At 50.3% G+C, this 70379-nt stretch overlaps 5 protein-coding genes across 5 annotated transcripts; 2 read left to right on the forward strand and 3 right to left on the reverse strand.

Moving 5' to 3' along the window:
• Positions 1 to 18332: 18332 nt before the first annotated feature.
• Positions 18333 to 19307, reverse strand: LOC309890561 (olfactory receptor 14A16-like; the record flags this gene model as incomplete). The annotated part of the gene is made up of 1 exon (XM_082784985.1): positions 18333 to 19307. One exon carries the CDS (start codon positions 19305 to 19307, stop codon positions 18333 to 18335), a length of 975 nt encoding a protein of 324 aa, XP_082641111.1.
• A 5990-nt stretch (positions 19308 to 25297) lies between these two features.
• On the reverse strand, positions 25298 to 26230 carry LOC309890578 (olfactory receptor 14I1-like; the record flags this gene model as incomplete). The annotated part of the gene is made up of 1 exon (XM_082785000.1): positions 25298 to 26230. One exon carries the CDS (start codon positions 26228 to 26230, stop codon positions 25298 to 25300), a length of 933 nt encoding a protein of 310 aa, XP_082641126.1.
• A 6448-nt stretch (positions 26231 to 32678) lies between these two features.
• Positions 32679 to 41707, reverse strand: LOC309890562 (olfactory receptor 14C36-like; the record flags this gene model as incomplete). Its single annotated transcript, XM_082784986.1, has 2 exons — positions 32679 to 33343; positions 41428 to 41707. 2 exons carry the CDS (start codon positions 41705 to 41707, stop codon positions 32679 to 32681), a joined length of 945 nt encoding a protein of 314 aa, XP_082641112.1.
• Positions 41708 to 54113: 12406 nt separating this feature from the next.
• LOC309890563 (olfactory receptor 14C36-like) lies at positions 54114 to 55070 on the forward strand (the record flags this gene model as incomplete). Its single annotated transcript, XM_082784987.1, has 1 exon — positions 54114 to 55070. The coding sequence occupies one exon, from the start codon at positions 54114 to 54116 to the stop codon at positions 55068 to 55070; it is 957 nt and encodes a 318-aa protein (XP_082641113.1).
• A 6750-nt stretch (positions 55071 to 61820) lies between these two features.
• Positions 61821 to 69591, forward strand: LOC309890564 (antigen WC1.1-like; the record flags this gene model as incomplete). Its single annotated transcript, XM_082784988.1, has 10 exons — positions 61821 to 62181; positions 63967 to 64281; positions 64390 to 64716; positions 64797 to 65111; positions 65236 to 65593; positions 66119 to 66474; positions 67142 to 67282; positions 67947 to 68042; positions 68709 to 68902; positions 69526 to 69591. 10 exons carry the CDS (start codon positions 61821 to 61823, stop codon positions 69589 to 69591), a joined length of 2529 nt encoding a protein of 842 aa, XP_082641114.1.
• Positions 69592 to 70379: the final 788 nt, after the last annotated feature.

The raw sequence follows: 70379 nt of genomic DNA on the forward strand, positions 1-70379 counted from the left end.
GACTTCTCAAGGGGAGAGAGGCCAGGAGTGTGCCGTGGTCTGGAGTCAATTCTGTGTGTGTCTGGCTTTAATAAGAGAAGGAAAAAGAGGAGCAGCATCCCTCCATGACCATGGGCAGCCCCTGCCTGTCTGCCCGAGGCTCTACCACGACTCACCGAGGCTGTCATTGCTCCGTCATCCTGATGCAGCGACCACTCCCGTCCTACCCCGATCATGTCACCATCCTTCTTGCAGTTAGAACCTGGTGGGTGTGGGTTGGGGCAATCTTACCTGTCCTCGAGAGCGCTGGAACTTCCTTCCACGTGACTTCTCAATGGGAGAGGTCAGGATTGTGCTGTGGTCTGGTTCCATCGCTGTGCATTTCTGGCTAAATGAGAAGCACCGCGAGACAGAGCAGCATCCCTCTCTGAACACGAGTATCCCCTGCCTCTGTGCCCCAGGGTCTCCAGTGACTCACCGAGGCTGTCCCTGTCCCATCGTCCTCATGGAGCCGTCACTGCCCTCCTGGCCTGATCCTGTCACCGTCCTCCTTTCTGTTACAGCCTGATGGGTGTGCGTTTGGGAAATCTTACCTGTCCTGAAGATAGTTGGCAGATTTTCCTTCCAGCTGAGCGGTCGAGGCCAGAGAGGCTAGGAGTTTGCCGTGGTCTGGTCTTGTCGCTGTGTGTGTCTGTTCCTGGATTGTGCTGTTTCTGGCTGAAAGTGGGAAAGCACCAAACAGAACAACAACCCCCTGCAACCATGGCAGTCCCTGCGTCTCTGCTCAAGAGTATCTAGCGACTCACCAAGGCTGTCAGTGTCTGTTTGTCCTCATGGAGCGGTCACTGCACTCCTTGCCTGAGCGTGTCACCGTACTGCTTTCATTTAAAGGCTTCTGGGCATAGGTTGATGAGGTCTTACCTGTCCTGGAGAGTGCTGGAAGTTCCTTCCAGCTAACTTCTCAAGGGGAGAGAGGCCAGGAGTGTGCCTTGGTCTGGTCTCATCGCTGTGTGTGTCTGGTTGAAAGAGAAGAAGCACAAAACAAAGCAACACCTCCCTGTGACCATGGGCAGCTCCTGCCTCTCTGCTCAAGAGTATCTAGTGACTCACTGAGGCTGTCTGTGTCCTGTCGTCCTCATGGAGAGGTCACTGCCATCCTGGCCCAAGCGTGTCATCATCCTGCTTGCTGTTACAGCATGCTGGGCATAGGTTGGGGAGATCTTACCTGAACTAGAGAGTGTTGGCAGCTTTTATTCCAGCTGCTTTCTCACGGGGAGAGTGGCCAGGAGTGCGCTGTGTTTTTGTGCCATCACTGTGTGATTCTGGCTGAAAGAGAAGAAGCCCCAAACACAGAATCATCCCTCTCTAAGCTTGGGAAGCCCCTGTCTCTGTGCCCGAGGGTCTCCAGCGACTCACGGAGGCTGTCGGTGTTCCGTCAACCTGATGGAGCAGTCACTCCCGTCCTAACCAGATCGTGTCACCGTCCTGCGTGCCACTGAACCTGCTGGGTGTGGGTTGGGGCAATCTTACCTGTCCTGGAGAGCATTGGCAGCTCTTCCTTACAGCTGTCTTCTCAAGGGGAGAGCGGCCAGGATTTTGACATGGTCTGGTCCAATCGCCATGTGATTCTGGCTGAAAAAGAAGAACCAACAAATGGAGAAGCATCCCCCTGAGAGCACAGGCTGCCCCTACTTCTGTGCCCGAGGGTCTCCAGCAACTCACCGAGGCTGTCATTGTTCCGTCATCCTGATACAGAGACGACTCCCATCCTACCCCGATCATGTCACCGTCCTCCTTGCTGTTAGAACATGGTGGGTGTGGGTTGGGACAATCTTAGCTTTCCTGGAGAGCATCGGCAGCTCTTCCTCCCAGATGACTTCGAAAGGGGAGAGCAGCCAGGATTGTGCCATGGTCTGGTACAATCACCGTGTGATTCTGGCTGATAGAGAAGAAGCACCAAACAGAGCAGCATCCCTCTGTGAACAGGGCAGCCCCTGCCTCTGTGCCCGAGGGTCTCTAGAGACCTACCAAAGCTGTCCCTGTCCCATCGTCCTCATCGAGCGGTCACTGCACTCCTGGCTCGAGCATGTCACCTTCCTGCTTACTGTTATGGGTGGTGGGTGTGGGTTAGGGTGATCTTACCTGTCCTGGAGAGTGCTGGATGTTCCTTCCAGATGTCTTCTCAAAGGGAGAGTCGCCACGATTGTGCCATCGTCTGCTTCCCATTGCTGTGTGTGTCTGGCTTTAATAAGAGAAAGAACAAATGGAGCAGCATCCCCGTGTGACCAGGGGCTGACCCTGCCTCTGTGCCCAACGGACCCGAGCGTCTCACCACATCAATCCATCTCCCATCATCCTGATGGAGCGGTCACTCCTGTCCTGGCCCAAGCGTGTCACTTTCCTGCTTCCTATGACACCGTTGCTGGGTGTGGTTTGGGGCGAAATTACCTGTCCTAGAGATTGTTGACACCTTTTCCAGCTGACTTCTCAATGCAAGAGAGTCCAGGAGTGTGCCATGGCTTCATTCCAGCACTGTCAGTGTCTCCAGCTCTAATAGAGGAGGCGACAAACCGAGTAGCCACCCCCTCTCAGCACTGGAAGCCATTCCTTGCACGAGGCTCTCTCAGCCTCACACCAAGGCTGTCCATCTCCCATCTTCCTGATGCCCAGGAAATGTTCCTTGTAGCTTAAATGTGTCATATTCCCACTTAGCGTGGTGACACCGTGGCGGGGAATGGATTGGGGCTGTCTTATCTGTCCTGGAGAGCGTTGGCATCTTTTCTGGCTGAGTTCTCAAAGCGAGAGAGGCCAGCAGTGTGCCATGGTCCGGTCTCATCGCTAGGTGTGTTTCTGTCTGAAAGAGGAAAAGCACCAAACGGAGCAGCATCCCCCTGTAACCATGGCAGCACTTGCCTCTGTTCCTGAGGGTCTCCAGCGACTCACCGAGGCCGTCCCTGTCCCCTCATCCTCATGCAGCGGTCACTCCCGTCCTGACTTGAACTTGTCACCATCCTGCTTGCTCTTAGAGGCTGGTGGGTGTGGGTTGGGGCAATCTTACCTGTCCTGGAGAGCGTTGGCAGTTCTTCCTTCCAGCTGAGTGGTCAAGGCCAGAGAGGCTAGGAGTTTGCTGTGGTCTGGTCTAATCGCTGTGTGTGTCTGGTTGAAAGAGAAGAAGCACAAAACAAAGCAGCACCTCCCTGTGACCATGGGCAGCCCCTGCATCTCTGCTCAAGAGTATCTAGCGACTCACCGATGCTGTCTGTGTCCCATCATCCTCATGCAGCATTCGCTGCCATCCTGCCCCCATTCTGTCAGCTTCCTGCATGTTGTGGATGCTCGGGGGTGTGGGTTGGGGTGATCTTACCTGTCCTGGAGAGGGTTGGAAGCTCTTATTCCAGCTGATTTCTCAAGGGGAGAGTGGCCAGGAGTGTGCTGTGGTTTGGTGCCATCGCTGTGTGAATCTGGCTGCAAAAGAGAAGCACCAAACAGAGCAGCATCCCCCTGAGACCACAAGCTGCCCCTACTTCAGTTCCCGAGGATCTCCGCCTACTCACCAAGGCTGTCATTGTTCTGTCATCCTGAAACAGAGGACGCTACCGTCCTACCCCGATCATGTCACCTTCCTGCTTGCTGTTAGAGGCTGGTGGATGTGGGTTGGGGCGATCTTACCTGTCCTAGGGAGCGTTGGCAGCTCTTCCTCCTAGATGAGTGGTCAAGGGCAGAGACGGCAGGATTGTGCCGGTTCTGGCTGAAAGAGGAAAAGCACCAAACGGAGCAGCAATGCCCAGCCTGCTGGGCGTAGGCTGGGGAGATCTTACCTGTCCTAGAGAGCGCTGGAAGTTCCTTCCAGATGACTTCTCAAGGGGAGAGAGGCAAGGATTGTGCAGTGGTCTCGTCCCATCACTGTATGTGTCTGACTTTAATAAAAGACAAAACAAATGGAGGAGCACCCCCATGTGATCAAGGGCAGCCCCTTCCTCTCTGCTCAAGAGTATCTAGTGACTCACCGAGGCTGTCCGTGTCCCGTCGTCCTGATGGAGCTCTCACTCCCGTCCTAGCCTGATCGTGTCACCGTCCTGCTTACTGTGGACAGTGGTGGGTGTGGATTTGGGCAATCTTACCTGTCCTGGAGTGCATTGGCAGCACTTATTCAAGCAGACTTCTAAAGGGGAGAGTGGCCAGGATTTTGACATGGTCTGGCCAAATCGCTGTGTGATTCTGGCTGAAAAAGAAGAATCAACAAACAGACAAGCATCCCTCTTAGACCACAGGATGCCCCTACTTCTGTGCCCGACAGTCTCCAGTGACTCACCGAGGCTGTCATTGTTCCATCATCCTGATACAGCGGCCACTCCCGTCCTACCCCGATCATGTCACCATCCTGCTTGCTGTTAGTATCTGGTGGGTATGGATTTGGGCAGTCTTACCTGTCCAGGAGAGCGTTGGCAGCTCTTCCTTACAGCTGACTTCTCAAGGGGAGAGCGGCAAGGATTGTGCCATGGTCTGGTTCCATTCCTGTGCGTTTCTGGCTGAAAGAGAAGCACCACGACACAGAGCAGCATCCCTCTGTGAACAGGGCAGCCCCTGCCTCTGTGCCCGAGGGTCTCTAGCAACTCCCCAAAGCTGTCCCTGTCCCATCGTCCTCATGGAGCAGTCACTGCCCTCCTGGCCCGAGCGTGTCACCTTCCTGCTTGCAGTTAGAGCCTTGTGGGTGTGGGTTGGGTCAATCCTACCTGTCCTGGAGAGCGTTGGCAGCTCTTCCTCTCAGCTGACTTCTCAAAGGGAGAGTCACCACAATTGTGCCATCGTCTGCTTCCCATCGCTGTGTGTGTCTGGCTATAATAAGAGAAAGAACTGACAGAGCAGCATCCCCGTGTGACCAGGGGCTGACCCTGCCTCTGTGCCCAACAACTTCAAGTGTCTCACCACGTCAATCTGTCTCCCGTCATCCTGATGGAGCGGTCACTCTCGTCCTGGCCCAAGCGTATCACTGTCCTGCTTGCAGTTAGAGAGGAAAAAGAAGCTGACTCCCTCTGGCTGAGGTTGTGTCTGGAGTGGACACTTGAGCGGGAGGAGCAGGCAGCCGAGCAGCCTCCCCGTCAGCACGGGCAGCCGGTACAGGCCTGCCCAACCGCCCAACCGCCCTTGGGGCCAGCATTCCGCAGCCATGGCCGTCCCCAACGCTTTGTGTTGTGCCAGCCTGGGCTTTGCTCTGCCCTTGCCCCTCAGGGTGCAGCAGCCTGGGGGTTGCCATGTTCTTCAGCTTTCTCTCTGGAAAAAGGCATGTGTGGCTAGAAGCATGCCTGCTGTTGTAATCCAGTTACATTTAACTGCAGTTAAAGCCACTTGGAGGCCGGTCACTAGTGGAGTCCCCCAGGGCTCAGGACTACAGCCAGTCCTCTTTAATATCTTTATCGATGATCTGAATGAGGGGATCGAGTGCATCCTCAGTAAGTTTGCAGATGACACCAAGTTAGGGGTGTGTGTCGATCTGCTCAAGGGTAGGAAGGCTCTGCAGGAGGATCTGGATAGGCTGCACCGATGGGCTGAGGCCAACTGCATGAAGTTCAACAAGGCCAAGTGCCGGGTCCTGCACCTGGGGTACAACAACCCCAAGCAGAGCTACAGGCTGGGAGATGAGTGGTTGGAAAGCTGCCAGGTGGAAAAGGACCTGGCAGTATTGGTTGATAGTCGGCTGAATATGAGCCAGCAGTGTGCTCACATGGCCAAGAAGGCCAACAGCATCCTGGCTGGTATCAGAAGCAGTGTGGCCAGCAGGGCTAGCGAAGTGATTGTCCCCCTGTACTCGGCTCTCGAGATTCTTTTCTGAAGGGGAAGCCACAGTATCTCTTGTCAAGTGTTCAGAAATTGTACTGATACAGAACGGATCATTTCCATATCAACTCTTAGAAATAGGAAAAATCCTGCAAATTAGCAATTGACATGATTATGCTTTTAGTGCTGCACAAGCTAACAGTAGTCAAGTAATCTTTGGCACTGATGCCATGGTAGTTTGCAAGTACTAAGTTAGGTAAATGCATGTTTTTAAACACAGTTTTCTTGGTATAATCATGTTTTCACCCTCTATTACTTATCTTTTACATCTGTATTCTTAATCAATTTCTACAATAGTGGTGTGTAATTTTGTTTAGTTTCTTCTCCTACATGCATTCACTTGCATTCTGAATTACCTTTTTCCTCTCTTATGCTGTCATACACTTTTTCCTCTCTTGGACTTTTTCTTCATTGCTCTGCTGATCTAGACATAGTTCTTCAATATCTCAATTTGTTCTTATTTCAGCCCACAAATAATTAGATTCCATTTAGTTGTGATTAAGATATATCTCACTGCAGAAAGGAGTTCTCCAAGTAGCAAACAGATTACACAAGAGCTAGCAAGGTCCACCCTATCTATCAGTCACTTCTGAACTAACTAGTGATGCACTGCTTCCCATGCTCGCTATCCCATCATACAGCAAAATAGAACCACTTCCACGCATCAAAGGCTCATCTCCTACAAACAGGGATCAGTGTTATTTATGGTTCATGTGTTCAGTCATGTGTCAAACACGAACATCTAGATTCCAAGATCTGTGTCCATGCTGATGGATTCACATGGCACTCTCAGACTTTTCCATAAATCCTTAGAGCCCTTTGAAGTATGAGGCCCTCACTCTCAGACTTCGAAGTATTCCCATCTGGATAAACACATATTGCCTAAATCAATCTCCCTGCACTGTGTAGTTTTACTGTAATATAATATGGTGTTTTTTTTTTTATTATTATTTCTCTTAATGGAAGGCTTAGAAGCAGGTGTTTTACTGACAGGAAGAATGAAAAGACGTCCCAGTTTTTCATTCCCTCTACAGCAGGTCAATCTTCATCAGCTGGCAGAATCATAAGAGCTCATGCAGCTCACAGAACTGCAGTGAAATATGTCTCCGGTTAGCTAGACAAGAGAAGGTTGGTGTGCAGATGTAGACATGGGTTGTAGGTAAATACATCAGAAGAAGTGGGAAGCAATAGCTGTAAAATAAGGCAACTGGAGAGGAACAGCTGACAATAGGACATAGTGAAAGTGAGAAAGGAGGAAAGGAAGAGCGAAGCTATAAATCTGAGTTACGGAAGAATCACTTTTTCCTCTGGCTTTATTCAACTAAGAAACACATAGTTTTGAACTGTGCTTTTCACAGATTAGGAAAAGTGGTAAATCTATCATTTAATCAGCCATTTTGATAGTTAAGGTGCTGCCCTGTGTTTAGGCAGAAGCAGCTGGAGTGAAGATTAGACTGGTTCAAAACAGAACAGGGTGGAGTTATTTCAGCCCTCTGAGCCCATATTTGTACTTTCCATGGGCAGCTGCAAGATAGCGAGAGAGCAGCTCTCTGCCATTTACAGGTAGATAAGTGATTGTTTTCCATTTCCAAAATTCGATTTATTTTTGATTAATAAGCATCCAAACTCTTCTGTATCACCCTATCTCTATCAGAAAAGAAGAACAATGAAGAAAAAAAAAGGGGAGGGGGGGGTGGAGGGGACAACACGTGGTATAAGCAAACCAGACAAGTAAATCAATATTCCAATTCTCAACCACACAAAAGTTCAAAATACTGAAAGGGTGTCAGAAAGCTTCCAGGAATCTTAGTCCACACTGAAGGTATTGGCACCAAGAGAGGACTGACAGCAGGAGTGTCTGCTGGACAAAGAAATTACTAATCACGTGGGTCTACCATTTAAGTAACTTTCAAAGGGCAATCCGAATAAAGGAGGCAAAGGATTGATCTGATAGGCTAACTACTGGTATACTGGTTCAAAATCCTCTGTGGAGAGAAGTTTGAGGTCTCTTACCTAAAGAGAAGGCTTAACAACCCTTCAAAATCAAAAGAGATTGACTTTGCAGAAACACTTTCAGACTGAGATGAGAAAAGTAATTTAAAGAGTCTTAATTTTCTTGTATTGCTCAGAAGCCAGAGTTCACATAGACAAAAAAGATAAGGACTTTAACGCTTAGAGAAAGGGGCACTGAATTTGTAAATTAAGTCAATGTGGAAACCCTTTCTTTCTACACATTCAAAAAAAAAAGTGACCAAAAAGGACAAAGAACAGGATGAATGTGTTTTACAAATGCTAGAAACATACATGTATGAAAAAAGATTGCTGTATTTCAAACATGTGTTGAGGGAAAATTATGATTACATTGGAATGACAGAGACTTGGTTAATTCAAGCTATCAACTGGGAGATAAAATTACCAAGGTATAAAGTTTGTGGATGGGTGAGGTAAAACAAAAGTAATGAGGGAGGGAGTAATTTGCGTACGGGGAGAATACTGAATAAACAGAAATAAATGACACTAGGATTTTGGCTGACACAACCGGGACTGTTTGAAGTAAACAGAAGAATGAGATATGGAAAAAGTTATTCCTTGGACCTTGCCAGAGACTTTCAGGAGAGGATGAGAAAGCATATCAGGAAACGTTTTTACAGATGAAGGAAGTCTGTATCGAATCCAGCGTAATGATCCAGTGGAGGAGTTCAATTACCTAGACGTTTCCTAGGAAAATGTTAGTGGGAAAAACTATTAAGCAAGCATGATTATAAGAGTAATACAGGACTGCTTCCTTACAGAACATGCTCAAAAGCCACTCAGGCCACAGGAGAAGGGTAATGTGGATATAGAGACTAGAAATAAACTTGACACGATGAATACAGTGAAAGCTGGGAGGAGTATTACAATAAATATATAGTGCAGTGCATGTGGTTGCAATGCCATTAAGACTGGGGGGGGGGGGAAAGTTGCACTTGCTTGTTAAATAAAATCCGACCCTCACTGAACGTTAAATAAATTAAAGGTAGCCCAAAAGAATCAAGCTTCACCAAAGGAAACACAGGGAAAAATCTGAGATATATTTAAGAACATATTTTCAAAATACAAGTAATTCATCAGGGATGAAGCCAGAAAAAAAAAAAAAAAAGAAAAAAAAAGAAAAAAAAAACCTGCAATTTTATCAGGGAAGTGTAGTGTTTTATCTAGTCCCATTCACTGAACAAGAGGAAAAGAAGCATCTTGTGGCCAGTAACACACGTTTGAAACAGCATAAATTCCCCATGACCTGTGAGCCCATCTGTTTTGCTACTTGTGTAGGAAGAAAAATGTGAGTAGATGAGAAGGGACTGCAGATGAAAAGTAGAGACTAGGTGTGAAGAGAGAAACGATACATGTTTCAATAGTTTCTCTGACATTTCCCTGTTTCCAGTGAATGAGGTTCACAAATGACCTTGCTGCCACGCGCAAAGCCTAATAGCCAACCTCCACAGCACATTACAGGCAGACACTCACACCAATGTGAGGAACCTAGATTCAAGACCATATTTTGGCTAACAGAGATTGGACTCAGTTCTCTGAGGAAGATATTAAAAAAAAAAAATAAAAAAATAAAAGTTCATTTTATAAAAAGTAATTGCATTTATTATTTGGAAATTTAGCCACACAAAAATATTCACACATGCAGTAGTTAAGTCAGGTTAAACCTAAACTAATCACCAAGTTGATGATTAAAGAGAAAAAGCAGTATGTAATCCTTTCCCTGAAAGGAACAGTGTTTTAGGGGAAAAACACTAAGGAGTAGATACATGAATAAACATCACAGGTCACAGTATGACCACCTGGATTGCTATGTCACCTGAAGTGTGGGTATGTGTGCTCTGTCTTGCTTTTCTCCTTACACAGTGTGGTGGTTTTACTCGGGTGGGCAGCCGAGTTCCACCACAACTGCTCTCTCACTCCCCCTCCTCAAAGAGGAGCAAAGAGAAAATACAATCAAAAGGGCTCAAGGGTTGAGATAAGGACAGGAGGGACGCGCAGTAATTATTGTGACTGGCAAAACAGACTCAGCATAGGAAGACAGTCAGATTGATTGCCTATTCCTAAGCAGCTAGAAAAGCGAGAAACAAAGGAAAGAAACCAAAAGCACCTATCCCCCCCATCCACCCTCTTCCACCTCCTCCCCCCGAGTAGCGCAGGGGAGTGGGGGAATGGGGGTTATGGTCAGTCTATAGCGCTTCTCCACCGCTCCTTCTCAATCCCTCTTGTCCCCTGTGCTGTGGGGTCCCTCCCACAGGATGCAGGCCTTGCTGAACTGACCTGGCGTGGGCTTCCCACAGGCAGCAGCTCTTCCAGAACTGCTCCCACACGGCTTCATACCATGGGGTCCGTCCCTCAGGAGCAGACTGCTCCAGCACAGGTCCCCCACGGGCAGCAGCTCCTACCAGGTCACCTGCTCCTGCGTGGGCTCCTCCACGGGCTGCAGCGTGGAACCCTGCTCCACCGTGGTACTCCATGGGCTGCAGGGGGACAGCCTGCTTCACCATGGGCCTCACCACAGGCCGCAGGGGACTTCTGCTCCATGCCTGGAGCACCTCTCCCCCTCCTTCCTCACTGACCTTGGCGCCTGCAAGGCCGTTCCTCACTCCTCTCACTCTCCCAGCTGCTGTGTGGTGCAGTGTTGTGTTTTCTTTTTTTCTTAAATCTGCTCTCACAGAGGCGCAAAACAACATCACTTAATGGCTCAGCTCTGGCCAGCAGTGGGGCCCTTGCCAAACATGGGGCAGCTTCTAGATCCTTCTCACAGAAGCCACGCCTGTGGCCCCCTAACACCAAAACCTTGCCACGTAAACCCATGACACAGCAAGAGGCTCAGACTTTCTCTTCCTGGAACTACTCAAGAAATGAGAGTATCAGTAGCTTTCTCACACCAAGACAATTAGAAAAAACGTTGAGGTTTGAAAGCCTATGGCTCTAAGGATTGAAGCCTATTTTTAACATTTTAGATGTTGCTTGGCATTCATAGAGCAGTGTTCAATGGTAGGCCTCACAGCTGGTTTCCTCTGGATTTCCGATAATCCAACAAATTTCTCCTTCCGTTGATAGTAGTCTCACCCTAGTAAAAAACAGTCTTGTAGTAGCAAGTCCTGGTCCGTGCCAAATAATTATCAGTACAGGAAAGATCTGAGAAACGTTCTAAATGGATACTGTCAGTAGATGTTTGCAATGATTTTAAGAAATCTAAACAGAAACAATGAAGATCATACCCATGCAGGGAATGTGATTAGACCCTGTTTCAAGCATCTTAGCACTGAGACAAAACATTAAGGAAAACAAACAAACAAACAAACAAACAAACAAAAAACCTTTCAGATTTGTTTTTGAGAGTCTGAATAACACATGATCTCTTCTCATTTTATTGCTTATTAGACAGTATTGCCATTCACACATTTTTCTCCAACAATGAGAAAGTCAAATGGCAAAAAGGTTGGAAAATAGTTCTGAAAAACACCAGTTTAATCAGGGATAGTTCGCCAGTTTTGAGCCTGAAAAATGCCACGTCCCCAAATCCAGTCTTTTTTTGTTCCTTATCCCCAAAGAATTATGAAATAGTGACAAAGGCAGTCCGAAAGGTCTGAACACCAGTGCATTTGAAAGCCTGAGCACTACAGTCTGCCTGGGCAGACCTATTCTCCCATGTGGAGCCTATGGTTCAGTTAACAGGACTCCAACCATCTGCAAGAAAGTACACGAGAACATCAAGCCCTTAATTATTCTCCACTACCGCAGTATATTTATATTCTGAAATCAAACTTAGAACTTCATTTTCTGCTGACATTTAAGTGTGGAAATTAATCACTTGGCATTGTAATTCTACATATGATGCTAGGGGAAATTATAATAACATCCAAAGTACTACATCTTTAGTCTGCATTTTGGTTTAGACATGTTAGATAATGCTTAGTGACGCATTTTATATCCTATTAATGCTTTACAGCACACACTCTTCCTACTAAAAAATTCTGAGTGAGTACCTAAGTGCCGCTTAAAATCAGATACACTTCTAAAATAGAAAATATAATATATAATTTTCCTGTATGATAGAGTTCATGCAACTTTTTGATATATTTGGTGCAGTATTCATGGCAATAACTGCTGGTGGTAAAATATAGTAGGCGGAGATCAAGTAGCATGTGTGCATTGTAACATTATAGGTTCCAGAATTTTGATATATGACTCAAATAAATACAATAAACACAATATTTATTTAATATAATGCACCTGGATGCTATTTCCATTAATGAATGATAATGTGCTATAGAGCTTTCTAATATTCTAAAATAAAAACATTATTCAAGACACATAGGCTGAAGCATTCTGGAAGTCCTTAGGCACAGTGGAGTACCATTTGTCAATAAATAAGTCTTTTCAGAAACATTAACAACAGGATTTCAAAACAAGTGGGTATTGATCACAAAATCTGAATCAACTTTTAAGCACATAATCAAATCTTGCTAATGCTAGTAGGGCAACGTAACTCACCCAGGTCAGGCAACTATAAAAATAATAAAAAAAAAAAGGCAGGAAGAAAGCCGTAGACATGTCATAAAGATTGGACAAGATTCCATGGCATTAAAAACATTTTTTTGCAGTAATTTTAATTTCTGTATTAAAATTTACCATGAGGAAAAAAAAAAAAAAAAAAAAAAAAAAAGCATTGAGTCACCTGACCCAAACAGTTCATTCCAGAAATATCTTCAGCAACTGTGATTTGATCAAATCTGAACTAACTATTGGAAGTTTTGAAAGCCCCATCCTTAACACTAGATAAACTTGCTGATGAATTCCAAGTGCTTGATCCAAACGCTAATTTTGTTGGAGAACAGTTCCAACCTTAGAACAGTTTTTCTACCTCCGTTCTTGTAAAAAGATGCATTGAAACTTTCCAGACACTTCAGCTATAGGTATATATAGGTATACCGACCTAGTATGTTTCAGCCTAAATTATTGATATTTTAAGATACTAAAACAAGGTTCTTATGGTATGGTGATAACCATATATGTAATTGTGACCATATGTGTCTATTCTACTGGGAGAAATAAACTGTAAAAGTTTACTACTATTTTTGCCACAGCTGTAATAATAAATGGTAAAAATCATCATCTAAGCATCACAAAGTTCTCTTGATAAAGTTCTCTGGCCATACTGATAGAATTTGCTGCCCATGTTTAAAATGAACATATTATGAAATGGTTCCGATTAGATCGAGTAGTTTCATGTCTTTTTTAGGCACCACTTACAGCAAATACTGTCATTTCTTATGATAAAGCAGCCAGTTCTGCTTAACCAGCTCATTTTTAACCAAATCCAAAGATGTTATTTAAGTTTTATTTTATCCCCAGTCAAGTAGAACATTCTCCAACCCTGACTCTCAAGGTAGCTTTCAATTTGCATATTTGACTCAGGGCTTGAAGTGCAATTTAGCCAGAGGCAAAGAGCTGGCACAAGGCTATGTAACACATAAGGCCTATATTGAAGTGATAAACTGTGATAGCCTCCTCCTGTTTTAGTTCACAGAAGTAATTCCACCTTTCTCAAGGATGTGCCCCGGTATAGTGCATCCAAATCCTGAAAGTTGAATCTGCCCATACATAGTTATATCTAGTTATAGAATTAAGCCTTCAAAAGTAGAGCTCAGAAGGGAGCTCTAAAACACTTCAATAACAAAGAGACTAATTAGAATAAACAGGCTTCTCAGCCATATTACCTTTTATTGATGTGGGAATGAACATCTCTTTAGCCATAAGGGGATAATCATGGAGGCGACTACCTTAGAAGCACCACCACAATACCAGTCAAACTGTTGATTCATCCGGTCTCATATCCTGCCTCCAGCGGAGGTCAGTGCCAGCTGCAGCAGAGGAAGGCAAAAACAACCAGGCAGTATAATGAGGATACTATTGAGGATTCATCTCAAAAGAAAAAAAAAAAAAAAAAAAGTTGTAACTGGTCTCTAATGAAGACAGAGTGAAGGTGTTTTCAAGTTTAATTTCTCTGTCAAAAATGTTTTCTAGTGCAGAACATTTGTATGAGTCTTTGACCAGTCAGTCTCCAGAAGCCATTTCATTGTATCTACCCTTTGTATGCTTGCATTACTGTTCTTCATTCAGTGTCTTCATCTGCGGTGACACTGCCCTCAAATTCAAGCAAAAATGCAGTGAAGGACTTCCATGCAAAGTTCAGGAATCAGAGCTTCAGGATGATGGAAGCGATTCAACTGGCTGCCTCTCATTAAATGCTCAGAGAAAGAGCTGTTATGCTTCTTTAAATAAGCTGTTCTTTCAAGAGTAGAACAAAATAAATAAATAAAATAAAATAAAATAAAATAAAATAAAATAAAATAAAATAAAATAAAAATAAAATAAAATAAAATAAAATAAAATAAAATAAAATAAAATAAAATAAAATAAAATAAAATAAAATAAAAAATGCTCCAGTCATTAGAATTTTCTTTCCATAAAAGAAAACAGATCAACTTATGTCAATGCACAGTCAATCATCATCATAATAGTACCAGCTTGAGCAGATCAGAACTGAAGGATAAAAATATATTTTGTTTTGTTAAATGATTTGGTAAGGGATAGGTTTGTTTTGTTTGTTTGTTTCATAAATATACGTGAGAACAGGAGGAAAAGGAAAGGGAAAAAAATATATATCCTCATTAAGAAATATTGGGCTAGTGTTTAGAAAAGAGGAGGAGGAGGGAGGATGGTATTTTGGTTCCCAGTTCAGATGAGGCTCTGGTGTGCACAAGAAATGTTAAAATAGATGAAGCCTCATGAGCCTGATTGAAGCTGGCATGTAAACAGCTACAACACTCATAAGCTGCACATAGCTAGTCCAGTCAATAGGTCACTTTCTAGGCCTGCTTACATTCCTTGAAGTACTTCCTACTTCATCTAAATGTTTCCTAGGCTCTCATACCCAAAGTAGGCTGTGAAAATGTTCCTTTCTTTCATCTATCTAAGCTGCCTAAGTAAAAACAAGAGACACCTCTATTCTGACCATGTCCCATTTCAAGGCCTACAACTAAATCCATTTGTAAGAGAATTAAAGATCCTGCCCACTTCCATGTGACCATCCTACCAGGAGACAGGAGCCCAAGGCTGTACGCAAGCATCAAGCACATGTAAAGCATTCCTCACAAGCACTTCAATTTGAACAAGGGAAGAAAGCATGCTTCAGTCCTCCAGCTCAAGCTGAGCCACCATGCCAGTAATGTCAGGGACATGGAGGCTCCACAGAGAGCTGCAAAGGGAAGCTCTGTTCCAGCTTAATAATATAATGGGATTGTCCTGGAAAATAGACAGGCTGAGTGGCTCCCTGGGAGTGAGTGGGGATTAGGTGTTTATAACTAAACAGAAGTAAATTGAGGGAGGTTGAAACCCACCCCAGAGGCTGTACATCCTCCTTCAAGTCTTGAAGAGCTTTCCAGTTAGAGAAACAGACAGCATCTCCCCTGTGAGAAAGACAATTTCAGAGAATTTTGCCTAACCCCATTTAGAATCTGAAAACACTTATCCCTGTGCCCTACCAATTCCATGTAAGCCCAATACAACCTCCCACCTGCAAGGTAAAAGCAGAGCCCACACAAGCACCAGCAGACCCATGAGCCGGCAATGGCAAGACACTGCTGCTGCTTTGGGGCTGCTAGCAGATGAAAACCCTGGGAAAATTGCTCAGAGCTTTTTTTTTGGCTCTTCCCTCCATGGAAGAGATAAAACAAGGAGGGTTTTGGCAGGGGGTGAGCTATTCCACACTTATGCTTAGGTGGGAGATTAGAAACAAGCCCAGGTGTTTGCACCAAACCCAACACACACACACATCGCAGAGCAACAGGGACCACACTATCATGGCCCAGCTCTGCACACCCATGCATTTCTTGACAGGACACATTGGGTGACACACACGCTGGTGATTCCAGGACCAAGGGGACTCCTCACAGATATTGCAGCTTGGCTCAGGGCATGTGCTAAACCTGCTCTGAACTGGAAAGCTCCCCAAAGTGCTCAGTGCAGTATTTCCAGACTGTGGAGTTCAAGTAATAGTCAAGCTTTGAGAATGTGCCCTGACAGCCACCTGCATAGCCATGGGCCTCCTGCTGCCACCTGAGAGCCTGAGGCACAGCTGACCTCAGCAGAGCATCCCCACCCATCTCCTCTTTGAGTCCTGTGAGCTGACCACATCCATGTCACCTCACCTGCCTACTCCAAGACCAAGGGATTGCTGCAGGACCTCTCATGCCCTGCCCAGCTTCATGAGGCCAAACTGCTTCAGTTAGGTGACTAGACCACAGGAATGCAGGATTTGGGGCTTAGGTGTTCAGGTTAGGGTTTAGGGATTAGATCTTGCCTTCCAGAGTTAGTGGTTGGGCAGAGTATTAGAGGGAGGCCTGTGTTTACTGCGTTGGCTTCTAGTCTGTGTCTAGTGTGGAGACGATGTTATCTGTTGGGATTTTTGTCAGGGCTTTGTTGAGGAATCATGTTAAGGCTGGAATTCAATGCTAGGGATGAAAGGCTGAGGAATAGGGTGAGAATTGAGCTAAGAGTGTACGGTAAGGCCTTATGGATTTGTGACTTGGCTAACCCACGCCAGATGAGATTTGGGGTTAGGAGTAAGAGTAGTGGATTCCTTGCAGAGAGAGGGATAGCATTTAGGTCTTAGGGTAGGGCTTACAGTTACTGCGTAGAAATATTGCCAGGGCTTGACATGGATGTTTTCCTAGTAAGTGTTGCAGCAGCACAGCCTTGCCTGATCCCCTCTCACCTCTTCCAGATCTTTCCTTTCTGTTAGCCAAGTCCCTCTTCTCTCCCCCAAATTTCCCACCTTTAGTCACCCAGATTTCCCCTGGCCTTCCCAAAGGAGTCACCTTGTTGGTGGCAGCTTCCTGAATGCCTTTGTGACCTCAGAGGCTCTGCCTCCCTGCTGTTGTCCAGACAGGGGCTGGGACAGAAGTGACCTCACAGCCAGCATCCACAGGGGTCACAAGGAGCTGTTGTGCTCAGGAAGCCTCTTTCCATCCCACCAAGGAGCACCAGATGCATGCCATTCACAGTCCCTCGGGTACTCTGCCTGCCAACCATCTCATGCTTCAGAAGGTCTTCTACATGTCCAGACTCACGTTTCCTCATGCAGCCTTTAGCAACTCCATTGCATCCTAAAGGAAATGCCCACCCATGTGTGAAAAGTGATTCAAGAACTTTATATATACTTTGGGAAAACATATTTTAGGCAAATTCTGCAGAGAAGGGGTTGATGTGACAGTTATGATGACTAGGATTGCTTTATTCAGATGGTATTCTAGGGAACTGTACCTCCAATGGGAAGTGAACTTTAGACTCTCTCTGTCCCACTGGAATTCATGGCTGGCTCCCTTAGGGAAGAGCTTATGGCACTTGGGCTCATTCAGGTTCATCTCACCACACCCACACTGGGTGCAGTCTCATATGGACAAGGGAAACATGGACTCCTGATGTAGTCATTTAGTGTCCATATCCAAAGGAAGAAACCATCTGTGTGAGCTGGGGCGAGAGCCCAGTGCTGGGAATGGTGGTTACAAGGGGCTGCTCTTGGACCTGAGGCAGCATGTGCCAGGGTGTCCAGAGAACAAGGTCTAAGCCCAGCCCCTGCTCTGCTGGTCCTCCCTGACTCTCCCAGGAAGACAGCCTTTCATGCTGTGGATACAGGCCGGTGAAGTCAAAATCTCATGGGTGCTGGGCACCAACAGGCAGGAATGGAATCATCCCTCCCTGCCTAAAATATGATCCTGGGACTCCTATCTTATCTGCCTGAGCCCACAGAGAAACAAGCAAAGCCAGGAGTCTCTTTCAAGTCTATTCCTTTGAAATATCCATGAGAGCATTTCTGGCAGAAGAGCTGGGCTTTCAGGCGCTGCCCTGAGCAGATCCACTTTTATACTGGAGATGCTGGTATGGAGCAAGCTGTGTTAGAGAAGAGCTCCTGGCCTCTCCCTGCCTGTAGACACAGGACTGCCCGCAGCAGCACGATGAGCAAGTAACAAGTGCAATCAGTCCTTGCAGCAACACAAGAGCTCCGTAGGAGAGTGTGGGAGGTGAAATGGAGAGCTGATTTGGACAGACAAAGCCCTGGGGCTCCCTGGCGTTGATGCTGTGCCAGGATTCTTTTCCCCTCAACCTCTGCACACAGCCAAGTGCCACCACCTTTCTCTGAGGAAGCATCTCAGGCAAGCAAGTCACTGCAGGAACCAACTTTTTATTTAAATACATATTAAATATTTAATTGCCCATTAAATACACCTATTTTATACCAAGTCTCAGAGTCACATGAGACATTCAGTAGCGAACTGGAAGAGGAAATAAAAGGATTTTTTTATTTTTTAAAATATATCACCACATAAGTAAAGCAAAAAGAAAAAAAAAAAAAAAGATAAAAGAAAAAAAAAAAAAGAAAAACGAAAAAAAGAAAACAACAAGATCTTCCTTGGCCCTTAATGAGTTACATTAAGAGTGATATGAAATGGACATGCAGTTATTTGCTTCTCAAAAACTCCAGTCATCACTTTCCACACTGCATCCTTCAGCTCCTGGTTCCTCATGCTGTAGATGAGGGGGTTCACTGCTGGAGGCACCACCGAGTACAGAACTGCCAGCAAAAGATTAAGGGAGGAGGAGGACACGGAGGAGGGTTTCAGGTAGGCAAATGTGGCAGTGCTTATGAACAGAGAGACCACAGCCAGGTGAGGGAGGCATGTGGAAAAGACTTTGTGCCGGCCCTGCTGCGAGGGGATCCTCAGCACGGCCCTGAAGATCTGCACATAGGTCAGCACAAGGAAAACAAAACAACCAAATAATAAACAGACACTAACCACAATAAGCCCAACTTCTCTGAGGTAGGCATCTGTGCAGGAGAGCTTGAGGATCTGGGAAATTTCACAGAAGAACTGGTCCAGGGCATTGCCTTGGCAGAGAGGGAGGGAAAAGGTATTGGCAGTGTGCAGCACAGCATAGACAAAAGTAATGCCCCAGGCAGCTGCTGCCATGTTGACACAAGTCCTGCTGGTCATTATTGTCCCATAGTGCAGGGGTTTGCAGATGGCAATGTAGCGATCATAGGCCATGATGATGAGAATAGAAAACTCTGCTGCGACAAAGACAGCAAAGAAAAAGACCTGGGAAGCACAACATGCATAGGAAATGGCCCTGATGTCCCACAGGGAATTGGCCATGGCTTTGGGGACAGTGGAGGAGATGGAGCCCATGTCGAGGAGGGCGAGGTTGAGGAGGAAGAAGTACATGGGGGTGTGGAGGTGGTGGTTGCAGGCTACAGCTGTGAGGATGAGGCCGTTGCCCAGGAGGGCAGCCAGGTAGATGCCCAGGAAGAGCGCGAAGTGCAGGAGCTGCAGCTCGCGTGTGTCTGCAAATGGCAGGAGGAGGAACTCTGTGGGGAAGCTGCTGTTGGACATTTGCTGCCTCTGGGTATGGATGCCTTTCACTGGAGGAAAAATAGTCACATTAGTGAGACTTGTCTGAGTAAAACTGCTACTGTGTTTCAGAGATTCCTCCTCATCAAGATACACTGTGTCTTCCTTATGAGCTCTGTTTTATTCTCTCTGAGGTGCCTCAATGTCCAGGAAGATCCTCTGAGGGCTTAGCAGAAGTCAGTACTACCCTACAATATCCAGTGAAGGGCGCTGGGATGAATCTGTGGTGCCCAGTGGCCAGAGGCACCTCTGTTTTCAGGTTCCAAGCAGGACATCCAGCAATCCCATGAGGAACACTAAAGGTGGTTTTGGTGTTCTCTGTAAGGAGAGGGGTGTGAAGGGAAATTCTGAGGCTCTTCATTGACCTACAGTTCTTTTTCAGTGTCATGCTCTGAAAGCCTCAGTGAAGGACACAGCCTGACAACTCCATTATCATGCCCCAAGACTCTCCTTCAGGGCATGTAAAAGAAATGAGAAACACCAGAGATTTCCTTCCCTTCCATTAGTGCATGTGCTGGTCTTTCCTTTTGTTCTCGCCTAAGGTTGCTCCTGGGGTGCTGTGGATCTGTGAGCAGCCTGCCCAAGGCAGCAGCCTCTGGACACCAGCAGGACCCTGCCCTGCTACTACCAGCCACAGCTTCAGCCCACAGCTCCCTGGGCAGCTCCTCTGCAGGCTGAGTGCTGAGCCTGGCAGGCAGCAGAGGCCCTGCCCCAGCACACAGCCCCTGGGGCACAGCATGGACCCTGCTCGGCACCACAGCCCTGGGCACCCTGCCTGCAACCTGGCTTCACAGCCTGCCACCAGCCCTGTGAGAAGGAAACCTCATGTCCTGCCCCTCTGACAGCTTAGGCAGGAAATCATTGATCCAGGAAACAGCTCCATCCTCTGCACTGGAGAAGCCAGTATATAAGCCAGGAAACCTATATTACTGTAGTTTAGAGCCACAGATCCCTCGGGACTACCAGCCATGGAACTGACAACTGTAGAAGAGACCCCTAGGATACTTGCATCTGCCTTGCCCTGCAGACAGAGACTTACCCTGTTCAGGGCTGTGAAGATTTCTCCCGCAGTGAGCTCTCAGCATCCCCCCTCCACACTGCCTTTAACATCTCCCTCCCTTCTCTCAGGTGCCCTTGTCCCCTGCAGGCAGTGCCCCCAGCCCTGCTGTGCTGTGCAGAGGAGCTGCTCCTGGGCAGAGCTGTCTCCCTGCAGCACTGCCCGCTTGCCAGGAGCTCCCCTTGGACCCAGGAGCCCAGCCCAGCTCAGCTGCAAAGCTCCATCCCAAGGCCTCACTGTCCCTGCCCTCTCTTGTGTCCCTTGAGATGTCTGTCACTGGGCCTTCAGGGAACCAACTTTGAAACAGGCTGACGCAATCCCCTATGATCCCTCCGTCAGATGAGGAGTGACACTTACTTTCAGCAGTGTCATTTCTCCTATCAGGAGGAGTTGCATCAAAGAATCACCTTGTCCTCTTCCACTTTTAGGCAGAACACCCAGACTGTGACTGGCAGGAATCCCATTTTCCCAAGCTGAGGCAAGAGATCACAAGGACTCAGTTGAGACATCTCATCCTCAGTTTGTTGTCTTAAGGCTCAAATTGGGCCCAGAACTTTCAATATAAAAAGTTGGGATTTCTCTTAACTTCTTCTCAAGTACAGCACCTCTGAGGTGCCAGACGTTGTATAAGAGATTCCATGAGAACTTCAGAGACTGGAAATGTAAGTATTAGCATTTTGTCAGGGTATGCCTCCTAAAAATATTGCCTTCCTTTTTGCCTTTTCCCTAACATGGGGTCTTTACCTTTAGCTAAAAAGATATATAAAACTCCCCTAGAACATCTCTCTCTCATCCCCCTCTAAGGGACATCCCCTCTCTGACTTCTCTTCTCCAAGCTAAACAAGCCCCGCTCTCTCAGCCTATCCTTGTATAAGAGATACTGCAGTCTCCTCATCGTCTTTGTAGCCCTCCTCTGGACTCTTCAGTAGTTCCATGTCCCTGTACTGGGACAGTTCCATGTTCCATGTACTGGGAGGCCCAGAACTGGACACAATGCTCCAGTTGAGGCCTCATCAGGGCTGAGTAGAGGGGGAGGATCACCTCTCTTGACCTGCTGGCAACACTCTTTGAAATGCACCCCAGGATACCGTTGGCCTTCTTGGCCAAGGGAACATTGCTGGTGCAAGGGAACATTGCTGACTCATGGCTAACATGCTGTCTACCAGGACTGCCTTGTCCTTCTCTGCAGAGCTGCTTTATAACAGGTCACCGCCCAACCTCTACTGGTGCATGGGGTTATTCCTCCTAGGAGAAGGACCTTGCACTTGCCTTTCTTGAACTTAATGAGGTTCCTCACTGCCTTGCTCTACAGTCTACTGAGGTCCCTCCAAATGGCGGCACAGACTTCTGGAGTATCAGCCCCTCCTCCCAGTTTTGTATCTTCAGCACATTTGCTAAGGTTGCACTCTGTTGCATTGTCTAGGATGAGTAAGTTGAACAAGACTGGACCCAGTACTGACCCCCGGGGGACAGCTGGGGATGTTCAGCCTGGAGATGAGAAGGCTCCGGGGTGACCTCATTGCAAATTTTCAGTACTTAAAGAGGGCTTATTAAAAAGATGGAGGGCTTTTTTTTTATTATTTTTTTTCTCAATCACTTAATGACAGGAGAAGGGGGAATGGTTTTAAACTAAAAGAGGGGAGATTTAGGTTATGGGTGAGGCTCACATGGGTTTCTTTGTGGAACTATTGGAGAGCGTCCAGAGGACTACAGAGATGATGAAGGGCCTAAGGGGTAGACGTATGAGGAGCGGCTGAGGGCACTTGGCCTGTTCAGCCTGGAAAAGAGGAGGCTGAGGGGAGACCTCATCGTGGTCTACAGCTTCCTCATGAGGGAGAATGGAGGGGCAGGCGCCAAATTATTTTCTTTGTTTATTATTTTATTGTTTTCAGTGGTCGCCCACTGGAACAGGCTCCCCACGGACATAGTCACGGCACCAAGCCTGCTGAAGTTTAAGAAGAGTTTGGACAGTGCTCTCAGTCATATGGTCTGAATATTTGGGTAGACTTGTGTGGTGCCAGTAGTTGAGCTCGATGATCCTTATGGGTCCCTTCCAACTCGGGATATTCTATCATTCTATGATACACCAGCCATGTGCCTGAAGGCAGCCTATCAGGCCCTTAGGCACAATACTCCAACACCCACCTGCATAGCCATGGGCCTCCTCTTGAGATCCTGAGGCACAGGTGACTTACCTCAGAAGAACATCCCCACCCATCTCCTTGAGCCCTATGACCTGGCCAGATCTATATCAGCCTCTTGGGGCCAACCTGATTTGATTACATGATCAGAGTGCAGGGATTTGGGAGTTAGGTCTTCAGGTTAGGGTCTAGGGATTAGATCTTGCTTTCCAGGTTTAGGGATTTGTCAGAGTCTTAGAGGGAGGCTTTGGTGTTCTGCTTTGGGTAGCCAGTTACTGTTTAAGGTATGGGCTAGATTTTTGGTTACGGTTTTATTATCTGCTTTGTTTGGGGATGAGGGCTGCTATTAAAACTGTGAATTTAATAATAGAAATTAAAGGCCTGAGATAAGGGTGATCAATAGGTTAAGACTAATGGTAACAGGAGATGTGTTTGGAGTTTGAGTTCAAGGTAGGATTTGATGCTGGGGATTAGAGCAGTGGATTTGTTCAGGGTGAGGGATGGCATTTTGGGTAGAACTACATGTATGTCCTAAGGTTGCAAGTAAGAAATATTGCCAAACTTGAATATTTTCCAGCATCAGCACCCTTACCTGAAACCCTTTTCTCTCTTCCAAATCTTTCCTTTCTCTTAGCCACTTCAGTCTTCTCTCCACCAATCTGCCACTTTATTTTCCTGGCCTTCCCCTGGCCTCCCATACGTGTCATCTTGTCGGGGGTAGCTTTCTAATGGCCTTTATGACCCCGGAGGCTCTGCCTCCCTGCTGTTGGCCAGCCAGGGGCTGGGACAAAAGTGACCTCACAGCCAGCATCCACAGGGCTACAAGGAGTAGTTGTGCTCAGGAGGTCTCTTCCCAGCCTACGTCCTCCCCCCCCAGGAGCAGTGGGTGCAGGGGATGCCCTGCACAGTCCCTCATGTTTCCCCATGTAGCATTTAGCAACACCAGGGCATCCTGAAGGAAATGCCCATCTCTGTGTGGAAAAATGAATCAATAAATGAATTTTAGGAAAATGGTGAGAACTCTACAGATAAGGAGTTGTTGTGAAGGTCATGATGTCTAATTTTGCTTTATTTAGCTGGTTTCCCAGGAGACCATACCTCTAAAGAGAGGGGACCTTGAGACTCTGTCTGTCCACATGATAGCAGCCTTAGGGAATAGTTTCTGGCACTTGTGTTCACTCAGGCTCATCTCACTGCACCAATACTATGGGCCGTCTCATATAGACAGGGCAAGCGTGGATTCCTGATGTAGTCATTTGGTGTCCTTCCATGTCCTTCCAAACCACCTGTGTGAGCTGGGTCAAGAGCCCAGTGCTGGGAATGGTCTTTGTGAGGGGCTGCTCTGGGACCATTGCCCTGGGGCAGCATCTGCCAGGGTGTCCAGAGAACAAGGGCCCAGCCCAGCCCCTGCTCTGCTGCTCCTCCTTGTCTTTGCCAGGAGACCAGCACAGCCCAGACCCTCCCCAGCTCTCTACACCTCCCCGTCCTCTCCCCAGCCAAGCCCAGCAGAGCAGCCCAGGCTGGAACAGCCCCAAAGCAGCAAGTGGAAAAGGGGAGGGCAGTGGCAGTGTCCCTGCTGCTGACATCTGCAAATTACCTCACCTCCTCGCCTTCCCTTTGTAGAAGAGACACACAAAGCTCATTGAGTCCAACTCATTTCCAATGGCAGAGACATTTTGGAGTGATTCATTCAATCTAGTCTTTGAAATTTCACCAGAGGTTTAACAACTAATTCAGCAGACTGCTTTCTCTGTGCTTGCTGTGTTCCCTGCAGTTGCAGAGCTCTCCTTTGCCTGTTCCATCCCAGGTTTAGCATCTTACCTCTGGGTGGCTCCACCTTGGACATGCTCATGCTCTGTGGGCTCCATGCCCTGTTGACTCCCTGGCACACACTGCCCCTACCAATCCCCTGGGCTCTCCTGGTGACTTCCACTTCTCTCCAGAAAGACACCTGCCTGCCTTCACACCTATTGCATGCTGTGGATACAGGCAAGTGAAGTCACCATCTCTATGGGTGCCAGACACCAGCTGGCAATTCTGAAATCAGCCCTCCCTGCCTAATAGCTGATCCTTGATGATCAGCTGATCTCGTCGCCCTGAGCCCACAGAGAAACAAGCAAAGCAAGGAGCCTCCTTTAAGTCGGTTCCTTTGCAATATCCATGAGATGAGATGTGGGAGAAGAGCTGAGCCTTCAGGCACTGCCCTCAGTGCCAGATCCCCTTTCATGCTGGAGGTGCTGGTACGGAGCCAGCTGTGTTAGAGACCCTGGCCTGTGGACAAAGGACTTCCCCACAGCAGCACAATGAGCAAGAAACAAGAGCAATCAGAACTCACAGCAAAAGAAGGGCTCTGAAGGAGAGAGTGGGACATTAAAGAGAGCACCTCAAGACAGACCAAACCATCAGGATCCCTGGCAATGCTGCTGTGCCAGGACTCTTCTCCCCTCCACCTCTGAACACAGCCAAGTGCCTCTGCAGTTCCACCACAGGTGTCTGAGGAAGGATCTCAAGCAAGAAAGTCACTGCAGGGTCCTTTCTTTTATTTAAACATACAGACAGCCTGGCTCATTGCTCCCACCAAGTCTTGGAGTCACCCAAGGCAGGTAGATACTGAAATGACGGGGAGGAAAAATGTTATGTCTTTGTACCTTTGCAGACACAATCATAAGCAAGGCAAACAACAACAACAAACAGCAAAGCGCACTCACAGAAAACAAACATTTGGGAATATAATGAGTTACATTATGAGTGATATGCAGAAGAAAACAGGCCATTTATTGCTTCTGAAAAACTCCAGTCATCACTTTCCACACTGCATCCTTCAGCTCCTGGTTCCTCATGCTGTAGATGAGGGGGTTCACTGCTGGAGGCACCACCGAGTACAGAACTGCCAGCACAAGATTCAGGGAGGAGGAGGACATAGAGGGAGGCTTCAGGTAGGCAAATGTGCCACTGCTGATGAACAGGGAGACCACAGCCAGGTGAGGGAGGCATGTGGAAAAGGCTTTGTGCTGGCCCTGCTGCGAGGGGATCCTCAGCACAGCCCTGAAGATCTGCACATAGGACAGCACAAGGAGAACAAAACAGCCAGATGCTAAAACAGCACTAACCACAATAGGCCCAAATTCTCTGAGGTAGGCATCTGAGCAGGAAAGCCTGAGGATCTGGGGTATTTCACAGAAGAACTGGTCCAGGGCATTGCCTTGGCAGAGGGGGAAGGAAAAGGTATTGGCAGTGTGCAGCACAGCATAGAGAAAAGTAATGCCCCAGTCAGCTGCTGCAATGTTGGCACAAGTTCTGCTGGCCATTACTGTCCCATAGTGCAGAGGTTTGCAGATGGCGATGTAGCGGTCATAGGCCATGATGGTGAGAAGATAAAACTCTGCTGAAAGAAAAAAGAAAAAGAAAAAAACCTGAGCAGCACAACCTGTGTAGGAAATGGTTGTGATATCCCAGAGGGAATTGGCCATGGCTTTGGGAACAGTGGTGGTAATAGTGCCCAGGTCGATGAGGGCGAGGTTGAGGAGGAAGAAGTACATGGGGGTGTGGAGGCGGTGGTCGCAGGCTACGGTGGTGAGGATGAGGCCGTTGCCCAAGAGGGCAGCAAGGTAGATGCCCAGGAAGAGCCCAAAGTGCAGGAGCTGCAGCTCGCGTGTGTCTGCAAATGGCAGGAGGAGGAACTCTGTGGGGAAGCTGCTGTTGGACATTTGCTGCCTCAGAGCATGGATGGCTGTCAGTGGTGGAAAAGACACAGAACAAGTTAGAGAAATTTCTCTCTGCAATACCTATAGCTATAGATTATATTTCATCAAAACCTGCTCAGCAAGACAGACTACTCCTTCCCTTTGAGGAAGATGTGCTCTTGCCTCTAGCACTCAGTTTTACTTCCTAAGTGTGTAGAGAGACCAGACAGATCCTGTGTGGGCTCAGCCAGAGTCAGTACTGCCCTAGAGCGTCTGCTGAAAACCAGTGGGGATGGATTTCAGGTGCCCACTGGACACAGGTGTCTCAGTATTTTAGGTGCTGAGAAGGACATCCAAAAATCTGTCACAAAACAATGAAGTATATAGGTTATAGAGTGTGGAGGAAAACTGTGAGATTCCTCACAGACCTACAGATCTCTTTCAGTGGAATAATCTAACAGCCTCACTGACTGACACAACCAGACAACTCCATTAGTGTTTTCCTGACTGCTCTTTAGGGCAGGAAAATGAAAGCAGAAACTCTAGAGAGTGCCTTCCATGCAGATAGTGCACGAGTTGGTCCATCTTGTCAAGAATCACTGCCAGAGATGCCCTGGGGGTGCTGTAGAGCTGAGAGCTGCCTACCCCAGGAAGCAGCGTATGGGCAACAGCAGGACCCTGCCCTGCCTGCCAGGGGAAGGGGTGCTTCTTCCACCCAAAGCTTCTCCCCGCAGCACCCTAGGCAGCTCCCCCGGCAGGCTGAGTGCTGAGCCTGGCAGGCAGCAGAGGCCCTGCCCCGACACACAGCCCCTGGGGCACAGCAGGGACCCTACTCTGCACCACAGCCCTGGGCACCCCTGACTGCAACCTGGCTGCAGCCAGCCCTGTGAGAAAGAAACATCATGTCCTGTCCTTCAGTTATTTATGGCAGATAATCACTGTTCCGGAGCTTGTCGTTCTCCTCTTATCCAAACACTGAGAGTCCTCCTGAAAGCTCCCATAGGTTGAGAGATTTGCCAGCAAATCTGGGGATGGCACCAGGAACAACAGCTGTGCTGCCCTGCAGCCAGAGACTTACCCTGTTCATGGCTGTGAAGATTTCTCCCACAATCAGCTCTCAGCATCCCCCCTCCACACTGCCTTTAACATCTCCCTCCCTTCTCTCACTGCCCTTGTCCCCTGCAGGCAGTGCCCCCAGCCCTGCTGCTGTGCTGTGCAGAGGAGCTGCTCCTGGGCAGAGCTGTCTCTCTGCAGTGCTACCCGCTTGCCAGGAGCTCCCCTTGGTCCCAGGAGCCTGGCCCAGCTCAGCAGCACAGGGAGCTCTTGACAAGTCCCTGGGCCTCCAGGGGAATCAACTTTGAAACAGACAAGTAATCACTCATATTCCCTCCCGCTGCTTCTGAAGGAAACTTTTCCAGCACTGTTATTCCTCATACACAAAAACTATGAGGTCCAAGAATCACTTTTCCATGTCCTGGTTTTAGGCAGAACATTCACACAAGGATAGGGAGGGACCTGCCTTCCCCCTGCTGACTGAAGTGTTTCAGCTGAGTAAAACAAGGCATCTACTTCTTTATTTGCTGTCCAGAGGCTACAAGGGGGCTCAGCTGCCTCTCCCGTGCATCACACAACCCACACAATTTGGGATTACTCTTGACCTGGTTCAGGTGGGCACAAACCAGGCAGCTGCATGTCAGCTGCCTGTCTCAGCTCCCAGCATATTGAATAGAGACAGAGAGCAGAAGGGAGCTGTTCAGATGCAGACACCAGGTGACATTGGAGGTGCCAGGGTGACATTTGAGTGATGTTTCAAGTGCCAAATTCTTCTGGGCCGTAAGCAGAGATTTTATTGATGCATGTCCATTATAATACAGCTCTAGCCATTGTTCAATAGCAAAGAAACAAAAGGCAAGCTATGACTTGTCTGCCATCACTGAAACTTGGTGGGAGCACTCCCATGACTAGAGTACTGCAATGTCTGGCTATAAGCTCTTCAGAAGGGACAGGCAGCACAGAAGGAGTGGTGGCATAGCTCTATATTAGAAAGTGTTTTGATGTTGTGAAACTCGAGGCTGAGAATGATAATGTTGAGTCCCTGTGGGATAGGGTCAGCGGGAAGGCCAACAAGGCAGGCATCCTGGTGGGGATATCTTATAGACTGCCAAACCATGATGAGGAGACAGACGAGGAATTCTACAGGCAACTGGCAAAAGTTGCAAAATCATCAGCACTTGTTCTCATGGGGGACTTCAACTTCACAGATATATCCTGGAAATGCAATACAGCTCAGAGGAAGAAGTCCAGGAGGTTTCTGGAGAGAGTGGAAGATAGCTTCCTGACGCAGCTGGTTAGTGAGCCTACCAGGGGAGGTGCCCTGCTAGACCTTCTCTTCACAAACAGAGAAGGACTGGTGGGAGATGTTGCGGCTGGGAGCTGGCTTGGGCAGAGTGACCACGAAATGTTAGAGTTCTCCATTCTTGGTGAAGTCAGGAGAGGGATCAGTAAAAACACGGTCTTGGACTCCCAGAGGGCAGACCTTGAGCTCTTCAGGACACTGGTTGGCAGAGTCTCTTGGGAGGCAGTTCTGAAGGGCAGAGGAGTCCAGAAAAGCTGGGCACTCTTGAAGAAGGAAATCTTAAAGGCTCAGGAGCAGTCTGTCCTTATGTGCCCAAAGACGAGCCAATGTGGAAGAAGAGTGGCTTGGCTGAACAGAGAGTTGCTGCTAGAGTTTGGGAAGAAAAAGAGAGTTTAGGACATTTGAAAAGAGGGCAGGCCTCTCAGGAGGACTATCAGGATGTCATGAGGCTGTGCAGGGACAAAATGAGAAAGGCCAAAGCTCATCTGGAGCTCACTCTGGCTACTGCTGTTAAAGATAACAGAAAATGTTTTTATAAATACATAAACAGAAAAAAGAAGACTAAGGAGAATCTCCATCCTTTACTGGATGTGGGGGGAAACTTAGTGCCAAGAGATGAGGAAAAGACTGAGGTGCATAATGCCTTCTTTGCCTCAGTCTTTAGCGGCAAGACCAGTTGTTCTCTGGGTACTCATCCCCCAGATCTGGTGGAAGGGGGATGATCTGGTGGAACTAGCTGCTGTGCGTCAGAGAGGCTGGGAGTCCAGCAGCAGTGCCATGGGCTGGAAGGATCACAACCAGCTCACTTCCACCTGGGCAGATTCTGGCCCAAGAAGGGAGTGTTTTATAAGCATGGTATTACAAGGGCAGTGGTGCCTCAGAAACTTCAGTAAGTTCACAGTGTCCAGTAGGAAGCAAATGGCTGTTAAACAGCCCGTGAGTTGACTTCTTTCTGAAGCAGCTGACAGGTCATCCCTTGACTCCTGGCTGGGATCTGTGCCTTTAGGCTCACATCTGCTGATCTCCATGACAAGCCAGCAGATGCACCTGCTCTGCACATAGTTTGTGAGATCCTCTCTTCCTAAGTCCCTGGCAGGCCCCATAGAGGAAGAGGTCTTGAAGAGGTTTTGTCGTGTCAGAAGTTTCAGCTTTTGCCTAATTCATCCTTCAGGACTGCTTTCAGTTTTTGATACAGAGGGGGCCACTGCCTCCGAGATGTCTGGGGGAACACAAAGCCTTCATGAGGGCAGGGAAAAAGTTACCCTGGGTCCATAGGAGCCATTCTAGAACCAAAACATGTAGGCAGGAAGCGCACTTTCGTGGTGTTGCAGAGCTGCTGGGCACATTGCACAGGGTGCTCTGACAGCCTTTGTGTCCTTCTCCATGCTGCCTTAGGAGCTGCTTCTTTCTCAGGAACAGGGTAGCCAACAGAGGTGAGGCAGATACTCACAGGACCCGCGGGAACAGGGTTAAGCTGAGGCAGGGGAAATTTAGGCTTGACGTCAGGAGGGGGTTCTTCACAGAGAGGGTGGTTGCACACTGGAACAGGCTCCCCAGGGAAGTGGTCACTGCACTGAGCCTGTCTGAATTTAAGAAGAGATTGGACTGTGCACTTAGTCACATGGTCTGAACTTTTGGGTAGACCTGTGCGGTGTCAAGAGTTGGACTTGATGATCCTTAAGGGTCCCTTCCAACTCAGGATATTCTATGATTCTATGATTCTATGATTCTATAGGTCACTGGTGAAGGAACTGTGTTTTTGTGCCATCACCAACGCGGATTACAAAAACACTTCCACATGTAATGGTAATACATCCCACCCCATATATACCTTCATGTGGGGAAACAGAGAGGGAGATGACAGCCAAGGGACACATTTCGGTTGGGAAGGTGCAGCCCAGCAGAGACAAGGAGTCAAGGCAGTGGGGTGGGGGAGGCCAGGAGAGGCAGCCCAAGGAGTGGTGCTGCTTGTGAGGACACATTTGTGCCAGCAGCCTGAGTGGGCAGCAGATGTCTGGAGGCGAGGGGAGGCCAGGAAGTGCATGTTAAGAGGTCTCCTGCCAGTAGAGACAAAGTCAGGGCCGAGGCCAAGAGGCGAGGCAGGCCCAGGGCAGGGGGCTGCAAGGGCCATGCTGAGCTCCCTGCCGGGCTGGGGCCAGCCACGGCTCAGGAAATGGAGGACCCTGAGTGGTGCTGCTGTGCAGAGCCAGGGGGCTGTGGTTCCTGAGGACCCCCGGAGGATTCTGCCCTGCCTGTTTTTCTCTGGGTGGTCAGCAGACCCAACTCCATGGGGATCTCTGCTGCTGAGCCCCTTTCCATCTGCCCTAGTGTCTCAGCAGCACAGGGCAGTACTTGTAGCATTATGGGTTGTCTCTAAGGTCACAAAGGGCAGGCAAGTGCTGCACCAGACCTTGCCCATGAGTCTCCAAAGAGGGTGTCCTCAATTAATCTGCATTTTATGGGCCTTTGCCTGCTGGCAGTTCACTTCTTCTCATGACATTGCAGAGCCCCCATAGCCCATGGACTCCTCAGATTCAACTTTACCAGATCCTTCTTTTGATGGTCACTCAGATGCGGTTCTAGTCACTACACATGGAACACACTGTCCCTGAGTTCCCCTGACATCTCCTGGCAGCTCCAGATTCCTCTCCAGGCAGACATCAGCCATTGGCCCTACTGCAGGGGGCACAGTGCTATGTAGATGAGTCCAAAAACGGTTGTTGTCTAATTGGGCAAATGCCACCATAAATGGTGCAGGACTTGGTTGCTGTCAGACCGCCCTGGGACTTTAAGCCAGTGTCCTTCATTCGATGAACTTGCCCAGAAAACAAGGAGCAGGGAGCAACCCCTAGGCTCTGCCTCTAACAGCAGCACTGGAAGAGGTGTCCAGGCTTCTGGGTTTGCCTTCTGAAGCCCCTTTTTTTACTGTCATGCTAGCAGGGAGCCCAGCTCTGTCACTGGCACATTCCCTTCTGCTGCCTACAGTCACAGGACTGCCACAGGCAAAGGACTGTCACCAAGGTACACAAGGTCCATCTGTGGGATAACAGAAAGTGGCAAGGAAAAGGTGGAGACTGTGGAAGTGAAATGACAGCAGCAGTGAAAAGGCCTTGTTCTGCTGCAGTCATGGCTCCAGGGAAGCAGCAGCCCTGACCCAAAGGCAGCAGAGAGGCAGAGCCCAGCAGGCAGTGAGGGGCAGCCCAAGGGCCACCAGGGCTCACTCCTTGTCCTGGTTTCAATTAGGACAGAGTTAATTTTCCTCCTAGTAGCTGGTAGGGTGCTATGTTTTGGCTTAGGATGAGAAGAGTGCTGATAACACCCCGATGTTTTAATTGTTGCAGAGCAGTGCTTACACTAAGCCAAGGACTTTTCAGCTTCTCACTCTGTCCTGCCAGTGGGCAGGCTGGGGGTGCAGCAGGAGCTGGGAGGGGACAGACCCAGGACAGGTGACCCAAACTAGCCAAAGGGGTATTCCATCCCATCTGACGTCATGCTAAACAATATATAGGGGTGGCTAGCGGGGGTGGGGGGTGGGCTGCTCGGGGTTAGGCTGGGCATCAATCAGCAGGTGGTGAGCAATTGCATTATGCATCACTTGTTTCGTACACATTACTAGTAGTAGCACTATTATTATTACTATTATAATTATTATTTTCCTGTCTTAATAACCTGTCTTTATCTCAACCCACAGGCTCCACTTTCCCATTTCTCCCTTCACAGAGAGGGAAGGGGAAGGGTGAGCGAAATGCTGTGTGGTGTTTAGCTGCCGACAGGGTTAAACCACAACACTCCTTCATGTGGCAGCTGGGCTCTGGGCCCTGAGCCCCTCCTGCATGCTGGGGCTATTCCCCCAGCTCCAGAGCAGGTGGAAACAAACAGGAGCTGAGACCAATGAAGTTCTCGTGGCTTCTTTTTTATCTGTATCTATAGAAGAGACCCGATCATAGCTCTAGATGATGATTGTCTCAAAGTAAAGAACAAAATAACAGGTAGGAGGCTAAGAATAAGCTTCTCTAGATCAAAGCAAGAAATGGAAGAAAAACACAATAAGAGAAAATAAAGGAGTAATAGAGAAAACAAAAGATTTTCCTCAGTTTCTGAAATAAATTAGGAACTTTAAAGCACATTATTGATTTGAAGAAGCATGTATTCCAAGAATTTCCAGACTGCATCCTTGAGCACCTTATTCCTCATGCTGTAGATGAGGGGGTTCACTGCTGGAGGCACCACCGAGTACAGAAATGACACCACGAGATTTAGAGTTGGGGAGGAGAGTGAGAGGGGTTTCAGGTAGGCAAACATGACAGTGCTGAGAAACAGGGAAACCACGGCCAGGTGAGGGAGGCACGTGGAAAAGGCTTTGTGCCGGCCCTGCTCAGAGGGCATCCTCAGCACGGCCCTGAAGATCTGCACATAGGACAGCACAATGAAGACAAAGCAAACTAATGCTAAGGAAATACTAAACAGAAGTGTCCAGACTTCCCTGAGGTAGGCATCTGAGCAGGAGAGCTTGAGGATCTGTGGGATTTCACAGAAGAACTGGTCCAGGGCATTGCCTTGGCAGAGGGGCAGTGAAAATGTATTGGCCGTGTGCAGGACAGCATTGAGAAAGCCACTGCCCCAGGAAGCTGCTGCCATCTGGGCACAAGCTCTGCTGCTCAGGAGGCTCTCGTAGTGCAGGGGTCTGCAGATGGCAATGTAGCGGTCATAGGCCATGACAGTAAGAATGGAATACTCTGCTGTGAGAAAGAAGGCAAACAGTAAGACCTGTGCAGCACATCCTTGAGAGGAAATGGTCCTGGTGTCCCAGAGGGAGTCGGCCATGGCTTTGGGGACACTAGTAGAGATGGAGCCCAGGTCGAGGAAGGCGAGGTTGACGAGGAAGAAGTACATGGGGGTGTGGAGGCGGTGGTCGCAGGCTACAGTGGTGAGGATGAGGCCGTTGCCCAAGAGGGCAGCCAGGTAAATTCCCAGGAATAGCCCGAAGTGCAGGAGCTGCAGCTCGTGTGTGTCTGCGAATGGCAGGAGGAGGAACTCGCTCACAGAGCTGCTGTTGGACATTCTCTGACTTTGTCAAGGCTGTCTGTTGAAGAGGAGAAAGCAAAACAAAGTTAGAACATAATTCTCTGAGGAAAACCTAATGCAAGTCTTATAACACCCCCAAACAGAGCCTCTCTCTTAGCACGAGAACTGTTCTGCAGCTCTCTTGCTCGAGCTGCAGCTGGTGTTGGCTGAGGGAGGCACTGGGAGCAGGGGCTGCTTTGGGCTCTAGAGGAGTCCTTCCTACTGTACAGCACGAGGGAAAAAGGAACATAGTGAAACAGGTTCAGTCCACCTCTCAGATCATTGAGCTTTGCAGTACTCTTGCAAACATCTCCAACCACAGTGCAGAGCAAAGTAGGATTTTCTTTGCTTTATTTTCTAGTAGTTACCCCTGTAATGATTAGGACGACAATCATGCTCAGGTGTTTCCCTGAGAAGAAACTGGAGGCAGCTGAGAGCAGAGAAGTCCCAGTCCAAATGCAGCTTGGCAGAATCCTTACCTTGTCTCTGGGTGCCAGACCACAAACTCAGCCCTTCCTTCCTAGCTAGGGGTGCAGAGGCCTCACTCCAGGTGCCCACATACAGCCATCCAGCAACACAGACATGACCTTAGCATGGAGGTGTCTTCTCCTTGGGGCACTTTGGTACAGGGTCAGAAGGAGCTTGGGAGTTTCTCCTCATCTGGGCTCTGCCTGCTGTGCTGGCCCTGCGTGTCCCACAGCCCATGGGTTGCAGGGGGATTCGAGGCCAGGGAGGGGCTGCTCCAGGGGAAGGCGTCTGCACTGCAGGGCATGGCCGCGTGGTGCCCGAATCCCCCCTGCCATGGCATTTCTGGCAACAGCTCCTTCTGGCCTAATCCCCCTCTCTCTGCTGCCTGCAGCTGTCCCTGCCGGGAGCTGCTGCTCTGCGCCCACCTCTTCTTTCTCCCTGCCTGTGCTCACAGACCCCATCCCACATGGATGTGCTCAGCGCTGCCCTGCAGCACCCTGTCACCAACAGGGCCCTGCCAAGGGGCACCTCCATGGCTGCAGGAGCTACAGGGCAGCTGACAGAGAGCCCGGCATGGCCAGCCAGGGCTGGGTGTTCTGGGCTGACGGGGGCACCTGGTTTAGGGCACTCCACGGGGCTTCTGCCAGACTTCCTCACCTCGCAGTGCAAGCCAGCAGGAATCTCAGAGCCTACCGCATTGCCCACTGCCCTCCCAGAAACAAGACCCAGCAGGAGACCCTTCCAGGACCTGCAGCTGCATGGCCCTGCAGCCAGAGACTTACCTTGTCAAGGGCTGTGCAGATTTTTCCTGCAGGCAGCTCTCAGCATCTTCCCACTCCCAACTGCCTTCATCCCCTCTCTCCTCCTGTCCTCTCAGTGCCTCAACTGCAGTGAGAGCCCCCAGCCCTGCTGCACTGTGCAGAGGAGGTGCTCCTGGGCAGAGCTGTCTCTCTGCACCAGGGCCCTCTTGCCAGGAGCTCTCTCTGTCCCAGGAGCCCGACCCAGCTCAGCAGCAGAGGCCCAGCCCAAGGCAGTGGAATCACCCCTCTGGTGGCTTTGCTGATGAGCTCATGAACCTCAGGCACTGAGTGGAAAGTGAAGAACTCTCTCAAGAAGTACAAGTCAGATGCAAGTTTTCTGGAGTTTCCTCCCGAGGGCCAGGACTGACATAGCCTCCCTTGGAGCTCATTAGAACCAAACATTGGAGGCAGTGAGGCAAAGGAGACAAAGGCAATGTGAAAATGACACTGATCTTTGGAAAAACTGGATATGTTTCACCAAGCACAAAGGCTGAGCCTTGACCCCTGGCCTCTGGGAAGGGAGATCCTTTCCCTTAAGACATTGCTCAGGGCTCTTCCCAGGACAGTAGGAGATGTGGATGTGCATTGCCAAGTGCAGGACAGTGTACGACCTCTGCCTGGTTCATGGCTGGATGTCAGGAGGCAATGAGGCCCTGGCACTTTAACGATAAGCTGTCTCCTCATAGACCTCAGTGACACTGACAACAGTCATAGCCATGGACACAAAGAACTTGGTCCTCTTTGGATTTCAGTCTTGCCACAGCCCTTGTTCCATTCCACCCCATGCAGTCCTTGGGACTCTCACACCTCCACCTCTTTCCCTGCTGGCTGTAGACCCTCTTCCATGCGGTGTCTCACCGGATCTGAGATGAGTCTGGTAACTGAGATTTACTTGGTGGCTGTGCTCCTCGTAAGGCAGCTCTGTAGGAATCTGGCCTGGTTCATGGTGAGCAGGCACCACTGCTCGTATGGCATCCATGGTGGTGCCCAGGCCCTCCTCTTCCTCCTGGGCACTGCTCACTCAGCAGGGTCCCAGGCTGCCCTGATGTGTGGGGCTCCTCTTCCTCTGGTGCAGGACTAGACTCTTCTCCTTGTAAATGTCAAGAGATTTCTGTAGACATATTCATGCAGTTTCTCACGGCTCCCCCACACTGACGCTCCATTCTGTCAGCTGTTAATGTCTGCAGGCAGACGGTTCAACCTTCCTGTGATTGTGCTATCTCTGACAAGAGAGCAGCATCAGGACTTGCAGGCAAGTTTGGATAATACAGGAGTAACCAGCTGAATGGAATTGCAACACAGAGTCTCAGAAGGGTAGGGAATTGCAGGCTGCTAGGTTCCAGCTTTTCTGTGCTTCCTTTTCCTGTGTGCTGTCATTTTGTCCAGATGTTATAAATGTTATGATACTGTGCAGGGTCAAAATTAGAAGTGTCAGTGCCCAGCTGGAGCTCAATCCATCTATTACTGTCAAAGACAATCAAAACTCTTTATAGAAATACTTTAAAGGAAGATTAAGGAAAATCTTCATCCTTTATTGTAGGTGGGGTAAACATAGTGACAAGAGATGAGGTAAAGGCTGAGCTATTTAATGCTTTCTTTCCCTCAGTCTTTAGCAGCAGCACCAGTCGTTTTCCTGATACTCAGCCCCCAGAAGTGTTAGACAGGGACATGGAGAGGACAAGAGGGGGACACTTTTCCCCACTTGTTAACTCTCCCTTTCTCGTTCATTTCCCCCTTCTCCTTCAGGATACTCCCAATAGCTCTGCAAAGCTTTGAATATCCTTGGGATGGTAAAACCAACATTTTCCTATTGTTATGTCTCATGAATGTGTTTCAGCTTTTGTTTAAGGTCAAACAATTGTTTAGTATTCCTGCAGCCACAGTGACTCTTGCTACGGGCCCATCAGAGACCTCAACCCCTGTAACAGGCCCTGCAGCCACTCCTGCTCCTGTGACACTCCATCTGTGACAGTCCCTGCAGCTACTCCTGCCAATATGATGGCCCCATGTCTGGCCAAGAGAAACAGCCTAAGCCAGTATCAGTTGCTCCTCTAGGCAAAAGAAAACAATGGATGTGAAAGTCAGGTGAAACCCACAGTGGATGAATTGGCTACTCAACTCCATCAGTATGATGAAAGTCTCTCTTCTTTCCAATGGGCTTCTGTATTGTCTGAGGAGAAACTTTCTCAAGAGGCTCACCAACTCCAAGAGAATGCTATGGAGAAACTTTCCTGAGAGGTCCAACATCATAAAGAGAATGTATCTTCCTTCCCACCTCTATGAAACAATAGTTCATCTATCAGCAGTAAATGTCCCTCTGCTCAAGAAAGGGGATATATTAGGTACACACCACATGCCTCCCTGCAATCTGACCATGGACAGGCCATGAGGAAATGGGATAGAAAATCTACCTTGACCCTAGGAGCATGGGTACGTGAGTTGCAAGGAAAAACACACACAAAAAGAGGTTCTTCTCAGAAAATTGCTGCTCCAGTTTCCATCAGACAGTCCCTAAGACACAGTAATGAATACCATGAGCAAGGCTAGAGGAACCCTGCCTTAAGCCAAGGAGAGGAAGGGGACAATTAGGTATATTACACTGTGGATTCAATGGCCTGGTAACTGCAACCCACAGAACCATAAGGCTCTAGTGGACACCAGTGCACAGTGTACCCTATTATCATCAAGCTATAAGGGGGCAGAACCCGTCTGTATTTCTGTTAACTGTATTGGAGGCTGAAGTGAGTCTAACTGGGAAAGAGTGGCAAAAGCACCCCATTGGGACTGGCCTAGAGGTTCCCTGCATCCTTGGCATAGACAGCCTCAGAAGAAGAAACTTCAAAGACTCAAAAAGGTACCAGTGGGTTTTGGCATAGCTGCCTTAGAGACAGAACAGTAAACAGTTGTCTGCCTTGCCTGGTCTCTCACAGGACACTTCTGTTGTGGGGTTGATGAAGGTTGACAAACAACTGGTGCCCATCACTACCACAATAGTGCACCTGAGACACTGTTACACTAACTGAGATTCCCTGATTCCATCCATAAAGTAAATCATCAACCGGAGAGCCAAGGAGTGACAAGCAAGACTCGCTCACACTTTAATAGTCCCATATGGCCAGGATGAAAGTATAATGCTGAGTTGAGACTAATGGTAGACTACTGTGGCCTGAATGAAGTCTCTCCACCACTGAGTGCTGATATGCTGGACATGCCAGAACAGCAATACGAGCTGGAGTCAAAGGCAGCCAAGTGGTATGCCACAATGTATATCACTAATGCATTTTTAGCCAGCCCTTTGACAGCAGTGTGAAGACCACAGTTCACTTTCACATCAGGGGTGTCCAATACACCTGGAATCACTGCCCCAGGGGTGGATACACTGCTCTGCCATTTGCCATGGACTGATCCAGACTGCTCTGGAACAAGGGGAAGCTTATAAACACCTCCAGTACCTTGATGCCTAACACTGATACATCCAATGTCTAACAACCTATTCAGTAAAGAAGTTTGTCCTAATATCCAAGCTAAACGTCCTCTGGCACAACTTTAGCCCATTCCCCTTTGTCCTATCACCAGGCACGTGGGAGAACAGACCAATGCCCACCTCGCTGCAGCCTCCTTTAAGGTACCTATATAGAGAGATAAGGTTGCCCCTGAGCCTCCTTTTCTCCAGGCTGAACAAGCCCAGCTCCCTCAGCCACTCCTCGTAAGACTTCTTCTCCTGACCCCTCACCAGCTTCATTGCCCTTCTCTGGATTCTCTTGAGCACCTCAATGTCCTTCTTGTAGCGAGGGGCCCAAAACTGAACACAGTACTTGAGGTGCGGCCTCACCAGAGCTGAGTACAGGGGTTCAATCATTTCCCTAGCCCTGCTGGCCACACTGCTTCTTATACAAGCCAGGATGTTGATGGCTTTCTTGGCCACCTGAGCACAATGCTGGCTCATATTCAGCCGACTATCCACCAATACTCCCAGGTCCTTCTCTACCAGGCAGCTTTCTAACCACTCATCTCCCAGCCTGTACCGCTGTTTGGGGTTGTTGTGCTCCAGGTGCAGGACCCAGCACTTGGCCTTGTTGAACTTCATACAGCTGGCCTCAGCCCATCGGTGCAGCCTATCCAGATCCTCCTGCAGAGCCTTCCTACCCTCGAGCAGATCAGGACATGTACCTAACATGGTGTCACCTTCAAACTTAATGAGGGTGCACTTGATCCCTTCATCCAGATCTTCAATAAAGATACTGAAGAGAAATGGCAGTAATACTCAGCCCTGGGGAACTCCACTAGTGACCGGCCTCCAACTAGATTTAACTCCATTCACCATGACTCCTTGGGCCTGGCTATCCAGACAGTTTTTAATCCAGAGAAGCATACACCAGTCCAAGCCATGAGTAGCTTGTTCCTTCATAAGAATGCTGTGGGAAACAGTGTCGAAAGCCTTATTGAAATCAAGGTAGACCACATCCACAGCCTTTCCCTAATTTACTAAGCATGTCACTTTGCCATAGAAAGTGGCCTTTCTATTAGTGACCTAAAGAACCTTGCCATTCTCAAACCTTTAACTAAGTCACTGTTTCTATTGTTGCAGAATCTCTTGGAATCTTCTGTTACATTGGTTGATGATTAAAACACAGGATTGTCACACATTCTGACAGTAGAGTCCAACACCTTCTTCCCCGAGTCAGAAGGGACCTCTGGAGATGTTCATTACCATCATTTTCTCTGAGTAGTGATAGCTCTACAGGTAGATTGTGTTAGTCAGTGCTTTCTGCAACTGGGTTTTGAAAATCTGTGTGCCCATGACCCAGTGATGATCTACTGTCTTGATGGCTGTTCCCCTAGTATAGACACTGATGCCAGCAGAAGGATGGAGCTGGTCAAATTTCAAAGATCATCTCCCTTTGGGCAGTGGGGAATGGCCATTCCCGTGCCCCCCACAAGTGTTTGCCAAGCTGTTGGTGCTGCTGTGCAGAGCAAATGGGTTGTGGTGCTGTGGAATGAGTTTGCGTGGCCATGCTGGTCAGGGTGGGAAGCAGACTCAGCCAGGTCCGGATCACTGGGCTGGACCAGACAGAGGTACTTCACAAAGGGGGAAATGAATCACTGACCAGCTTCCCTCCTCTCTGCCTGCTGGGTGCCCACTCTCTTCTCTGAGATTGCAGAGTCACAGGTTCCCAGTGAATACCAGGCTTTAGTTCTTTCCCTGTGGCTGAGCCCACAGTGGGAGATCTCTCACTTTCTGAAGGGCTGCAGTCACAAGATCCATTTTCCCTGGAGGTACCCTGGTCTCTGCAGGCAGCTCCAGATTCCCCTCCTGAAGTTCATCGCCTACGAGTCACATGTGGGAACAGCCCTGGCTATGTAATGCAGTGACCATTCACTGCCTCTGCTGTCAGTAGAGACCCATGGATGAGTGTTAAATCTAGCCCTTGGTCTCTGGCAGGTCACAATGTGACAATGAGCCATTATCTCCAGAACTGAAACAGCAACAGATGTTTTTGTGGAGCAATCCTTTGGGCCTATTCTTGGCAGTGGTTTGGGAAGGAAAGCCCAGCCTTCAGGAATTGCACTGGGGTAATTCTGTTTTATTACAGAGATGTCATGAGAGAGTCTTCACTGACTCACAGTGTTAGATGCACATTTATACAGCCTCCATATGAGACAGAATAGGTTCATTCATTTATAACGGGGGGTGGAGTGGAAGGAGGGATGGGAGAAATGCAAACACATGTAGGAATGCAAGGCGCACAGGAACTCATAGTCATGATGATGATGATGACGATGATGATAACAATAAGAAGAATAAGAATAAGAGCAACCAAAACACAGTCCTGGAAGGGGATGTACTGGGGTTCATTACTGGAGAGTGAAGGGATCTTTATGAGTACTGAAAAAAATCCACATCATCATTTTCCAAACTGCATCCTTCATTTCCTGGTTCCTCATGCTGTAGATGAGGGGGTTCACTGCTGGAGGCACCACCGAGTACAGAACTGCCAACAAAAGACTTAGGGATGCGGAAAAGATGGAGGTAGGCTTCAGGTAGGCAAATGTGACAGTAGTAAGAAACAGGGAGACGACAGCCAGGTGAGGGAGACACGTGGAAAAGGTTTTGTGCCTGCCCTGCTCCGAGGGGATCCTCAGCACTGACCTGAAGATCTGCACATAGAACAGCACAAGGAAAACAAAACACACAAAAAATAAACAGGCACATACCACAAGAAGCTGAACTTCTCTTAGGTAGGTGTCTGAGCAGGAGAGCTTGAGGATCTGGGGAATTTCACAGAAGAACTGGTCCAGGGCATTGCCTTGGCAGAGGGGGAGGGAAAAGGTATTGGCAGTTTGCAGGACAGCATAGAGAAAGCCACTGCCGCAGACAGCTGCTATCATGTTGACACAAGTTCTGCTGTCCATTACTGTCCTGTAGTGCAGGGGTTTGCAGATGGCAATGTAGTGGTCATAGGCCATGATGATGAGAAGAGAAAACTCTGTTGTGACAAAGGAAACGAAGAAAAAGACCTATGTGGCACAACCTGCATAGGAAATGATCCTGATGTCCCAGAAGTAGTTGGCCATGGCTTTGGGGACAGTGGTGGAGATGGAGCCCATGTCGATGAGGGCGAGGTTGAGGAGGAAGAAGTACATGGGGGTGTGGAGGTGGCGGTTGCAGGCTATGGCTGTGAGGATGAGGCTGTTGCCCAGGAGGGCAGCCAGGTAGATGCCCAGGAAGAGCGCGAAGTGCAGGAGCTGCAGCTCGCATGTGTCTGCAAATGGCAGGAGGAGGAATTTGATGGGGAAGCTGCTGTTGGACATTTGCTGTCTCTGGGACAAAAAAAAAAAAAAAAAAAAAAAACACAGAGATGAGTTACTGAAACTTTTCTGAACAAACTCCCCTTCTTCTCTCACAGAAATCACCGTTCTCTGACCTTGCATTTCAGCTATGGAAGTGACACTGCAGGGCAGGTACTCTTAGCCTCATTGTTGTGTATCACCTCTCGAGACACAGGCTTCTCTCTTATTCTGGAGGTCCAGCTGAGGAAGAGCTGGCTCATGCCCTAAAGCCCCTGAGGGCAGAGGCTGTGCTGGGTGGCAGAGGAGAGCAGGGGGTTGCTGCAGAGAAGGCGCCTGCACTGCAGGCCTGGCAGGGAGTACCTGAATCCCCCCTCCCTTGGTGTTTCAGGCAGCAGCTGCCTCTCGCTCCCTGCCCAGGTCTCTGCTGCCTGGAGCTGTCCCTGTTGTCAGCTCCTTCCATGTTCCCACATCTCCTCCCTGCCATTGCTCACAGACCCTATCCCACCTGATGTGCGCTCAGCTTTGTTCTGCACACACCTCCTGCCCAGAGAACTGTCCAGGGATGTCTCTTCATGTTCAGCAGATATACAGCAGCTCTGACCTGTCCTGCAAGTCCTTCAGGGCAGGAAATTGAAAGTAGAGACCCAGGAGAGTGTCTTCCCTACTTCTAGTGCAGGCATTTCTCTTCCGTTTCAAGAATCTCCCTGAAAGATTGCCTGGGGATGTTGTGGAGCTGTAACCAGCCTGCCCAGGCGGCCTCTGAGCACCAGAAGGATGCTGCCCTGCCCTTCCCTGCTGCGGGAGCTCCTTCCAACTGCAGCTTCTCCCCGCAGTGTCCTGGGCAGCTCCCCAGGCAGGCTGAGTGCTGAGCCTGGCAGGCGGCAAAGGCCCTGCCCCGGCACACAGCCCCTGGGGCACAGCAGGGACCCTGCTCTGCACCACAGCCCTGGCCACCACTGCCTGCACCCTGGCTGCACAGCCTGCATCCAGCCCTGTGAGAAGGAACCCTCAAGTCCTGTCCCTCTGACAGCTGTGGCAGGGAATCACTGCTTTGGACCTTGTTATTCTCATCTAATCCAAAGAAGCTCTGAGAGTCGCCCTGAAAGCTCCACAGGCTGTAGGATTTGTCTGCAAATCTGGAGATGGCACCAGGAACAACAGCTGTGCTGCTCTGCAGCCAGAGACTTACCCTGTTCAGGGCTGTGAAGATTTCTCCTGCAGTGAGCTCTCAGCATCCCCCCTCCACACTGCCTTTAACATCTCCCTCCCTTCTCTCAGACGCCCTTGTCCCCTGCAGGCAGTGTCCCCAGCCCTGCTGCACTGTGCAGAGGAGCTGCTCCTGGGCAGAGCTGTCTCTCTACAGCACTGCCCACTTGGCAGGAGCTCCCCTTGGCCTCAGGAGGCTGGCCCAGCTTAACAGCACAGGGAGCTCTTGACAAGTCCCTGGGCCTCCAGGGGAATCCAGCCTGAAGCAGACTGAAACGATCACTAATATTATTTCCCTCCACTGAGGAAAGAAACTCTTTTCCAGCACTATTGTATCTCATATCTGAAAAAGTATTTGTTCCTTTTTCTGCAGAGCTGCTCTCAAGGATTTCTTCTCCCAGTCTGTACTCATGGCTGAGATTGCCCTGGTCCAGGTGCAGAATCTTGCATTTGGACTTGTTGAACATCATTATGTTAACACTGGGCCCACTTCTCAAGCTTGTCCAGGTCCCTTTGAGTGGCTTCTCTTCCTTCTGTTCAATCAACTGCACTCTCAGCTTGATGTCATCTGCAAACTTGATGATGGTGCACTCAATCCCACTGTCTATTTCATTGATAAAGATTTTCAATAGTCCCAGTCCCTGGAGAGACCCCCAAGGTAAACCAATCTTCACCTGCCTCCAACTTGGAGATGGAGCCATTGACCACCAGTCTCTTGGTGTGACCTTCAAGCCAATTCCTTACCCACTGATTGGTTCAACATTCAAGCAATTCAAGAGACTCCTAGAGCATGTTGAGGGGAAGTTTCTGGTCCAGACATTTGGACCAGGATGGATTCTCCAATTTGGAGACCAGGATGTCATGTGGGACCATGTCAAATGCCTTACAGAAGTCCATGTAGATGGCATCGGTCAGTCTTCTTTTGTCAACTGATGCAGTCAGTTCATTGTAGAAAATCAGCAGATTGGTCAGGCATGGTTTGCCTTTAGTGAAGCCATTCTGGCTGTCTTGGATCACGTCTTTCTTTCTCTTTTTCTTGCACCTGCCTTAATATTGCTTCCAGGAGGATCTTTCCCAAGATCTTGTCAGGCACAGAGGTGGGGCTCATCAGTTTGTAGTTCCCCGTGTCCTTTTTCTACCCTTTTTAAAAATGGGAATGATGTTTCCCTTTTCCCAGTCACCTGACTGCCAGACCTTTTTAAATATGATGGAGAGAATCTTGGCCACTGCATCAGCCAGTTCCTTCAGGACCCTGGGATGCAAGTCATCAGGCCCCATAGACTTGTATGTCTTTACTTTCATCAGGTGGTCTCAAACTCGCTCTTCACTTACAGCGGGTGAGACTTGACTCCCTCAGCCTCCATTTACAGGTTCAATGAAAAGAAAGACTTGGGAAGCCTGACTGGCAGTGAAGACCAAGGCAAAGATATTGTTGAGTGCCTTAACCTTCTCCATATCTGCTATTACCAGTTCACCCTTCTCATCCGTCAGAAGGGACACACTCTCCTTCACCTTTCTTTTCTGGCCAAGGTACCTCTAGAATCCCTTCCTGTCATTCTTTGCATCCCTTGCCAAGCTCAGTTCTGTCTGTGTCTTGGCTTTCCTGATCCCATCCCTGTATATCCAGACTGCATCCCTGTACTCTTCCCTGGCCACATGTCTCCATTTCCACTGCCTGTGCATTTCCTTCTTGTGCCTCAGTTTGGCCATCAGGTCCTTGCTGAGCTGCCCCAGTTGTCTGCCCTCCCTGCCCACTTTCTTATGCAGGAGGATGGAGAGTTTCTAAGCTCTAAGGAGAACATTCTTAAAGAGTTGCCAGCTCTGTTCAGCTTCTTTGTCCCGAGGGACAGTATTCCAGGGGATCTCGTCCACAAGGTCTTTAAGTAGCTTGAGGTTGGCTCTTCATAAGTTCAGGGTCCTGACTTTGTTCTTCGCCAGGCCCACATTCCTTGAGATCACAAACTCAATGAGGACATTGTCACTGCAGCCCAGACTGCCTCCAATCTTAACCTCTTTAATGAGTTTGTCAGCACTAGTGAGCACTGGTGCCAGTAACACTTCGCTAGTTGCTCTGTATACCTGGACTGGGAACTTATCCTCAATGCTCTCTAAGTGTCTCCTGAATTGTTTACAACATGTTTTGTAGCTTTTCCGTCAGACACCCGAGTAGTTGAATTCCCCCATCAGGATGAGAGCATGAGAGCATGGCACTTCTTGTAGTTGAAGCATGAAGGCCTCATCCACAAGCTCTTCTTGATCAGGTAACCTGGAGAAGACCCCAATCACAAGGTGTCTTTTACTGGTGCGGTCTTTAACTTTTGCCTACAAGCTCTCGACCTGTCCATGGTTGTTTCTCAGAGGCATCTCTTTGCAATCAATCCTTTCCCTAACATACAGGGCAACACTTTCTCCCATTCTTCGCTGTCTCTCTCTTCTGAAGAGCTTGTAACCCTCAGTGCTTCCAGTTGTGTGAACCATCCCACCACGTTTCCATGAGAGCAGTTAGGTCATATTTGTCTAATTGCATCATGGTTTCCTTCAGCGACCATGAGATGGTGGAGCTGATTCAGAGGGGAGGGTAGTGTAGCTCACAAATAGCAAGCTCAAAATCTTGACCATCGGGAGAGCCGTCTTTGGCCTCCTCACCTATCTGCATGGAAGAATCCTGTGAGTTTAGGAAAGCTATAACCTACCTGTAATTGAACTTAGCCAAGGATTTCAAAGGCAGTAAGAAGGGCTTCTGAAAGTATATAGGTGGCAAAAGGAAGGCTCCAGAAAATGTGGACCCACTGCTGAATGAGGCCCAATACCAGTTGAAATGAGACATGGAAAAAGTTGAGGTACTGAATTCCTTCTTCACCTCAGTCATTACTGGCAAGACTGACCTTCAGGAATCCCAGGTCACAGAGAACGTAGGAAGGTCTGGGGCATGGGCACTTGGAGGGAGTGGATCAGGTCAGGGCATACTTGACAAAATGGGATATATACAAGTCTATGGATTGCCTGACAAATCTGGTGATATCTGACAAATCTGCTGGACTTCTACAAAAGGGTTACAGAACTGGCGAATAGAGGAAGGACTAACATCATCTACCTGGAACTGTGGAAATCATTTGATGCTGTCCCCCATGATATCCTTGTCTCTAAACTGGACAATGATTTGACGAGTGGACCACTCAGTGGGTAAGGCATTGGCTGGATAGTTGCATTCAAAGAGTTGCAGTCAATGGCTCAATGTCCAAGTGGAGATCAGTAACGAGTGGTGTTCCTCACAGGTCAGTATTGGACTGGCACTGTTTAACATCTTTGTTGGTGACATGGCCAGTGGGATCAAATGCACCTTCAGCAAGTTTGTTTATGACAGCAAGCTATGTGGAGAAGTCAACATGCTGGAGGGAAGGGAAGCCATCCAGAAGGACTTTGACAGACTTGAGAGGTGGACCTGTGTGAACCTCATGAAGTTCAGTCAGGCCAAGTGCAAGGTCCTGAATCTGGACTGGGGCAATCCCAAAAATATTTACAGGCTGGGTAGAGAATGGATCGAAAGTAGCCCTGAGGAGAAGGACATGAGGGTGCTGGTGGATGAGAAGCTCAATATGAGCCAGCAATGTGTGCCTGCAGCACAGAAAAACAACATTATCCTGGGCTACATCAAAGAAAGCATGGCCAGCAGGTGAAGGAAGGTGATTCTCCCCCTCTGCTCTGCTTTTGTGAGAACTCTCTTGGGGTCCTGCATTCATCTCTGGGGTCCCCAGCACAAGAAGGACATGGAAGTATTAGAATGAGTGCAGAGGAGGGACACAAAGATGATTAAGGGTCTCAAGCACCTCTCCTATTGGAGAGGAGAGCTGGGAGGGAGTTGGGGTTGTTCAGCCTGGAGGAAAGAGATCTCCAGGGTGACTGTATAGCAGCCCTCCAATACCTAAAGGAAGCCTACAAAAGGCTGGGAAGGGACTCCTTGTCAGGGAGTATAGTGATAGGACAAGGAGTAATGATTTTAACCTAAAGAAGGGTAGGATTCAATTAGATTTAAGGAGGAAATGTTTTGCTCTGAGGAGGGTGAAGCACTGGAACAGACTGCCCAGAGAAGTTGTGGATGCCTCATCCCTGGAATTGGTCAAGACCAGGCTGGATGGGGCTTTGAGCAACCTGATCTAGTGGAAGGTGTCCCTACCCATGGCAGGGGGGATGTAATTGGATGATGTATAAAATCCCTTCCAAGCCAAACCATTCTAAGATTCTGTGATTCTATTGGACCTGATGGGATTCACCCATGAGAGTGGAAGGTGCTGGCTGATGTCCTTGCAAGGCCACCCTTGGTCATCTTGGATCAATCCTGGTGACTAGCAGAAGTGCCCCAAAACTGGAGGAAAGCAAATGTCCATCTTTGCTGCAAGAATGGCAAGGAGGAGGGCCCAGGGAAGTGCAGGCTGCTTAGGCTCCACTCCATCCCAGGAAAGATGATGGACCAGCTCATCCTGGAACCCTATTCCAGGCACAGGAGCAACAATAATATCATCACGAGCAGTTGGGATATCTTCATGTAGGGGAAGTCACTCTTGACCAACTGGGACATGAAATGCCCCTGATGAAATAACCGTCCTGGCAGAAGAGGGCAGAGCAGTGGATATCGATACACTTTGACTTCAGTAAAGTTGCGAGGTAGATTAAACCTGGTAGGCAGCTAAGCACCACAGGTCTACGAGCTCATTCCTCCTACCTAGTGGGGTGTTTTGAAAAGAACTGAAGGTAAAAGTGAAAAAAAAAAAAAAAAAAAAAAAAAAAGTGGGCTGGAATAAAGACAGTTTAACAGCTAGATGTGCACACAAGCAATGACAACAACAAAACAACCAACCAACAAACAAACAAAAACCAGACCTTATTATTTTATTATTCACCATTTGCCATTGACAGGCAGATGTTTAGCCATTTGCAATGTTCCTCATACCATCAATAAAAGACAAAAACAGATTTTGCTAGTGTTGCTTAAATAGTTAAATAAATGCCTATCTTTTTATTCATGTCTCAGCTCACCTCAGTAGACACATGGACTTAGTAGAGCAGGACCAGAGGAGGACCACAAAAATGATCTAGAGCACGTCTGCTAAGAGAGGAGACTGGGAGAACTATGATGATGATGATGATTATCATTATCATTATCGTTATCATTATCATTATCATTATCATTATCATTATCATTATCATTATCATTATTATTTACTGGAAAAGAGAAGGCTCTGGGGAGACCTTACAGCAACCTTCCTGTACATAAAGGGAGCCTACAGGAAACCTGGGGAAGGACTCATTGCCAGGGAATGTAGTGATAGGACAAGGGGCAAAGGCTTTCAAGTAAAAAAGGGTAGATTTAGATTAAATATTAGATACTCACATATCGATGAACCATGTCTGCACAGCATCAAGGGTTTCAGTTTCTCATCCTGCCCCCAATGAGATGTAGGTTGGGGGTGTGCAAAACATCGTGAAGTTTGCATCGTGGGCTGCATCAAAAGAGGAATGGCCAGCAGACCAAGTAAGGTGATTGTCCCCTTCTACTCTGCCCTCATGAGGTCCCGCCTGGAGTACTCCATTCAGGTTTGGGGACCCCAGCACAAGAAAGGTGTGGACCTGTTAGAGCAAGTTCAGAGGAGGGCCACAAAGATGATCAGAGGGTTGGAGCTCCTCTCCTATGAAAAAAGGCTGAGAGAGCTGGGGATGTTCAGTCTGGAGAAGAGAAGGCTCTGAGGAGACCTCATTGTGTCCCTTCAGTTCTTAAAGGGCTCTTAAAAAAGGATGGAGATGGACTCTTTACTCGAGTTGATAATGATAGGACAAGGGGAAAGGTCTTCAAGTAACTGAGGATAGATTTAGACTAGATGTTAGGATGAAATTCTTGACTGCATGGATAGTGAGTCACTGGAAGAGGTTGTGCAAAGAAACTATGGATCCCCTGTCCCTGGAGGTGTTCAAGGCCAAACTGGAGAAGGCCCTGGGCAACCTGATCTAGTAGGTGGCATGCCTGCTTAAGGCATGTACATCGGAACAAGAAGATCTTTTAGGTTCCATTCAACCTAAGCCATTTTATTATTCTTTGGCACAGCAAGGACAACTAACTGAAGCACTCCCTGCAGCCCACTACACCGCTAACAAAAGTATGCCATGCACAAGAAGGGCACCTCCAGTGAAGGCAGCCTGAGAAAGCTGGGATTGCTTAGCCTTGAGAAGACTCCAGTAGACATTATTGTGGCCTTCCAATACACAAATGGGGCTTAGCCAAGTCTGTAGTGATTAGAACAGAATAGTTCAGTTGGAAGGGACCTTCAAAGGTCATCTAGTCCAACTTCCTCTTAAGGGTTAAACAAAAATTAGAGACTATGTATGAGGGTATTGTCCAAATGCCTCTTGAGCACTGACAGACATGGGGCATCAACCAGGTCTCTAGGAAGCCTGTTCCAGTGTTTGATCACCCTCAAAGTACAGAAGAATTTCCTAATGCCCCATCTGAATGTCCCCTGGTGCATCTATGTGCCATTCCCACATGTGTGATCAGTTACAAGAGAGAAGAGATCATCCCCTCCTTCAACACTTCCCCCCCTCAGGAAGTTGTTGAGAGCAATGAGGTCAGTCCTCAGCCTTCTTTTCTCCAGACTAGATGGCCAAAGGGTCCTCAGGCTGTCCTCCTAGGACATGTACTTTTACCAGCATTTCCCATTTTCCCTTGGTTTCCCAACTGACAAGGTCCCTGATCAGATACCCTGACTGCAAGAAGTGTTTTCTCTCTCTCCCATGTTCTCACCAGCCAGTGACTGACCATGTTTGGTTCCCTTCACTGCCTTCTTTATCACTTGTTGGTCATGTTTGTGTCTCTGGATGTGTTGTGCTTTATCCCCAGGAGGTAACCAAGCTCCCCACGGCCACTCTCGCCCTCACCCTCCTTAGCAGAACAGATGGAGAAAAATAGGAGAGAGCTGGAAAGACCCTTTTTCAGGGAGTGTAGTGCTAGGACAACAAGTTTTAAATTAAAAGAGAGTAGATTTAGATCAGATCTAAGGAAGAAATTATTCACACAAAGGGTGGTGAGACACTGGAAAAGATTACACAAAGAAGTTGTAGGTGCCCCCTCCCTGGTAGTGTTCAACATAAAGGTGGATGAGAGCTTGAAAAACCCGGTTTCATGAGATTAGCCCCTACCCATGAAAAGGGGGCTGGAACTAGATGGTCTTTAATGTCCTTAACCCAAAGCATTCTATGGTTCTTAGATCCTGGAGGCCTACAATTCATAGAATCATAGAACCATTAAGGTTGGAAAAGACCTCCAAATCAACCATCACCCAACCATCGATATTACGCTCTAAACAGTGTCCCAGGCATGAAGCTTTCCTTAAACATCCCCAGGGAAGGTGACTTCACCACGTCCCTGAACAACCTGTTCCAAAGCCTAACCAAAGTGGCCAAAGATCAGGGTGGATGGAACCTGGCCTAGGAGAAGTTGCCCTGCCCATGGCAGGGGGGTTGAGACTAGATGGTCTTTAAGGTCCATTCAGACCCAAAGGATTCTAGCATACAATGATCCTGCAGGCCAGCAATTGGTTGTGTAGCTTATGTACACAGAGGGATTTCAGTTTATGTCAAAAAATTTCCCACTTAATATCAACAAACATTTGGAAGAGATGGGATGCAGCCTCCCTGTCACTTTGTGGGTGTCTGATCTCGTAATGGGACAAGAAAAGAGTACTCTCACGCCAAACTCTTCTTTCAAATTAGGGGAAAACACACTACTGGAAATAAGTGACCATCCCCAGCTGAGAGAAAAAAATCAGTGATTGCATCAGCCTGTTTCAAAGTTGATTCCTCTGGAGGTCCAAGGACTTGTGTCCTGGTTTCAGTTAGAACAGAATTAATTTTCTTCCTAGTAGCTGGTGGAATGCTGTGTTTTGGCTTAGGATGAGAAGAGTGCTGATAACACCCCGATGTTTTAATTGTTGCAGAGCAGTGCTTACACCAAGCCAAGGACATCTCAGCTTTTTGCCCTGTCCTGCCAACAGGCAGGCTGGGGGTGCAGTAAGAGCTGGGAGGGGACAGACCCAGGACAGGTGACCCAAACTAGCCAAAGGGGTATTCCATACCATCTGACGTCATGCTAAAAAATATATAGGGGTGGCTAGCGGGGGAGGGGGCCGGACTGCTCGGGGTTAGGCTGGGCATCGGTCAGCGGGTGGTGAGCAATTGCATTGTGCATCACTTGTTTGTACATATTATTATTACTTTCCTATTATCACCATTGTAACATTATTATTATTATTGTTATTATTATTTTGTTATTATTATTTTCCTGTCTTATTAAACTGTCTTTATCTCAACTTACGGGCTTCACTTTCCATTTCTCTCCCCCGTCCCAGAGAGGGAGGGGGGAGGGTGAGCGAACGGCTGCGTGGTTTTTAGCTGCCAGCCGGGTTAAACCACGACAACTTGTCAAGAGCTCCCTGTGCTGCTGAGTTGGGCTGGGCTCCTGAGTCCAAGGGGAGCTCCTGGCAAGCAGGCAGCGAGAAAGAGAGATAGCTCTGCCCAGGAGCAGCTCCTCTGCACAGTGCAGCAGGGCTGGGGACACTGCCTGCAGGGGACAAGGATGGCTGAGAGAAGGGAGGGAGATTTTAAAGGCAGTGTGGAGGGGGGATGCTGAGAGCTCACTGTGGAATAAATCTTCACAGCCCTGAACAGGGTAAGTCTGTGGCTGCAGGGCAATGCAGCTGTTGTTCCTGGTGCCATCTCCAGATTTGCTGACATTTCCCACAGCCTATGGGATCTTTCTGAAGGACTCTATTGTCTCTACTGTATAAATGACATACTCCAGAGCAGGGTTAACCAGGCACAGCTGTCAGAAGTACAGGACATGGGGGTTCATTCATATGGGGCTGGCTGAAGGCTGTGCACCTGGGGTGCAGGCAGGGGTGGCCAGGGCTGTGGTGCAGAGCAGAGTCCCTGCTGTGCCCCAGGGGCTGTGTGCTGGGGCAGGGCCTCTGCTGCCTGCCAGGCTCAGCACTCAGCTTGCCTGGGAAGCTGCCCAGGGTGCTGCAGGGAGAAGCTGCGTGTGGAAAGAGGCCCCTGGGCAGGGAAGGGCATGGCAGGGTCCTGCTGGTGCCTTCAGACTTCTGCCTGGGTTAGGCAGCTCACAGCTCCATGGCACCCCCAGACCATGTCAGAGCGGACTCTTAAAAGGAAGGTCGAGTCTGAGGCTTTCCTGAAGCTGTGCTTTCACCTCTCTTTGGTTCATCAGGATGGGAATTGAAACAGAGCTGTACAGAGTAGAGATTTCATGTCACCCCAGATTTTATGAGGAACCTCAGAAAGAGCATTCAGTACCGAGAATCCTTCATAACGCAGCAGCACCACCTTCCCAGTTTCATCAGGGCTTTTGTGACCTGCTGTTCAGCACATGCACACAGTGAGAGGGTGCAGGGCAGAGCTGAGCACAGCAGATGGGATGGGTTCTGGGAGCACTGGCAGGGCACAGATGTGGCGACAGGGAAGCAGCTCCTGGCAGGAACGGCTGCAGGCAGCAGAGATCAGCAGGGAAAGAGGGAACTGCAAAGGGAAACCCTGCTGCAGAGGACATAGAGGCAGCTCCTGCCATCCTCTGCAATGCAGGTTCCGTCCCTGAGCAACCCCCCTCAGCTCTCCTCTCCCACCCAGCAGAGCCGCTGCCCTCTGGGCTGGGGGGTCCTGGGTAGCAGCTGCCTCCTGTGTAGTCAGAGCCCCAGAAGAAGGCAGATCTTCCTTTCCTGTTATGTGCCCTGTCCCAGTGTTCAGCAATGGGCTGAGAGCCACTGCTCTGCCATGGTGCTGCCTGGCAGGCAGCAGGCATGGCTTGGCAGGGCGACCCCTTTCTGCTTGCTCATCTGTCTCTCCCCTCTCTGGGTCATGCTGCTTGTCCTTTTCCCTCCACCTGTTTCAGTCTTTCTCTTAAGCTGGGGCTCTTGGGTGTGTCAGCTCCTTGGAGTGGTGGGGAGGGGTTCAGCTGAGGATCAGACACTGGTGCTCAGCATCCTGCAGAGGAGGTGTCTGGAGGAGAACAAGGTGCCAAAGGGCCCTTCTAACCTGTGGAGCTCCTGGCAGGGCAGTCAAGAGGACTGAGAAATGATCTGGTTCTGCCTTCGCAAGTACTGATCCTTAGGGCACTTCACATCGGCCCGAAGACAAGGATGGTTACCCCTTTGAGAACATTGCACAGGTGTAGTGGGAGAAGCTAAGCCCTATGGAATGGCATCAGTATGACCTCGTGTCACAGCCCATCTTCTGAAGAATGAGCATGAAGCTACTGCACAGCCTCTCTGTACGATGTGTACAATTCACCAAGGGCACACAGCACAGTGACAGTGCTGTTTCCTCCATCCTGCCCTCTCCAGTTCTCACGCCTGGAGAGAAAGAGCAGAGGACAGGCTGAGGTGAGAACAGGCTTTGTCTCAGTGGTTACTGGCTCCGTCACTTGGCCACTGAAGAAGGTAAAGAGGAAGGACTCTATGGCTACCTGAAAGGAAGTTGTGGGGTGCTGAGGGTCAGCCTCTTCGCGCAGATAACCAGCAGTAGGACGAGGGGGAATTGCCTCAAGTTGCACCAGAGGAAGTTGGAAATTAGGAGCAATGTTTTTCCCAGAAAGAGTGCTCAGGCATGGGAATGGCTTGCCAGGGAGGTGTTGGAGTCACCGTCCCTGGGGGTGTTTAATGAAAGCTTGGACGTAATACTTAAGGTCATAGTTTAGTGGGCGATATTGGTGATAGGAGAATGGTTGGGCCAGATGATGTTGGAGGTTTTTCCCAACCTTAACGATTCTATGATTGTAAGTGGAAGAATCCCTCCCAGTGATCTTGTCTCAGAGGCAGATGGCCATGGGTGCCAACATAAATGCTGAATGCTGGCCTTGGAGATTAGTCCCACATGGACAAAGCTACAAATTCCCTTCTCAAATCTCAGGCCATCCACCAACAGGAATCTCCCCAGAAGTGGGGGGCTTTCTGTGAGGAAGCCTCCAGGTTCCTCACAGTGCACTCAACCAACAGAGAGCAGATTGCCAGCTGGGTAGCTGTAACTATACCATCCTGAGATGGGGAGAATGAAAGTGCGTGTGCAAAGGGTCCGTGAGAAATGAAGTGGGTTTTGCTCAAAAACCCTGTCCTAATTGTCTACGTCTTTTCCAACATGGATAGCCAACCATGTCCAGAGGCAGAAAATGTCCAACAGCAGCTTCTCCACAGAATTCCTCCTCCTGCCGTTCTCAGACACGCGTGAGCTGCAGTTCCTGCACTTTGGGCTCTTCCTGGGCATCTACCTGGCTGCCCTTCTGGGCAACGGCCTCATCCTCACAGCCGTAGCCTGCGACCACTGCCTCCACACCCCCATGTACTTCTTCCTCTTCAACCTCTCTCTCATTGACCTGGGCACTATTACCACCACTGTTCCCAAAGCCATGGCCAATTCCCTCTGGGACAAAAGGGCCATTTCCTATGCAGGTTGTGCTACCCAGCTTTTTATGTTTGCCGTCTTCCTCACAGCAGAGTTTTCTCTCCTTACCATCATGGCCTATGACCGCTACATTGCCATCTGCAAACCCCTGCACTATGGGACAATAATGGACAGCAGAACTTGTGTCAACATGGCAGCAGCTGCCTGGGGCAGTGGTGTTCTCAACGCTGTCCTGCACACTGACAATACCTTTTCCCTCCCTCTCTGCCAAGGCAATGCCCTGGACCAGTTCTTTTGTGAGATTCCCCAGATCCTCAAGCTAACCTGCACTGATGCCTACCTCCAGGAAATTGGGCTTCTTGTGGTTAGTGCTGTTTTAGCATCTGGCTGTTTTGTTTTCCTTGTGCTGTCCTATGTGCAGATCTTCAGGTCAGTGCTGAGGATCCCCTCACAACAGGGCCGGCACAAAGCCTTTTCCACGTGCCTCCCTCACCTGGCTGTTGTCTGCCTGTTTCTCAGCACTGCTATATTTACCTACCTGAAGCCCCCCTCCATCTCTTTGCCATCTCTCAACCTTTTGCTGGCAGTTCTGTACTCGGTGGTGCCTCCAGCGGTGAACCCCCTCATCTACAGCATGAAGAACAAGGAGCTCAAGGTTGCAGTTAGGAAACAAATATGTGGGATATTTTTCAATACTTATAAAGATCCCTTCACTCTCCAGTAATGAATCCTAGTACATCCCCTTCTAGGCTTACGTTTATAACTTCCCTTCCCTTCCCTTCCCTTCCCTTCCCTTCCCTTCCCTTCCCTTCCCTTCCCTTCCCTTCCCTTCCCTTCCCTTCCCTTCCCTTCCCTTCCCTTCCCTTCCCTTCCCTTCCCTTCCCTTCCCTTCCCTTCCCTTCCCTTCCCTTCCCTTCCCTTCCCTTCCCTTCCCTTCCCTTCCCTTCTTTCCTTTTCATTGTCATTATGACTGTTTGCATTCATTACATTCCTACATAAATATTTTAATTCCCCCCATTACTATGAATGAATGAAACTGTTCTGTCTCATATGGAGGCTGTATAAATGTGCAACAACACTTTAAGTGAGTCAGTGAAGACTTTTTCATAGCATCTGTGTAATAAAATGCAATCACACAAGTTCAATGCAAGGCCCCGCACACCACAGCCCCCTCGCTTTGCAGAGCAGCACTGCCAGCTCAGTGGCTATGGGCATCATGGGCAGGGTCTGCAGGAATGGCTGCTCAGGCCAACCCAGATGTGCTGGGCTGGGGCAAGGCTGTGTGGGACATGGGATGTCCTGGGAGCAGAGCAGTGTGCTGAGTGTGTGCAGTGGTGCTGCCTGAGGAGCTCCAGGGCCAAGTTGGGGTGGGGGGGAGTGTCAGAGCATCTCCTGCAGCAAGGACACTGCCACTGACCTCATCTGCTTCATGGGCTGGGCTGGGAAGAGGCCTCTTGAGCACAACAGCTCCTTGTAGCCCTGTGGATGCTGGCGGTGAGGTCACTTCTGTCCCAGCACATGGCTGGCCAACATCAGGGAGGCAGAGCCTCTGAGGTGACAAAGGCCCTCAGAAAGCTGTCCCCAACAGGGTGATGTATCTTGTGAGGACAGGGGAAAGCTGGGTGAATAAAGGTGGGAAATCTCATGGAGACAAGAGGGGCTTGGCTAACAGAAAGGAAAGATCTGGAAGAGGTGAGAGGGGTTCAGATAAGGCTGTGAGCTGCAACACTTACTAGGAAAACATCCAGGTCAAGCCCTGGCAATATTTCTAAGCAGTAACCATAAGCCCTACCCCTACATCTAAATGCTATCCCTCTCTCTGCAAGGAATCCACTACTCTTACTCCTACCCTCAAACCTCACCTGGCGTGGGTTAGCAAATCCTAAATCCATAAGGCCTTACCATACACTCTTAGCTCAATTCTCACCCTATTCCTCAGCCTTTCATCCTTAGCACTGAATTCCATGACATGATTCCTCAACAGAGCCCTGAAGAAAATCCCAACAAATAACATAGTCTCTACACTACACACAGACTAGAAACCAAAGCAGTAAACACAGGCCTCCCTCTAATACTCTGCCCGACTACTAACCCTGGAAGGCAAGATCTAATCCCTAAACCTTAACCTGAACACCTAAGCCCCAAATCCTGCATTCCTGTGGTCTAGTCACCTAACTGAAGGAGTTCGGCCTCATGAGGCTGGGCAGAGCTTGAGAGGTCCTGCAGCAATTGCTTGGTCTTGGAGGAGGCAGGTGAGATGATATGGATGTGGTCAGGTCACAGAACTCAAGGAGGAGATGGGTGGGGATGTTCTGCTGAGATCAGCTGTGATTCAGGGTCTGAGGAGGCAACAGGAAGCCCATGGCTGTACAGGTTGGTGTCGGGGCACATTTTCAAAACTTGTTTAACTATTACTTGAATTCTACAGGCTGGAAATACTGCACTGAGCACTTTGGGGATCTTTCCAGCTCAGAGCAGGTTTAGCACATGCCCTGAGCCAAGCTACAGTATCTCTGCAGAGATCCCTTGGTCCTGGAATGTCCAAGGTGTGTGTCACCCAATGTGTCCTGTAGGGAAATGCACAGGTGTGCAGAGGTGGCCTGTGGTAGTGCAGTCCCTGTTGCTCTGGGATGTGTGTGGGTGTGTTGGGTTTGGTACAAACACCTGGGCTGGTTTCTAACCTCCCACCTAAGCACAAGTGAGGAATAGCTCAACCCCTGCCAAAACCCTCCTTGTTTTATCTCATCCATGGAGGGCAGAGCCAAAAAAACTCAGAGCAGTTCTCCCAGGGTTTGCCTCTGCTAGAAGGCCTTGATGTGCCTTGCCATTGCCAGCTCATGGGTCTGCTGCTGCTTGTCTGGGCTCTGATTTTACTTTGTGGGTGGGAGGTTGTATTGGACATACATGGAAAGGGTTTTGTAGCAGGGACAGCTGCAGGGCTGGTGTCTGTGAGGAGAGTCCAGAAGCTGCCCCTTCTTAGAGAAGAGCCACTTCCAGCTGGCTCCAAAAGGGACATGCTGCTGGCCAAACTCAGCCAATGAGTAATGCTGTTTGTACATCTGTGAGAGCTTTTTAAAGAAAGGGGTTGAAAATGACATGAGGGAATAGCTGGGAGAGAAGATGGAGAAACTGTGAGAGAAAACAACCCTGCAGACACCAAGGCCAGTGAAGAAAGAGGGTGAGGTGATGCTCCAGGTGTTGGAGAAGTTCTCCATGAGACCTGTGGTGCACCATGTTGGAGCAGATCTCCACACTGCAGCTGATGGAGAACCCCATGTGGGAGCAGGTGGATGTGGCCTGAAGGAGGATGCAGTCCTTGGAGAGCCCCTGCAAGAGAAGACTCTGTGTCAGAACTGTGGAGAGGAGCCCAGCTCTAGACAGCCCCTCATGATAGGGACTTTCTTCTGAGGAGAAAATTATATCAGCCATTTGACAGATGCTGCATAGGCAAGGACACAACTCAGGATGGCATCACCCTTCAAGACGGAATTACCTTTGGGATTCCCTCAAAGGATAGAATTCCTGTCTGTGTCACAGCTTGAGTCACTGCACTGTGAATGCTGACCGAGGTCCCACCATGACAGAAGCAACCTCATGCTTCCCAGCAGCCACTCCTCCAGTATTCCTAACTACCATTGACAATGCAGACTCAAGCAAACAGAGACAAAAAGGAATGCAAGAATGCCAGTGCTGTACAAACTCCACAACAATGATACATGCTAGCAAGTAACTGGAACATGAGCTGAGAACCAGCTCATCACAAGCACCAAATTCATGCTTAGTTGGTTTGAAAGGACTGAGAACAGGGCATCACAAAAAGCCTAATGGAAGGAGCTACATCTTCTCAGTGTGGACTCAGTAACAGCAGCCCTGCAGAATGACAACCCATCCGTCTGCCCATGGCTTGGACAGGTGTACAGTTTGCTGGCTGAAGAACTGTCTGGATGGCCATGCTCAAAGAGTCTGAGTGAAGAGAGATCAATCCAGTTGGTGGATGGTCGTGGGTGGCATTCCCCAGGCCTCTGTACTGGGTCCAGCTTTGTTTACTATTTTGATGGATGATCTGACTGAGAGGATCAAGTACACCACTAATACATTTACAGATGATAACAAGTTAGTTGGGACAGTTGATCTTCTTGAGGAAGGAAAGCTTTTCAGAGGCATCTGGAAAGGCTAGATTGATGGACTGAGTCCAATCACATGACATTCAACAAAGATTAAGTGCCAGCTCCTTCACTTGGATCATATCAATCCTATGCAGCATAGGCTTGGGGAAGAGTGGCTGGACAGATGCCAACAGAAAAGCACCTGGGGATGTTGGTCAACAGCCAGCTGAGCATGAGCACCCACAACCTGTCATGGGCAGGGACTCTGACATCTTCCAATAGGTCATCTGTGCTTATGAGGTCACTGTCAGCTGAAGATCTGATAGGCCATGAGCAGGCCCATGGCAGGTGAATGTTCTTGCGATGCCAGTGGTGCCTGAGTAGCTGACTGGCCGAGAGCAAATATGGCCTGTGCTAGATGCTGGGAGGACCCTGGTGCCTGAGAAGCCAGGAGGCCAGGAATAAGCACATGGCTTGTGTAGGTCTGTGGGGAGGTCATTGGTGATCAATTAGCTGATAGGTCAGGGCAAGGCCCATGCATTGTACCTGTGAGGCCACTGGTGCCTGAGGAGCTGGCAGACCAAGAATTGTGTAGGTGTTTGTGAGGTCATTGCTGCCTGACTACAGGCCAGGAGCAGGCGCATGGCAAGTGAAGATGCTATGGCATCACCTGGAGCTGGATTGGTCAGAATAATGAAATATCCCGAGTTGGAAAGAACTGAAGATCAGAGAGTCCAACTCCAGCCACCAGACAAAAATATATATATATATATATATATATTTAATAATTATAAAAGCTATAAATAAATAAAAAATATTTAAAAGTATAATACATATATAAAATAAACATTATATATATATGTAATGTGTATAAAATTAAGGTAATAAAATAAAATAAAAAATATAAAATAATTATTATTATATAATATACTGTATAATATAACATAATACTATATAATATACTAGAATACTGTATGTAATATAAAGATATATCAAATAACATAATGTAATATGATATATATTATTGGTAATATACATAACATATAATATGAAATATAAAATATTAAAATATAAAATATTATTAAAATATATAAAATATTAAATATTATTAATAATATTATTATATAAAAATAATAATATTATATATAAATAATATATAAAATATTAGTATATATAAAATATATAAATATATATATATAAATATATAATATAAAATCTATTTTTATATTTATATATATATAAATAATATATAAAATATTATTAATAACATGTAATCTAATGAAATACATAATAATATAACATAATAGTGTATAAGTAAAAAATATATTTTGTATGTATTTATAAAATTTTGTGATCCATTAAAAATACTATATGTATATATATGTGTGTGTGTATATATATATGTGTGTATATATATATATATACATATATATATATATAATAAACTATATGTCTGAGAGCATTGTCCCAACACTTCTTGCACTCTGCCAGGCTTGGAGCTGTGAGGAGGCTGGGAGGCACCGCAGGGCCATGCCTGGGCACGGGGCCAGGAGGAAACCACCGTCTTCCTGCCCGGGCGCCATGTCACGTGGGCTGCGGTTTGTGCACCTGCAGTGGCAGGCAGGCTCCAGCTCCCGACCCGCCGTGGGGAATAACGGCCCCTGGGTGACACGCTGAGAGCCAGGGAGACGCCTGAGGCTCTGGGCTGCAGCTCTGCTGCCAGGGCAGGCCCTGGACCAGCTCTGGCTGCTGCCGGGACCCCACAGGAGGCTCCCTGGGGAGGGACAGGACAGCCAGCACCCCCATAATGGGGCTCTGGCCCTGCCCAAGGGCCTTTCCCAGCTGCTGCTGCCAGCACAGCGGGGGCTGTATCAGGGGCAGGGGCTGGTCCCTTCCCAGCCTGACACAGCCCTGCTGCAGGACCAGCCCCGTGGATCCCATGGCGCAAGGATGGCCGGACAATCGCACCTTGGGCTCTTGGATGCTACAGCTTAGGAGATGCTCCGTGCTCCCACAGCAGGCTGCAAGGGGTGTCAGAGCCATCTGCCCCCACACCCAGCCCTACCCCACAATGATCTCCCACCGCAGTGACGTGAGAGCCGCAGTGGAGCCGTCCCTCATATATGGTCATGAAGAGCGCTGGAGAAGTTCATTGGAGAGCTGGGCTGCGTCGGAGGGGAGATAAGTGCCGATAACTTCTAAAAAGGTGCTTACTGCTTTGATTGGCTCCTCCTGCAGCTGGGACAGCATCTGCACAGATATATTGCCCTCCCATCATCTCCATTTCCTTGTGGGTCCCCAGGAACTCCAGCAGCAGGGCCTTGCTGTCAGGACAGGAGCCTCAGGATGGGGACAGAGGGACTCCTGCTCCCTTGGGTGCTGTGGCTGTTCCTCTTGGTGCATCCATGCAGAGGTAAGTGGCAGCTATTTTCTTCAACAGATTGGGGCCAGTGGGCAGCAGTGGGGTCATTGGGATCTCTCTGGGAGTGGGGTTGCTTTGCAGGCACCACTGAAATGAGAGGCAGAAGGTGCTCGGTCCCTCATCCCTGTGTTTTAATCTGTGCCTGTCTGGGTGGGAGAGGGTAATCCATTTCCACAGCTCCCATGTATTTGGCAGACCATGCCTGGCTTCATTTCTAGAAACCTTGACCTTGGGTACCCTTTTGGGACCCCTTTTTTCCCGGCACTGTCACCCTGGGTCTGGAGGACTCCCAGACAGTGAGAGTGGCCCTCAGTGATCTCCAGGGCACAGCCAATGTCTGGGATGTCCCGGAGGGGTTGTGTGCTGTTCCCTGCCCCTGGGATCTGGGGAAATACGGACTCCAGGAGTGCAGGTTGTGTCCCAGTAACAGAAGCGGACTGGAGCATCTGCACCCAGAAGTGGTAGAGAGGTGTCCTTCCTGGGGCCCTGGCTAAGCACAGGGACTGGTCTGACAGCAGGGACGGAGAAGGGACGCAGTTTGTTGGTATCCTTGTGATCAACTCAGTGCGCTGTGGGCACCCTCGAGGTCCTGGGTAGGATAGTGTTTTTGGGAGGTGCCTGTGACAGGCAATGAGCAATGGAAGCTGCTCAGGGGCATGGGGCTGTTTGTGGGACACTGGACTGGGGAGGAGTGGGAGCCCTGAGGAGGGCTGGGGGCTGTGTGGGGGTGGGTGGGGGCAGGGGGCCACTGGGGTGGGAGGAGGTGTTGAGGGCTGTGGGGCAGCGAATGGCCCAGGGGTCTAGAGCTGGGTACCCCCAGCCAGCATAGCCCATGGGGAGTGGAGAGACACCCTCACACACTGCCCCAGGGACCGCACGTGGGGCAGGGCTCCCACCCTGGGACCTATGACTCTTCTTGGGCAGGGGGCTCTCACAGACCCCCAGAATGGGGATTGAAGCTCTCCTGACCCTTCCTATGTTGGTGTTTGAAGGGGCTGCGGAGGTGAGGCTGGCGGATGGTGGCAGTCGCTGTGCTGGGAGAGTGGAGGTGAAACACCAGCATCAGTGGGGGACCGTGTGTGATGACTCCTGGGACATCTTTGATGCTGCAGTGGTTTGTAGGCAGCTGGGCTGTGGGGTTGCTCTTGAAGCTTTTGAGGAGGCACACTTTGGGCCAGGATCTGGTTCCATTTGGATGGATGATGTTGAATGTAATGGCACTGAGTCTGCCCTGTCTGACTGCACCCACAGTGGGTGGGGTCAAGCAAACTGCTATCACGATGAGGACGCTGGAGTGATATGTTCAGGTAAGGATTGAACTTGTTCCCTATCTCTGGGACCAGGACAGTGAAAGGGACCTGGCTGTGACCTCAGGAAGCAACAAGTGGACACCAGAACATGGCTCTGTGTGTCACGTTGCACTCTGAGCTGGGTCTGTCCCTGCTGGTGTCTCTTGTCCCTGGGGAAAGCCCAGTGGGAGCACACCCAGCCTGGCCCTGAAGCTGGAGCAGCCAAGCCTGGGGAGGTGTCTGGGACTGGAAAAGGAAAGCCTTCACCCTTCCCTAGTGTGCTGCCTGGTTCCCATCTTTCTCCTGCCATTCACCCAGGCCCTGTCTGGCAGGCTGGTCCCTATGCCAGGGGAATCTAGAGCAGCTCCCCCAGCCACCAGCAGCCTCAGGGAAGGGTGTGCAATGGCCCAGGACTTTTGGGTTGTACCCCCAGCAGACACGAGAACCTCAGCCAAAGCAGAGGGGCTGCTCAGAAGGCAGGAGCACTGGGCTTGTGCAGAGGAGCAGGGTGGCAAGTGGCACCTGGTTTCTGTCCCGGGGTCACCCCATGAGAGCCAGCCCCCAGGGACATGGCCCCTCCAGGCAGTGTTGACCCACTGCCCAGCCTCTCCTGCCTGCCCTGTGCCGCAGGGGCTGTGCCAGCACCTCCTGGCTCTCCTCGGTGCCTGCCCTCATACCGGGAGCTTGTGTCAGCCCAGGGCTGCTCTCTGCCTACTCTTTTACTCCATGTGTGGCTGGTGGCTGGGGTTGTGAATGCTTAGCAACACACACTGTCCCTGCCTGAGGACCCCCCTTTACCTGCTCCCCAGATGTGCCCCATGTAACAGCAGCTCCCCAAGAGTCCCAGCACCCCTGGGAACAGGGGGCTTTTCTGGCAGCTCCAAGGGTTCCTCAGCCTGGCCTGAGCCCAGCAGGGCAGAGCCAGCTGCAGCAGCCCCCAGTGCCTGGGCCCATTTCCCTGGGCCCACATGCTGCGGGTGTTGCAGTGCTGGGGCCGGTGCTGGGCAGCCCAGGGGTTCCAACCAGCTGCAGTTTTTCTGACCAGTGCCTGCAGCTGGGGGCTGGGAGAGAGGGCAGCCCATGGGTACTGGGCTGGATTCTGAGGAGTAGCAGGGGGGCCCTGACCTCTTTGTGTCATCAGTACCCATGGATAGCTTCTGGGCTGGCCGTGGAGCTCTGAATCTGGCCACTTTAGGGATGAGGTGGGAGGTGGGCATGGAAGTGCTAGAGGGCTCTGGGAACTCACAGGTCTCCTTGGTTGCTCCAGGATTTGTCCGGCTGGTCGGAGGGGACAGCCCCTGCTCAGGAAGTCTGGAGGTCCACGACAGGGACCAGTGGAAAGCTGTCTGTCACTCCCACTTTGGTGCCAAAGCTGCCGAGGTGGTGTGCAGGGAGCTGCAGTGTGGCACAGCCCTGTCTGTCCATGGGGCAGCTCAGCTGGGAGAAGGGGCCGGTCCTGTCTGGGACAGAGAGCTGCAGTGTGTGGGGAATGAATCCGTCCTCTCCTTCTGCCCCACGGGAGCCCCCAAGGACAAGGCCTGCACCCACAGCAATGGCACTCATGTCACCTGCACACGTAAGGACTTGGGGTGGGATGATGGCCACTGGGGCTGTGGTGGGGGAAGGAGAGCAGGGTGGGCACTGGGCTGTGCTGGGTGGGGGACAGGTGGGGTGAGGTGGTGGTCTGCGGCCCTAAAATATTGCTGCAGGAGGAGAAAGGCACGCTGTCCCTTTGGCCTCTCCTGCAGCTCCTGTGGGAGCAAGAGCACAAATGTGGCCTCTCTCACCCTCCTTTGTCCCCAGAGTACACAGGGTTCAGGCTGGTGAACGGCAGCACAGCGTGTGAGGGCAGGGTGGAGGTGGAGGTGCTGGGGAGCTGGGGGACCCTCTGTGCCTCCCACTGGGACCTCTCGGACGCCCACGTTCTGTGTCGGCACCTCGGCTGTGGCTTTGCTGAGTTCATTCCTGGAGGAGGGCATTTTGGGAGAGGAACTGGCCCCGTCTGGAGAGACTCATTCCACTGTGACGGGACTGAAGCCCACCTGGGGCAGTGCCCGGTGACTGCCCTGGGGGCCTCGCCGTGCTCCCAGGAGAACGCTGCTGCTGTCATTTGCTCAGGTGAGTGCTGGGCAGTGCTGCAAAGTCCATTTGCCCCTGGTGTGTGACACGGCCACACAAAGTTTTGGACCCCATTGCAGCACCAGGCTGAATTTCTGCTCTCATCAGGCCCGGCTCGCAACATGTCTGTACGGTTGGTGGGTGGAGAGAGCTGGTGCGACGGCCGCGTGGAGGTCTTCCAGCACGGGACGTGGGGCAGAGTCCTGGATGAGCAGTGGGACATGCAGGAGGCCAGCGTGGTGTGCCGGCAGCTGCAGTGCGGAGAGGCAGAGGCAGCCTACACCCCAGTGAGGGCCGAGCGAGGACCAGGACCTGTGGGGCTGCATGGGGTGCGGTGTGCAGGGCACGAGGCTAACCTGAGCCTCTGCAACACCTCCCTGCCTCAGAGCCACCCTGCAACAGGAATCATGGAGGACGTGGGGGTCGTGTGCCGGGGTGAGTGGTGCTGCACGTCCCCCAGGTGTGGGGCTGGGAGGGCAGCCAGCCCCTGACGGCCGGGGTTCTCCCTGCTGCAGGGAGCCGGCGGGTCCGGCTGGTGGACGGGGCCGGGCGCTGTGCCGGGAGAGTGGAGATCTACTACCAGGGGCGCTGGGGCACCGTCTGCGACGATGCCTGGGACCTGGCCGACGCCGCCATCGTTTGCCGCCAGCTGGGCTGCGGAGGGGCCCTGGAGGCAGCCGGCTCTGCTCGGTTTGGGGAGGGCTCCGGGCAGATCTGGCTGGATGGCGTCAACTGCTCCGGGGCCGAAGCTGCTCTCTGGGACTGCCCTGCCGAGGCCTGGGGGCAGCACGACTGCAGGCACAAGGAGGACGCGGGAGTCATCTGTTCAGGTCTGTGCTGGGAGTGGGGAGGGGAGCTGGGGCCAGTTAGGCTGGGTGAGGGCAGAACCAGGTAGGGCCAAGGCCATCAGTGGCTGACATCCAAGGATGTCCCTGGGGCCTCTCCTCCTTCCAGAGTTCATGGCCCTGAGGCTGGAGAACAGCGACGGCTGCTCCGGGCGCCTGCAGGTTTTCTACAACGGGACGTGGGGCAGCGTTTGCTCCAACTCCATCACCACCGAGACGGTGTCACTGGTGTGCAAGGAGCTGGGCTGTGGGAATGAAGGGGAACTGGAAACAGATTATAGCTATGCTGAGCTGTCTGGCACCGCGTGGCTGGATCGCGTGGAGTGTGGGAAGAGAAACAGCTCCTTCTGGCAGTGTCCCTCTGCTTCTTGGCATCCGCAGTCGTGTACTGACCGCCGAGAAGAGGCCAACATCACCTGCAATGGTAAATCTGAGCCATCAAGGCACCAGGTCCTGTTCCCCACTGGGTATGGTGAAATGCAGAGAAGGAACCCAGAGGGGCTTTGACTTCCTGCATTAGACCCTGTTGCTGCTGGTGGCACAAAGGTGACTTCAGCTCTCAGAGCCACCCATGTCCACCAGCAGCAAACAGCCGGGCTGCCAGCAGCTCCCTGGGGGATGCAGAGGCAACTGCAGGCAAGGTCTGAGAGGAGACCATGCAGGGCTTTCAGGAGTCCCCCCTCCTGGGACAGCCTCCTGCTGCTCTGTGAACCAGGGACCCTGTGGGGCCGAGCACTTGGTTCCCCCCGGCAGTGCCGTGTGTGTCCCCTGAGTGAACAGGGTTCTGCTGCTGCCCTGACCCAGGCAGCATGGGGACGTGTGAGCAGAGGTCAGCTCTGCTCTCTTCTGCATGACCCCCAGAGCAGCCCTTTTCAGCCCAACTTCTCTTTCCTTTGGGACATGGACAGAAAGGCCGCAGGTGGCTGCATGCCCCAACTCCACCAGCTGCACAGGTAGGGAGCTGCCCCTGCACGTGCCCCCTTACCTGGCAGGGCTCCCCCAGTTGTCCTGGTGCCATGGGACATCGCTGCCTCCCCAGACAGGGAGAAGATCCGTACCGTGGGAGGCAAGGACGGCTGCTCGGGCAGAGTGGAGATCTGGCACCGCGGCACCTGGGGGACGCTGTGTGACAATGCCTGGGACATGCGGGATGCCGAGGTGGCGTGCAGGCAGCTGGGCTGTGGCCCCGCGGTCTATGCCCTGGGCCAGGCTGCTGCTGGAGAGGGGACGGGCCCCATGTGGCTGATGGAGTGCAGGGGGACGGAGCTGTCTCTGCAGGACTGCTGGGCCCAGCCAGGGGACAGCGGTGCCTGCCAGCATAAGGCAGATGCGGCTGTGCATTGCTCAGGTGAGCAGTGGGGCTGGGAGACATGGCTGGGGGCTTGGCAAGGAGCTGGCTTGGGTGTCTGCCCTGCTGGATCCTGGCATGGCCCCGCTGCTGGCCTGAGCAAGGGTGTTCCTGCAGGGTGGGGGGCTGGTGTTGGGTGGGGAGCAGCCGCTGTGGGGCTGGATGTGCCAGCACATCCCCTGGGCTGCCTGCACTGTCCTGTGAGCAGCCCAGAGCAGTGGTGCTGGGCCCTGTCCTTGCCACCCTGCCCAGCCCCACAGGAGGGACAATTCAGGGGGCACATGCTGGGGTCATTTGCCAGGGAGGCTGCCTGGTGCCACAGCCCCAGCCTCTCAGCCCAGCTCCTCTGCTCCCCTGCAGCTGCACCCAGGACAGCAACACCCCCCTTGCAAGCAGGTAAGCTGTCCTTCCCCAGGGCTGGGGCTGTCCATGTCCACGCTGTGACCCACAGCCAGGGGAAGGGGCTCCTTGCTGGGCTGTGAGACTCCCAGAAAGCCGAAGCAGCTGGGAGAAGTCTGTGATGGACCCAGCAGGGTGGGAGCTGCCCCATCACCCAGCCCTATCCGCCCCCCCAACCCCTGCTGCCTTGTGTGGTCAGGAGTGGCATGTCCTGCCCCCAACCTCTCCCATGCCTGATGCTGCCCCTGCCATGTGCCTGCCCATGCAGATCCCCCACGGGGCCGTCCGACCACCAGCAGCGAGAGACTCTCGGTGCCTGTGGTCATCTGCATCATCCTGGGGGCCCTCCTCTGCCTGCTCCTGGCCCTCCTGGCTGGGCAGGTGCGAAGTGCCAGGGCTCGGCGCAGAGGTGGGTCCTTCCCCAGTGGTCCTGGGGGTAGATGCCTCCTGGCAGGGCCAGGGGTGCTGGGGGTGTTGGTGTTCTGGGGCACAGAAACAGAGCTGTGTGCTGCCTCCTGCCCCATGTGCTGCCCCACTGACTGACAGACCATGGGGCACCAACATCAAGGGGTGGAGAGAGTCCAGAGCCTGAGGCATCAGTTCTGGGGTGAGAAGAGAAATGTGAGAGCTGGGCTGGGTGAGACGGGGAGGATGCACTGCTGGCAGTGATGTGGTCCACACCAGCAGGAGGAGCATGGGGTAGCAGGATCCATCACTGTGGTGTCAGCCACCTCCCAACAGGACACGGGCTGTGCTATTAATGTGTGTGGCAGAGATGGAGCAGGTCAATGGGAAGGAGAAATGTGGGAATTGGTGCAGGGTCTGCACTGGGACATGACCCAGGGACCAAAGGGGCACAAGGGCTGTCTCCAGAGGGATGGTGTGAGGCTGCCCCAGACCACCTCCATGGGGATGCTGCCCTCCCTGGGGATGTGGTTGCAGTGCCAACACAACACAGTGGGGCTGTGCTGTGGGGACAGCCCTGTGCTGGCCTAGGGAATGGGGCTGGGGGAACCCAGTGGGGTCCTGTCCCTCTCTGCCCATTCCCAGACCTGTCCTTCCTCTGTCCCCAGGCTCCGGGAGAGCTGGGGAGCCCTTCCCTGAGGCCGTGTACGAGGAGATTGCTTACAGCCTGGTGTGGGAGAAGCAACCGAGGTTCAGTCTCTCAGGTGGGTGTATGTTCATGAAGGGGATCTTTCTCCCTGCCCCAGACCAGGGCTGTGTCCTGCAGCTCCTGCCAATGGTCCCTGAAATGGTTGGACCATGGGATCTGTGGGAGAGCATCCAGTTGTTGGCCCCCACAGAGGAGCTTCCTCCACACCACCTCTGCCCATCCCAGAGGGGACAGGCCCTCTCTGCTTGTCCCTGCACCTTATTGAGAGCCAAGGGCTAAGCAAAGGGCTGTCCCAGGCCAGCTCTGGGAACCTCTCTGGGAAGTAAGTGCCTTGTCCCAAGGGAACTGGTCTCCTCCCCATGCACCCCCAGCTCTGTGGGTGCCCATCCCCAGCAGTGCTGACCACCAGTCAGGGCAGCAGGGCTCATCTCACAGCACCCACTGCAGCTCTCTGCAGGCTCCTTTTCAGAGGGGTCCCTGACTCAGCTGCAGCCCTACCCCAGGCACATGAGGAGGAGGATGGTCTGGGGCCACACCCAGGGATAAAAGGTGGGGGGCGAGGAAGGGCTCCATTTCTCCTCCCTGCAGACAGACCAGACAGACAGCAGTGCCACCGAGTGTTATCATCAGAGCTGGAAGCATGAAGGCTCTGCTGTGACCCTGACACCAGCAGCATGTCAGCCCTGTGTCCCCACACACCCTCCCATCCTCTGCTCTGCAGGACATCTCTTCTCATTGCCACCACCTTCCCTCTCCTTTCAGATGTCCCTGTCCTGCCCGGAGGTTACCCAGCAGATGGCTATGATGATGCTGGGGAGGTTTCTGACCCTGGGGAGGATCCTGTCCCTGGGCAGGGGGAATGGGAAGTGCCCAGGACACCAGAGGAAGGAGATGGGCGCAGGGATGCAGTCACAGGTGAGATGGCAATGCAGCACTGCCACATCCTAGATGCCAACCCCAGGCCTAGGAGAATCCATGCCATATTGAAAGCCTGACCACCTCCACATGGAGAACCTGTCCTGGGATATTTTGTGGGGGCTGGGAGAATGGGCCGAGTGTCTCAGGCTGGTGAGGACGAGGAAGGTGATAAACAGCCCCGAGGGACACCCCACAGGCCCCACCACAGCAGCCTGCCTTGATGCTTACAGGGGGAAGCCTGCGCTCCCGGAGAAGTGCTGGGGTCCCTGGAGCTGAGGGACACACCTCGTCACCTTTCCTGGGGACCACGGGCTATGACGATGTTGAAGAGGTGTCTCTGGCGTGTCCCCACAAGGACACGCAGGATGTGACACCACAGCCGCGTGCACAAGAGTTCCAGAGCCCCAGGCCAGCAGAGCCCAGCCCTGCTGAGCAGCTGGGTGCAGCCGGGAGGGAGGAGAGCGCAGTGCCACTGGGAGAGCCGTGAGCATCAGGGAATGGTGTCCCTTTTCCAGCAGTCAGCAGACGCACATGGGTATTTCCCCTCTTGGTATTTCCCTGTTTTTATGCTGTGTGTTGGTATTTCCTCATATTAAAACCCTCTGGGGGCTTTGCCCCAGATCCAGTCTTCCCTGACCATGTTTCTGGGCATCTCCCTGAGGCTGATGGAGTGGAGAGGAGTTTAAAGACGCAGCGGCTAGGAAGGAGCACATCTTAGAGCCAGCAGGGTCGGGGTCTGGCTTTGGGGCTGACAGAGCCCCTCGTCCCTGGACACTATTCCTACTGACAGACATTTCCGTCCTGCCAGCCACAGGCAGTTTCCAGACAAAGTGGACCTCTGTGAAGCCCCATGAGACACTCACTGGCAGTGCCCACCTTCTGCTGCCTTGGGCCCCCATGGAGGCCAAGAAAGCCTGCCCAGCACACACAGGCAGGGAAAGATCATTTGAAAGAGCTGAACAGGGAGATGTCTTGGACCCTTGGGCAGGACTTGGCACCACAAGACTTGGGTCCCCACAGCCTTCCAGGTCTTCCCCAGCAGGCTCCTCTGCTGCAGGCTGAGAGGTGCTTTTGGTAGTGGCATGGTGGGCTGGAACACCTATTGGAGCATCTATTTAATCCCTTTGGGTCAGCTGTCCTGGCTGTGTATAGTCTTCTCTGGGTGAAGAACTGGCTGGAGTTAACCCAGCGGGTTGTGGTTAATGGAGTTCAGTCCAGCTGGCATTCTGTTACAAGTGGCATCCCCCAGTGGTTGGTACTGGAGCCTAGCTTGTATAATACCTTTACTGATGACCTAGATGAGGGGATTGAATGTACCCTCAGTAAGTTTGCACACAACACCAAGTTGGGAGGTAGTGTCGATCTGCCTGAGGGTAAGGTGGTCCTTCAGAGGAATTGGGATAGGCTGGGCTGAGGCTCATGAGATGGGGTTTAACAAGGCTAAGCACCGGATCCTGCACTTTGGCCACAACAA

This window comes from Aythya marila (assembly GCF_965140915.1).
Source record: "Aythya marila genome assembly, contig: HAP1_HAP1_SCAFFOLD_169, whole genome shotgun sequence".
Classification (NCBI taxonomy): Eukaryota; Metazoa; Chordata; class Aves; order Anseriformes; family Anatidae; genus Aythya; species Aythya marila.